The following is a 72,089-nucleotide window of genomic DNA, read 5'->3' as shown; positions in this document are numbered from 1 at the left end:
AACTCAAAAAATTGGTGTACGCAAAGTCGAGGAGGGGTTAGGAGTCCTATCCCAGGGTTTGATAGTAGCTACCAAACCCTCTGACGCAATGATACTTGATAGATCGAAATGCTCCTTGTCATGTGATATAGTTTTGAGCAATCAGTGAATGACAATCTATGTATGAGGTATATAATTCCCACCATCATCCTCATGAGCAGTCAATATTTGTATACTAGCAGAGGATAGACCACACTGAACAGACAAAATAAAATCCACTTTTCCTATCCAGAAACATACGCGCATATATACGACTTACCCTTCGTTTTCCCCGCACATTCTTGCGCGCGTGCACCTTCCCACACCCGAACCTCCTTGTACCCGACCACACGTAAACCTGTACTACTAACCGTCTTTCTAAAATCCTTGTAGTTGAGAGTACATCCCATGGAGATCATGAGAAGCATCAGGAGGATCATGTTGATCACCTTTGTCGCGAGCTTAAGATCCGGACCAGTGTACGGTTCAATCAAGGTTTCGTTCCCCGTCGTGTTCATCGTCCAGTTCATTATTGTCGTCGGCATCATGGTCGAATCTTCCATAGTGTCGAGATTAAAGGTCTGACGAAGATGAAGTATTGGAAGAAAGGAGTGTAGAGTTTGCAGACAATATTGTGATACGTATTTTTCTTAAAGATACTAAGTCCCTTTTGCAGCCAACGTCGAGTTCTGTAGAACTTTGCAGGAATTATGACTATGTCATGTATGTCCTATCTGTGAAATGTTAACATTAGCAGTGTCCTAGTATTCAAATTATGCAAGGAAACCCGTTGACCTTGTATACTTTACTGTCAGACACTATTGACTGACTGACTGACATTTTTTTTTCTTTGGTAATAACGTACTTAAAATGAGCTGTTACAGGTCCATGAGCAGTATACATTCTATTACCCAGTTCCTGTAATGGCCAAAATTAAAATGATTGAATCTTTGCGCAGCACAAAACATACGACCATAAGGTTAAAGGGTCTAAAAATCAGATTATTACTTAGGTGATTGCAATAACTTAAGTCGATTCAACAACTAATATTCGTTATTTTCCCACTAAAAGCCATTTTCAAGCCCTTTCGTTTTGAGAGAAGTTCTAAATTAGTAATGTCTTTCAAATGCCGTTGGAATTTAACCGTTTCACTTTGTTGGCCTGCAAATGGGACATAGTACCTTTAAATACCAGTTAGTCTGCCTACTCTTTCGCTCATTTAGAGGGACAAAACGTACAAACCAAAATGATCATAGACAGCTTGTAAATGTAAACCTGATACATTGTTAATACTATTGCGTTATAAATAGGCAGGACATTCTGACTTATGGATCCTGTCGAAGAGAAGGAGAAGTAATTGTAGTCGTCGTCAATATTGTGGGGCGGTAGGAATAACCCCTTTCAAACATTATAACCTTGAATCAAGATTAATTTCCAAATTTGGCCTCTCTCTACACTGTAAAATTTCAAACTGGTTCGAGCTTTTGTTTACTAACGTGTTTTGTCCCTTCTGTTATGCTATGCTTTGTTTTAATCAGGCAAAACAAAAGTGCTCTTACCCCCCTCCCCCCCCCCCCCCCCCCCCCCCCCGCTTATTCAGCGGCTGGCTGAGTCGTTGCGAAATATTTCCTCAAAAACTGGAGCAAAAAAAAAATTAAAAATTGTGCTCTTACGATTTTTGATTGATATTATAGTAAAAATCATAATGACGATGACAATCGACAATGATTTTAAATGATTGCTGGTGAAACTTCGAAAAAATATTAGTAATTTAGTTGTAATCTCTCTCGAAGTCGTGACAGTGGATAAAAAGTCACGGGAAAAAAAAATAGCGGGTCTACCGACATTATTTACATATCACTGAGTTCAAACTTCTGCATTGATAAAGTATGCGAGGATCGAGCGAGAATACCGACACAGGCACACAGCAACATATCTATGCGTATCTTTCTTGCTCCCTCGACGAGACGACTCCACCCAACAACCCCTTCTCTCTCTCTTACTCCCACCTCCTCCTCTCGATCATGCTCTTACCCCTTCTCTCTCTACTCCTCTCTTTCACCCCCCGTTTCCTTTGTTTCATTTTCTCTTTTCCCCCTTTTTCCCTTTTCTCCTTTTCTTTCTTTTCTTTCCTTTCTTTCTTTTCCTTACATTTCTTTTCAGTTCTTTTTTTCCCTCTCATTTATCTTTTTTCCTCCTCTTTCTTTCTACTCTTCTTTTTCCTTTCTTTTCTTTCTTTTCTTTTCCTTTGTTTTCTTTTCATTTTCTTTCCCTCTAATTTTTCCCGACGGCAGCGCAATTTTACCGACAAAATCCTGATAAGTGGGTGGGGGGTGTCGCACCCCCCCCCCCCCTCCCCCTTGGCGACGCCCCTGGGTCCAGGAGGTTTCAGCGCTTTAAAGATCCGAAAACACATCTCCTTGCATAATTTTTTTTCAATAAAATAACATACTTAAAATGAGCTGTTACAGGTCCATGAGCAGTATACATCTATTACCCAGTTCTTGTAATGGCCAAAATTAAACTGATTGAATCTTTGCGCAGCACAAAACATACGACCATAAGGTTAAAGGGTCTAAAAAATCAGATTATTACTTAGGTGATTGCAATAACTTAAGTCGATTCAACAACTAATATTCGTTATTTTCCCACTAAAAGCCATTTTCAAGCCCTTTCGTTTTGAGAGAAGTTCTAAATTAGTAATGTCTTTCAAATGCCGTTGGAATTTAACCGTTTCACTTTGTTGGCCTGCAAATGGGACATAGTACCTTTAAATACCAGTTAGTCTGCCTACTCTTTCGCTCATTTAGAGGGACAAAACGTACAAACCAAAATGATCATAGACAGCTTGTAAATGTAAACCTGATACATTGTTAATACTATTGCGTTATAAATAGGCAAGACATTCTGACTTATGGATCCTGTCGAAGAGAAGGAGAAGTAATTGTAGTCGTCGTCAATATTGTGGGGCGGTAGGAATTTCCCCTTTCAAACATTATAACCTTGAATCAAGATTAATTTCCAAATTTGGCCTCTCTCTACGCTGTAAAATTTCAAACTGGTTCGAGCTTTTGTTTACTAACGTGTTTTGTCCCTTCTGTTATGCTATGCTTTGTTTTAATCAGGCAAAACAAAAGTGCACTTACCCCCTCCCCTCCCCCCCCCCCCCCCCCCCCCCCCCCGCTTATTCAGCGGCTGGCTGAGTCGTTGCGAAATATTTCCTCAAAAACTGGAGCAAAAAAAAAAAAAATGTGCTCTTACGATTTTTGATTGATATTATAGTAAAAATCATAATGACGATGACAATCGACAATGATTTTAAATGATTACTGGTGAAACTTCGAAAAAATATTAGTAATTTAGTTGTAATCTCTCTCGAAGTCGTGACAGCGGATAAAAAGTCACAGGAAAAAAAAATAGCGGGTCTACCGACATTATTTACATATCACTGAGTTCAAACTTCTGCATTGATAAAGTATGCGAGGATCGAGCGAGAATACCGAAACAGGCACACAGCAACATATCTATGCGTATCTTTCTTGCTCCCTCGACGAGACGACTCCACCCAACAACCCCTTCTCTCTCTCTTACTCCCACCTCCTCCTCTCGATCATGCTCTTACCCCTTATCTCTCTACTCCTCTCTTTCACCCCCCGTTTCCTTTGTTTCATTTTCTCTTTTCCCCCCTTTTTCCCTTTTCTCCTTTTCTTTCTTTTCTTTTTTATTTTATTTTATTTTTTTATTGAAATATATTTAATCAGGATATCAAGAATCAGATATACATTGTAGATACAAAATCTGTTTTACATCATGGTCCTGAACAGGATAAAAACACGGAAATATAAATAACGAATATCACCAAAGCTCACAGGCAAAGGTAAGAACAGTATAAAACTAACATATAAGCATAATACGCATTAAAAATAGTAAAAAGCACAACAAAACAAAAAAACAAACAAAAACGACAATGAAATAAATGAAATTAACAGCGAAAAAAATATCAAATCACATTTAATAAAAGGCATTAAAATATCACCCTAAAAAATAGAAGAGGAGAGAAGATATAAGGAAACTGGTAAAAATTAAAGGAGGAAAGAGGAAAGAAAGAAAGAGGGGAGAGGGAAAGAAAGAAAGAAAGAGGGGAAGAGGGAAATGGAGAGAGAGAGAAAGAGAGAGAGAGAGAGAGAGGGAGAGAGAGATAAGCCATGTCAAAGCAGTAAATGAATCGGCATTGTATTACACAGGTTTAAAAAATTTGTCCTTGTACATACGTTTAAAAACATCGATAGATTTAGCATTTTGAAAAGCAGAAGGTAGACTATTCCAGATTTTACCTCCAGCGTATCTAAAACAATTCTTAAAACATTCAAGATTAGGCTTAGGTAAAACAACATTCAGCGTATTGGCAAGTCTAGTGTTAAAACCATGTCTGTCAAAAACCATTTCCACTTCATTGCATAATCGTACTGGGGCTTTTCCATGAATACAGTTGTACATTATACATGATAAAAAATAGTCCCGTCTAGTGTCAATGGATTGCCATTTTAATGAATTTATTATACTCAAGCTATTTACATTATAATCAAAATTCCCTACGACAATACGTGCAGCTCTTTTTTTGCAGTCTTAAAAGAATATTTCTGTTTTGTAAAGAACAGTTTCCCCATACGGAACAAGAATAATCTAAGATTGGCTGTATGGTACATTTGTATATTTTATTTAAAATGGAAGAGCTTAAAAATTTACTGAGCTTTCTCAAAGTAAAAATCTTATACCTTAATGATTTGGTAAGAGATTTAATGTGGATATCCCAAGATAATCTATCATCAATTTCAATCCCTAAATATCTGATACTTCTTACTTGTTCTATTGTTTCAGTATCAATATGTACCTTCAGACTTAATTCATCGTTACTTCGTGTGTTACTACTCAACAGCATAATATTACTCTTATTAGTATTAATACGTAATCTATTTTTACAATACCATTCATTTATAGCATACAAATCTGCTTGGAGCTTAGATGTAATGACATTAATATCCATATCAGAAACATATAAGACAACATCATCAGCGTATATATTACATGTACTTAATCGTAAGCAATCAGTTATATCATTTATAAAAACAAGAAAGAGTGAGGGGCCTAAAATACTCCCCTGAGGAATTCCTATAGTTATGTCCTTTGATTCGGACAGTTTACCATGACAATAAACTGCTTGTTTCCGACCAGATAAAAAGCTAGAAAACCATTTAAGTTCAGTATTTAAAATACCATACTTATTCAATTTGGACAACAAAAGTTCATGGTCAATACAATCAAAACATTTAGAAATATCAAGAAAACATGCACCAACTTTTTCCTTTTCATTAAAAGATTCGTACCAGTCATCAATGACTCTATGTAAACATGTATTCGTTGAATGATTTGGCAAAAAAGCATATTGGTCAACACTAATAAGATGATTAGTCTGCAAGTAAGATAAAAATTGAGACTGAACTTCCTTTTCAAGCAGTTTAGCAATATGACATACAACTGAGATGGGTCTATAATTTGAAATATTATTTTTATCGCCTTTACCTTTATAAACAGGCGTAGTTCTGGCCAATTTCCAATCATTAGGTAAAAATCCACAATTTAAACTTTCATTAAAAAGACAATTAAGAGAAATATTAATATATTGAGCTGAGATTTGAAGTAATTTTCTATCAAATTCTAAGATATCAAGGCTACTCTCTTTCGACAATAGAGAGAGATTATGTTTAGTTTTCCCGGGACTAATTGATTTCAAGACAAAGGTATGTATACTTTCAGGGTGGTTCCATGATCGTGATTACTGAAAGTTTCTGAAATCTTTGTACCAATATTTACAAAATAATCGTTCAATTTATTACTGTCTAAATCAGATGGTAAAACAGAGTCTTTTTTCCCCCTTCCAGTAATTTTGCTTAACTCCTTCCATAACTTCTTACTATCATTACTGTATCTCTCAGATACTGAATCAAAATATTCTCTCTTCTCTTTTCGTATGAGCTTGGTGACTGAATTCCTGAGATTTCGATATTCAGTCAATAGATATGGAATTTTTAGTCTATCATATTTTTTCTTTAAGTAGTCTCTTTTATAAATGAGTTTAATAATATTAGAATTTATCCATGGGCAGTGCCTAGTTTTAACCCGACATTCTTTTACAGGAGCATGTTTGTTACAACAATTTAAAAAAGCCTGTTTCCATTCAACCCACTTTTCTCGTAGGGGAATACAAAAAGTACAATTATTATTAAGTACGTCAGAATGTTTTAAATCATCAATAAAAGCATTCTCGTTAAAATTCTTATAGTCTCTAAATCGTACTACATTATGAACATTCTTAGAAGTATTGTTGACATTTATACATGTATATATAAAGTAATGATCACTTAAGGATATCTTAGCTACGTCACTTAGTATATGCTTATCTGGTACAGAAGTAAGAATATGGTCTAAACATTTAGAAGAGGTGCCTGTAACCCTGGTGGGTTTATGGATCAATTGTGTTAATGAGAAGAGATTTTCAATCACATTAACAGGATTATCACTAAAACTTGCAGCATCAAACTTATAATCATAATTAAAATCACCCAATATAACTAGGTCCTTATCTTCAGATGCTACTTTCTCAAAAATATTCAGCATATTATCAAAATACATTTCTTTTCAGTTCTTTTTTCCCTCTCATTTATCTTTTTTCCTTCTCTTTCTTTCTACTCTTCTTTTTCCTTTCTTTTCTTTCTTTTCTTTTCCTTTGTTTTCTTTTCATTTTCTTTCCCTCTAATTTTTCCCGACGGCAGCGCAATTTTACCGACAAAATCCTGATAAGTGGGTAGGGGGGGGTGTCGCACCCCCCCCCCCCTCCCCCTTGGCGACGCCCCTGGGTCCAGGAGGGTTTCAGCGCTTTAAAGATCCGAAAACACATCTCCTTGCATAGTTTTTTTTCCCCACTTTTTTTGGGTTGTGGTAAAATAACCATTTCAGGTCTTCTTTATTTTTTCATAATAATATAAACATATTCACATTTTTAGCATTTGCCTCCATTTCTGGAGGGATATTCATGGTTTTCTTATATTTTCTTCTACTTGTAAACGATAATTTAATAGGTAAATAAAAATATGAAGAAGTCTCTGTTTTGTTGTTTTCTTTTTAAATTCTTTTTCAACAAAGCTTTTGTAATGAGTAAAAAGTGCATAATTCAAAATAATATCAACATCTTTTTCCTTCTTTGAATTAAATCAATACCAAACAATAAATGACATGGTTTGAAATTAAAATTAGACATGAAATATTTCTTTATATTCCTTTCAACTTCATTCCAAAACATACTGACTTCGTTACAAACAAAGAACATGTGCATACAATCACCTGTTTGATTACAATAATAACATTGTTCTTTGGCATTAACTTTCCATTTAAACAAATTATATGGTATTGCTAAAAAATTATACAAGAATTTGAAATTGAAATTCATTAGTAAGCTGTCTTTTATACTTTTTAACTTAAATAACCAAACATCTGACCATACAGGTATAAATTCAATTTCCAAAGTATAACGTCAAAATTCCTCCCCTCTAGATTCTTCGATTTTTGTTTTAATTAACTCATGATATATTATTTTAACTGTCAACTGTCTAACTGAAATCATATTCTCATTGTAACAGGTGGTCGACTTCGGCAAAGATACATACCACTTTTCCAAGTTAGCTCATTAATGACTGACAGATGATGTCACAAGGGGAATGAGATCTCGAGGTTTTTTGGGGTGGAGCTTAGCAAGTTTGAAAAACAAATATTTCAAAAAATATTTAAACATCTATCAAACAAATTTAGAAGTTTACATCTCAAAATATGAGATGTACACCAACAGCAATACACTTGTATTTCGATGTCATGGGCCCTTTAAACTCATTTGTACCTAGCTCCATACGAATACTAAATGAGGAAGGTATCATATAGGGCAATAAAACAATAATGATACCTTTCAATAACAATAATAGTAATATTAATAAAGATAATAATAATAATATAATGATGATGATGACATTAGTGACAATTATAATTATAACAATAATGATAATAATAATGAATAATAATAATAATAATAATAATAATGATAATAATAAAAATAATGATAATAATACAAAATAATGATAATATTAATAACAATAATAATCAAGTTAATGAAAGTTCAAATTATCGATACTTGTAAAATTTTATATATATATATATGTGTATCGCAATATAGTGGGGGCTGTTAGGGATATTTTGGTGCAGATTCTTCTAAAAGCACCAAATTTGGCCCAGAGGTAGATTATACCATACTATTACGATTTCTGCCGGACGCCAAGAAGGGCGCTCTCTGGGACTGCCATATTGGGCAAATCCAAAATGGCCGCCATCTGAGTTAAAGGTCAAGCGTAGTTCCAAATAGGAAAAGCGCTTGTACACTGTCGCTCATATAGTTGGAATATTTTTGATTTACCCCAATTTATGGAATTATTTTAAAAATAATTTATAAATAATAGATCTAGATATTTGTATACATTCTCAAATGTTATTGAATAATAATTTGACAATGTGTGTTTGCGTGACTGCTAAAGCATGTGTATGCTACTATGCTTATCAACTAGGGGACCTACGCCCTTAAGTCATAAATGGCAGTAATGAGGATTAATGCCCCACAAAAGGGCACTAATATAGCACATCGACACGGTTTTGATCCTGGGGCCTCACGGTTACGAGGCCATTGCTTTGTCACTGAACCATGACTGTACGCAGCGGGGGCTAGGGTACGAGGCAGTTTCCATAATTTTTTTTTTTTTAAATGCAATAAATTTTCAATAATTTATTGCATTTTACCCCGGTTCCCAACATAAAAAATTCCTCTGTGTGCCATAATGCATGGCCGTCCAGAGGATTTTTATTATGTTGGTGGACCGGGGTAAAATGCAATAAATTATTGAAAATGTATTACATTTTCTGTTTTTTTTTTAATTTATGGAAATTGCCCCCTACCCTAGCCCCCGCTGCGTACAGTCATGGTTCAGTGACAAAGCAATGGCCTCGTAACTGTGAGGCCCCAGGATCAAAACCGTGTCGATGTGCTATATTAGTGCCCTTTTGTGGGGCATTAATCCTCATTACTGTCATTTATGACTTAAGGGCGTAGGTCCCCTAGTTTATAAGCATAGTAGCATACACATGCTTTAGCAGTCACGCAAAACACATATTGTCAAATTATTATTCAATAAAATCTGAGAATGTATACTATTATCTAGATATATTATTTTTTTAATTATTTTTAAAATAATTCCATAAATTGGGGTTAACCAAAAATATTCCAACTATATAAGTCCGTTTTTTTCTCGAAAATAGACTATGTCAAAGTTAATGTACACGAGTCAATTAGAAATAGTATAAGTACGAACAAAATTGTGTACAAAACCTATGGCCGTCCCGGTACTCACTGCTATAACTACTTATAACATAGGCATAAATATAATATTGTATGCTGAGAGCTAAGAGTGCTAAGAGTTGAACAAGAATGGGTCGACACCCTTCAGCTCTCAGCCGACAGTATACAACAAGAATATTATTCAGATTCACATCATTAATGCATTCATACATAAATAGCAAACTGATATGAGTAAAAATACTGCAACTTCCTCCGATAAAAAAGAAGAAGAGAGAGACAGTTAGTGCGATACGAGAAAGAAAAGGAAAGAAAGAGGGACAAAAGGCAAAAAGAAAGAGTGAGAGAGAGAGAGAGAAAAAAAAAGAGAGGTCAATAGTTATGTCTTGACAATCATGACAATAATCATAATTATGAAGTAGCAATTAACCACTCCTTCCAACCCCAACCCTTCCATGCTGCCTGCGACAAACGGTATCGTCTGTGTATCGGGAAGGTTGACAGAAGTCAGTTTTATTAAATAATGGATATTTCTGTCTATGCCTGGTCCTGCCGCGGTTACCTCCCCCCCCCCCCCCCCCCGCCCCCATCACAAATTAACAAGAACAGCCATGATTAGATATTAACAGTGTCAGTGAGTAAATATACTATCAACTAACGTAATATTAGGCTGTACTGCATGTAGACAATAATTTTGTAGATTACAGACATAGAATTATGTAGATAAAACAGATATAAAAGAAACTCACGATATATCCCACGTGAAGCTGAAATACTGCTGTCTACTGCTTCTCGCGCCTTTAGTGGATATGTCCTCACAGTACAGCAGCCGAGCTGGCTTCGCATGCGATTAGTACTATACCTCGTTCCCCCGGAAGAAATCGACTGGAATCATCTATCCGCCGATACGTATATGGTCGTATTTATATACTGATGATTTTTTTTTCTTCTTAGGAATTCTGAGGAATAGCTGTACGTCACTGGAAGATGATGACTCGTTAGTTAGTCCCAAAACACTTATTTCCATGAAATGTTTTGTTTACTCGCGCTTTAATAGTTTCGCTTTATTTGTTGTATTCTACCCCTGGGTCTTGGTTTCGTCATAACTCTTTTAAGGCTGCCTATAATAATTATCATCACCTTTTTATACATTTGTTTACGTATCGACAACGAAAGGGACCGTGAAAATGAGTTGGATACAATGAATGAACTACTGTAGTCCGTCCGACTTGGCTTAATGTCTTTAGGGAGTGATTACAAGAGGGACAAAAGGCAAAAAGAAAGAGTGAGAGAGAGAGAGAAAAAAAAAGAGAGGTCAATAGTTATTTCTTGACAATCATGACAATTATATCATAATTATGAAGTAGCAATTAACCACTCCTTCCAACCCCAACCCTTCCATGGTGCCTGCGACAAACGGTATCGTCTGTGTATCGGGAAGGTTGACAGAAGTCAGTTTTATTAAATAATGGATATTTCTGTCTATGCCTGGTCCTGCCGCGGTTACCTCCCCCCCCCCCCCTGCCCCAGTGGCGGATCCAGGGGTGGGCCGAAACGGCCGCGGCCCCCCCCCCCCCTATTGGCGGCGCCAAAAAAAATTGAGAAGGAAAAAAGAGCCGGAAGAAAAGAAGAAGAAAAAAAAGGGGAAAAAGGAGAAGATAAAAGAAAAGAGAAGAAAAAAGAAAAGAAAAGAGAGAGAGTTTAAAAAAAAAGAGGAAAGAAAAAGAAGAGAGGAGCCGGGGAGAAAGAAAGACAACGAAATGGCACTAAAAATTAGTGACAGGAACGACGAATAAGGGAAAGACAAGGGGAGGGGGGGGGGGTGTGCGTGAAGGCGGATGCATTGAGGGGGGGGAGGGGTGACTGGCCGTATTCTTATTTTTAGGTTATGCGAAACTGAGTCGGAATTATGCTTATTTTCAAAAAATCTTAGCATGCTTGTTTATGTTAAGCCGTAGTGCATGAAAAAGGTTAGTGTAGAAACACTTCTGAAAAGGCCGCGCCCGGCCCCTCCAAAGAACGGAAGAATGGTCATCTATACATTCTGGGGTCATTCCGATGGCTTGGGAGCCGTTATTGAAGTGGGGGCCGGCCCTACTCAAATGGTATTGACGGTAACGATGGATAAGGGAATAAGGAGGAAGGGATGCACGTGCATGCGCGTACGCATACAACATGACAGAGCTTGAGGGGCCTGGTAGAGCCTTTTCAAGAGAGAAATTGTCTTTAGGAGAGAATAAGAGGTTATTTCTAAAATGAAATGAAAGGGCTCCTGACAAATAGCCCTTGGAATTAATCGAGAAATTCCCCTCGCTAGCGTGTAAATAAAAAATACGCCGGTGTGACCGCGTAGAAAGTAACCCGCACCGATCGTCCGACTATTAGAGATCGATCGAGAGCGGACGATCGGTGCGGATTTTATCCGCGCAGAATGTCCGTGTCGGACATTCCGTGCGCGCCTTAAATGTCTGACGGACAATCCGTGCGGAAGAGGTCTCGCACCAGTAGTCCGCCTGCCGCACCGAATGTCCGTACTCTAGTCCACAAATATACATAGTCAATATAGTGGAGGCTGTTAGTGCTAAATAGGGGTTGTTTGGTGCAGATTCTTCTAAAAGCACCAAATTTGGCCCAGAGGTAGATTATACCATACTTTTACGATTTCTTCCGGACGCCAAGAAGGGCACCCTCTAGGTATGCCATATTGGGCAAATCCAAAATGGCCGCCATCTGAGTTAAAGGTCAAGCGTAGTTCCAAAAGGAAAAGCGGTTGTATGATAATAGTTTATATATTTATGGGGTTTTGAGGGTCAGAGAATCTGATGTTGATGTTCTTTCATCGATTTGAGGTCTCCTTGGGGCTGCCATACTGGTCATATTGGTCAAATTCAAAATGGCCGCCATCTGATAGTTACAGGTCAGTGTAGTTACGAAAGAAAATGGACTAGTATAATAAAAGTTTATATATCTATGGGGTTTTCGGGGTCAGAGAATCTGATTATGATGTTGCTTGTATCAATTGCAGGTCTCCTTGAGGCTGTCATGCTGGCCATATTGGCCAAATAAAAATTGGCCGCCATCCGAGTTAAAGGTCAAGCGTAGTTTCAAAGGGAAAAGGACCAGTATGACAAAAGTTGATGAATTCATGGGGTTTCCGGGGTCGGACAATCTGATTATGATGTTCTTTTATCAATTTTATTTCACCTAAGGCTACAATGAAGTCCATTTCCTGGTTGAAGAAGATGAGGGAAGATGCGCCAAATTCACACTTGAGTGGGTTTAAATCTTGGCCTGCGCCCATATGTTTCATCAATATGCAAACTTTCCTCTGTGAAATGCATAATAAATTCGTTTTTCGAGGATTGGCAAGGAAAATAGATAAACAGTAGAAACAGACCATGAATAAAGAAATAAACAGCTTGTTTGATTTGTTTTGAAGCATAATATTCAAAGACCCAAACAGCTTTATCTTTATCATCCATATAAATAACGTCTATAATCACTGTCAGACGGGAGATAATACCAATACGAAATGCATTAAGCAACGTCTAGACATAAAGGTCGAATCTCAACTTTAGTTTTCTCATTCTTCTTTACATTTCGAAGCGTTACATTATACAGGGAATTTAATCCCTTTTTCTACAAATACATCAATGCCCCCATTTAAGCATACTTTGAATCTGGTCACGCTTCGAAATTGATATCCCTTGATATTTAAATTGCACTGCTCCTACTTCGTGCTTTTTTCACACTCTCCCTGATATATAAAGAGTGCTTTCTCTATTTGATCATCAACAGAAGCAAAATGCTAGGCCACGAACTTTTCGAAGCGTGACCAGATTCAAAGTATGCTTAAATGGGGGCATTGATGTATTTGTAGAAAAAGGGATTAAGATCCCCTGTATGATGTAACGCTTCGAAATGTAAAGAAGAATGAGAAAACTAAAGTTGAGATTCGACCTTTATGTCTAGACATTGCTTAATGCATTTCGTATTGGTATTATATCTCCCGTCTGACAGTGATTATAGAAGTTATTTTTTAAGGACAATAAAGATAAAGCTGTCCGGGTTTTTAAAGATAATGCTTCAAAACAAATCGAACGAGCTGTTTATTTCTTTATTCATGATCTGTTTCTACTGTTTATCTATTTTCATTGCCAACCCTCGAAAACGAATGGCCCTTGTCCCCCCCCCCCCTTCTACAGCAAACTTAGAAGAGAGAGAAAGGAAGAGAAGGGAAAGGGAAAGAAAAGAAAGGTACGGGAGATCAATTGTGATTTTTCCCACCAACGCGGTGTGGATCGAAGGCGAAAGGCCTTTGCCTGCCCTCCCCTGGCAAACAAAAAGAGAGAGAGAGAGAGAGAAGGAAGGAAAAGAAGGGAAAGGGAAAGAAGAGAGAAGAGGAAAGGAAAAAGAAAAGAAAAAGGCGAAAAGAAGGAGATTGGGAGGCCGGAAGGGCCTTGCCGCCCATGCTGTTGCCCCCCCCCCCCCCCCCCCCGCGCAAAACAAGAGAGAAGGAAGGAAAGGGAAAGAAACAAAAGAGGAAAAGAAAAAAAGGAATATCAGTCGCAATTTTTCTGCAAACAAGATGTGGATCGCGGAGAAAGGCCTTTGCCTCTGCCCCCTCCCCGACCACCCTACCCCCCTCCCCGCCAAAAAAAAAGAGAGAAAGAAGGGAAATGGAAAGAAGAGAGCTAAAATGGAACACAAAAGAGGAAGAAGAAAAGAAAAGGGTGAAAAGAAGCAGAGATCAGTTGCGATTAATTCCACCAAAATCGCGTGGATCAGGGGGAGGGGGTGAACGGCCCCTGCCACCCTCAGCAAACTTAAATGAGAAAGAGAGAGAGAGAGAGAGAGAGAAAAGTAAGGGAAGTGAAAGGGAAAGAGGAGAGAAAGGGACAGAAAACAAAGAGGAAGAAAAGAAAAGGATTTAGGGAAGATCAGTTGCGATTTTCATTGGTTGTTCTTTTATCATTTTACAATTATCATTGTACAAATGTATTTATATATTCATTTATTTATTCCTGTTTGATAACAAAAATATGAATATAAACTCATAAACTCATAACAGCAACAAAATGTTGGAGGAAATTATCTTGCTGGGAGCAAGAAGCGCAAAAATGATCATGCATTTGCATGTACATGTAAGTGTATCATTAATATAATTCATATTGTTTAATTACATCTTGTGAAATAGTATGCATTCAAGCTTTGGGGATTTTTTGTTGGTGTATTTGTATGAAAGAAAGCGTTTGGAGCTTATAATGCACATGTTGCAATTTCAGGTGCAACTTAGTGTTCAAATATGGAACACGCACGGCCAGGCACTAGTGTAGGAAATCTTCAAATTTTAATAAGGTATATGACTAAATTACTTGTCTGTTGCCTTACGAAAAAGTTTATATTTAGTCAGGCCTGAATTGAGTCGCAAAGCAATTATTATGTTAAAAGGAAAAAAAAAACATATTTGATGACACTCGAAATTCCCCAATAACCAATACGATTGGAGAGCGAGTACTCGTTTTTGTTTTTCTTCAAAACTTACTCAACTATAAATAGCTGGCCCGGATACTTGAGCCTCTCACAAAACTCAAGTATAGGCCCGATGTGTCGTCAGTGGCGTCGCTAGTCCTTTTTCAGTGGGGGGGGGGGGGTATAGAGGCCAACGATTCCCGACAAAACAAGCCACCAATTAATTACTGACAAAATTAAATGTTCCAATATCTACAAATTTAACCCTATAAACCCGGGGCCAAAGGCTAAATTGTTATGCGCACATGGTCATTTTCGTCGATGACATAAATATAAAAATTATTTCGTCAACTTAGTAAGCATCATAGCTATATATTTTAATGTAGGCGCGTAGCTAGGATCTTATTTTAGGGAGCAAGCGAATCACTAAAAGAGCGCGCAAAGCGCTCCCAAGGTGGGGGAGGGGATGGGTGAAAGGCATCCCGCGCGAAGCGCAGTAGCTTAGACGTTCCATTAAATTATTATGAAAGAAGATGATTTGTTGTACCGTTCTCGACTCTTAATCCTTGTCTGAATTCAGTTTACCCATTCCACACGAAGCGCGGAGGCTTAGACGTTTCATTAAATTATTATAGAAAGAAGACGATTTGTTGTATATCGTTCTCTACTCTTAACCCTAATTGTCAGGGCGTGGTTCTAAACTTACAGGGACACTTCGATGAAGACACCCTTATTTCATGATTGCGTGTGTTGAACTGCCATGGGCTTTACAACTTTAAACCTCCAGGGTTTATTTTGCATATATAGGGATTTACATGATCATTTATATAATAAAAGGAAATAATGAATATTCAAATATCATAGGTAGCAAATAAAGAATGACTAACAAAGGAATGAAAACAGATAGGAGAGGATGATCAAGCATAATGATGTGCACCAATCTATAAATGTGAATTACTAAGTAGCCTGTTCACACTACAGCTCTACAATAACAAAGCATTTGTAGCCTTACTTTTAAGCAGTTGAAGAAATTAATAAAAGTAGGCCTACTTGAAGAAATCGTTGAATTATAAGATATTCAGTTTATTTTATTAAGTATGACAAAACACACATTTAACACCTTTGGAAAAAATAGTACCCCAGGAACGTGAAAAACAAAACTTTTATAGTCACACATGCCTATAATCAGACATATTTAAAAACTGAAATGTGACACCACCCAAAAATATAATTCTGAGATCCTTCTTTGTCTTTAATTTGCACCTGAAAATAAATTCTTTGTTCCTCGTCTATGTCATCGCGGCGAAAAATTTCAGACTTTTCTTCTTTTCATGCAGCCTCAGACAAATGTGCCAAAGAAGTTTTGTCTTCTTGTGTTCCTGGAAACAAAGTTTGGGCAATAGTTTTCAAGTTCAGTTTATCTTAACGAGATTTATATATGTGTAATATTAAGCTTTGGTTGAGCTTTCTTTGGGTCATTGTACTTATCAGAGAAGTTTTGATCCGTTTCAAGACAGAGAATGTTCTCTCGCAAGTTGCCGTTGTAACCGGGATTGTAAGGTAAATGAGAAGAAGGATGTGCACCTCTGAGAATGATTTCTTATAGATTGGACTGTTGTTGAAAATCTCACAGATTGTTTTAATGTATATTTGGTAGGTTTACTCTCATCGTGACACACGTCTTGGAGGCTTGTTAGCTGCCGAGTTAAAGATAAACTTGAGTTCTGGTAATGCGATTGCATTGTGAAAGAAAAGGTGTGAAATGGATCAGAAAAGTTGATCATAGCATGTAAGTAATGGTGTGTAATGCAAGGTTCTGGAGTCATCAAAATCATCATAAATTTGGCAGAGTCTTGGTAAAGTTACAATCACTTACACAGAAAGATGTATATGGGACAACACACAAGGTGTCGGGGCTAGTACTGCCCTGATTTCCTTATCTTTCTATGCTCCGATTACTCAGCCAGTATACATTTTATTCCAAAATTGTTTGGCACATGACATTTATTTGTAATCTTGAACATTCAGTGTAAGTTTCGTTAGATTCTCTGAGAATTCATTTTCTTTTTTTTACCAGAACTCAAGTTTATCTTTAATGCTACAAAGTCAATATCTCCGGCATACACTTCCCTCAACTCATCAGCACGAACAAAATATTGGGGAGGGGGCTCATGATAACCGAGCCCGGCCGAAATATTTGGGGGGTGGCTCAATGATATCCGGGCCCCTCAAAAATATCGGGGGGCTCCGTGATGTTATCCTAGCCCCACACAAATATCGGGGGGCTTATGATATCTGAGCCCCACCAACATATGGGGGGGGGGGGGGCTCAATGATATCAGAGTCCCTCCAAAATATTTTTTTTTGGGGGGGGGGTTAAATGATATCCGAGATCCACCAAATATATTTTTTGGGTCAATGATATGCGAGATCCGATGTCTGAGTCCCCCTCCCTCCTCCCTGAATAAATATTTATGAAATGTTTATAATTGAATGGTACGTCTGTAGATTATAGGTATACATGGGTTTCATGCCTAGAATATAATCATTGGGGAGGAGGGGGGTTCATGATATCCTAGCCCCGCAATGAGTCTCGGGGGCTGCTCAATGATATCTGAGCCCCACTTAAAATATTGGGGGCTCGATGGTATCTTAGCCCCTAAGGACTCAATGATATCTAAGCCCCACCAAAAGATTGGGGGGCTCAATTAATGATATCTATAAGCCCCGCCAAAAATATTGGGGGGGGGGGGGGCTCAATGATCTCTGAGCCCCCCCCCCCCCCCCAATATATATTTTTTTTTTGGGGGGGTGTGCCCCCCAATCCCCTCCCCCCGGTTCCTAAGCCTAATTACAGTTCAATGAAGTCTACTTTTTGAAACTTAAAGGGATTGGGTAACTTTGTCTTAGGTTCTGAAACAAAAAAATCCTGGAATGATAGTTAGGGCTAGTTCTGATCGGAAAACGACCCAAATATCAGAGTATGGCTAGCTGCCCTAGGGCCTTGTCCTATATACGGATCAGAGAAAAATACTTTAAACATTTCGGGGGTTACTTTTGTGACTTTCTGGGGCTTTTTTTGGCATTTCAGGGGCTAATTCACCCCGTGCCTCCGTGTATTTTTCCTCCTGATACGGATAAGTGAGTGCCCTGATGGGTCTACTTCTAACTCGTGTTTTTAGCCCTTCTTTCTTTACTTTTTCCTTTACTTTCTTTTTTCTTTCCTTTCCTTTCTTATTTTTTCAAAGAGGGGGGGGGGGGCGGGTCCATCGCCCCCGTATATCCGCGCCTAAGTGACACCCACACAAACTAACCTTATTTATTACCGAACAAAAAAATGAAGAAAGAGCCCCTCGACACCATAGGTGTAAGTTTTCAGCCAGTTCCTACCCCCCCCCCCCCCCCACCAATATAAACTTTAAAAGTGATTTTTTTTTTTTTTTTTCTAATTTGATACCAGTGATATACAGATGTTGCTGAAATGGCCTAATTTTTCGGGATTTTTCCTCGCTTTTTAGTAAATTATACTTTTTATGCGTTTGTTGGAGAATGACATATATCACAATTTACAGTCAGGCAAGAAATGTGCTTATTTACTATTTAGAGGCCGACATGTCAGGTCCCGCGGAACGGCGGGCTTGGGGGCTCAAGCCCCCCCCCCTCCCACCCCACACTTTTGAAAAAGTATATTAAAGAGAATTAAATAGAAAGAAATAGAAAAGAAAGTATGCTCATGTAACCGTAATTAAATGCCCATACCCCTGAGCTAATTCCGGCGGCTCTGCCCCCTGGACTCCATCTTGGGCCCTAAGGCTGGCCCCTGGATGCTAATCTGACCTTAATTGTAATGCCTAAAACCCCTGCGCTTCCGGGGGCTCCGCCCCTTGGACTATACGCCAATTAGTGACCTGCCAGTGTCATGAATATGGTATTAAAATATGCTCATCTGACCGTAAGTACTAAGCCACGTACAATCGATTACAACAGTAATTGTGGGGCCGATATCACGAGTATGCCTTCATAGAATAAAGGTTTTAAAGAAAATATTCACTTCTACTTTCAAAAGGACTGGCCCATTTGCTTAAAAAAATTGTAGAGAGTTATTATTATGTAATTTCTAGAAAAAATGCCAACCACATGATTTACAATGGGTCTAAATACATTGATTTGCCGAGTTTCTTCCTTTTATCAAATATACACGTAAAACAATGGGGGGACAGACTGCGCGGATAGCAATCCGCACGGATCGTCCCTCGGACGATCCGTGCGAGTCGCGGACGATCCGTGCGAGCAGAAAACCCGCATATTATGTCCGACGGACAAACGAAACTGGTAGGACAAACGGCGCGGTCACACCGGCAGTGACGGTAACGATGGATAAGGAGGAAGGGGTGCATACGTGAACTGCAAGCATATTGGAGATGATCATCATTTTAGGGTGTGCAATCTGGGTCGGATTCCAGGAAAAATATATTCATAAAAAAGAGGATCACATAAAAGCACTCATGATAAAGCCGCGCCCGGCCCCTACAACATCATTTTGGATTTTTAGATGATGGGGCGGGTGGCAGGGGTAGGGGGCAAAGTTCCCCCACTTTTCCAAGTACCCCCAAATTGCCACTTTTACTTTGTAAGAAGTGCCCCTTCCCCTTTTCAGAGCTACCCCTTTTTAACTCGGATAAGCGCACATTTTATCAACACATGTCCCCCCTTTCCTATCTGATAAGGGCTATTTAGAAAAATGAGGCCCTTCATAAAAAAGTGTCCCTTTTCATTCTCATAAGTATCCCTTTTCATTTCTGGTAAATAACCTTTTTCATATACGAGAAGTTAATTCTTTTCACTTCAGTGCGCTCTTCACCTCCGATAATTGCCCCTATTCAAATCTGAGAGATACTCGTTTTACTTTGAAAAGTACCCCTTCCCCTCCTGATAAGTACTCTTTTCATCTATGATGGGTGCCCATTTTCACCTCTGCTAACTGCCATTTTATTTTGAATCGTGCCCCTTTTCCTTTCTAATATTAGGGACCTATCCCCTTTTCATAAATGCCCCTTTTCACCTCTGATAAATCAATTTCTGATGGATGCCCCTTTTCCGTCGACAAATGCCCATTTCCCATACTCATAAGTGCCCTATCTCATTTCTGGTGAGTGCCTCTTTTCAGGTGTAAGAAGTGCCCCGTTTGAACCTTTGATAATTACTCTTTGTACTTTGACACATGCTCCTTTTCTTTTCTAATATGTGTCTTTATCACTTTCGATAAGTTTCCCCTTTACCTCTCCATCATTTAGTCTTGCACCTAATTTAAAGCGACTAAGAGTAATTTCCCCTAAAGATCACTCGCTCGCATTTATAGATGATACAATATTACATGTCACTTAACAAAGGTCTTTTCAGTCTTCCGTTATGAGAATGTACTTGTAACCCCATCATTTTTTGTTTTTTTCCTCTTTATAAGATGTAAATTTTCACTCTGCGACCTCACAAATCTTACTTTTTTTTCTCGCTCGCTTTGCTCGCTCGCAAATGAATATTCAAACAATCACACCCAACCGACAGTGTGATGCTTAAGCAATATGTTGTATAATTATAAAGAAAAACAAATATGGAAATCGTCCCTGATAATGGAATCACAATGAAGGGGTATATACCAATGTCTAAACAAAATGTATATTTTCGCTTTGAGATTTCGCTTTGTAGGTGCCCTTCTTTGTTGGTGCTTTCCACTTTGGAAATAGCTCCGCCGCCCCTGCTTACCCATTAGCGCCCGGACGCGCCAGCGTTAATTTCGCGCTTGCGCGCAAAGGGGGTGTCTGTGGGGGGATGTCCTCTCTATCTCTGAAGCTGAATTTTTTAACTGGATTCGTGCGATTCGGTTAATACTTTTAGAGGGAGTCTGAGGGGGGTGTCCTCTCTATCTCTGAAGCTGAATTTTTTAACTGGATTCGTGCGTTTTGGTTAATAATTTTTTGGGGCGTCTGATTTCATTTCAAAACACCTGCAGTCAATGCGGGATGGGGTTGCAGCCTCTCTTTCCCCGAAAATTTAAAAATTACCAATATGCATTTTTTATATCTTATCTCGTATATTTTGGTGACAAATAACACTTTCACAACATACATAATTATGCTCAAATTTCCGCTCGCCAAATTATGAAACCAGGAAATAGATATTGGAGGCTTCAGCTCCCATTGATGGAAATGTCAAATAAAATTGCGCGCGAGCATAACTTGAAAACGGGTAATGTTAATATCGGACAAGAGACGTGACGTGAGCATGTCCCCTTTCAAAAATTGTGCCCGATTGTAGGTACCAGTACACTAAGTACAGTGCTTCTAATATGACCTTGTCAGTATTGGTAAGTTGAAATAACGGTCTGCGCGATTTTCGATTTTGCGGCCCCCCCTATTGGAAAATCCTGGATCCGCGCCTGCGCCCCCATCACAAATTAACAAGAACAGCCATGATTAGATATTAACAGTGTCAGTGAGTAAATATACTATCAACTAACGTAATATTAGGCTGTACTGCATGTAGACAATAATTTTGTAGATTAGAGACATAGAATTATGTAGATAAAACAGATATAAAAGAAACTCACGATATATCCCACGTGAAGCTGAAATACTGCTGTCTACTGCTTCTCGCGCCTTTAGTGGATATGTCCTCACAGTACAGCAGCCGAGCTGGCTTCGCATGCGATTAGTACTATACCTCGTTCCCCCGGAAGAAATCGACTGAAATCATCTATCCGCCGATACGTATATGGTCGTATTTATATCACATATTTATATCGCATGCGTACCCTATAACACTGAGTGGGGGCGGGGCGGGATAAAATGACCGAAACATGTCATGAAAAGTCATTTGGGGAGGAATAAGGTATGCAACGATAAAGAGAATGATTTTCGAAGTTTGATGGTATGTTCTCCAAGTGTACACTCTTAATATGAATGAAAATATCGGTAAATACTTATTTCGATTTTTTTTTTCTTCTTAGGAATTCTGAGGAATAGCTGTACGTCACTGGTAGATGATGACTCGTTAGTTAGTCCCAAAACACTTATTTCCATGAAATGTTTTGTTTACTCGCGCTTTAATAGTTTCGCTTTATTTGTTGTATTTCGTCATAACTCTTTTAAGGCTGCCTATATAATTATCATCACCTTTTTATACATTTGTTTACGTATCGACAACGAAAGGGACCGTGAAAATGAGTTGGATACAATGAATGAACTACTGTAGTCCGACCGACTTGGCTTAACGTCTTTAGGGAGTGATTACTAGATGGCCATTTTCTTAATAAAATTTTTAATTGCTCAAAATCGTCTTAAATTTTTTTTGCATACGTTTCAGGCCATTATAAGCATTTCATAAAAAATCGCGCAAAACACGCATTTTTGCGCGTTTCGTTCGTCACGGCCGAACGAAAAATAATTACCCCTCAATTTTTGTTGACAGGATATTCCTCATATTTTTCTGAACAATTTGATACCATGTTCATCTCTTTATCACTATTAATAACGGAAGGAGCGTCCGTTAAAGATAAATATTCGTGCGTGCTAGCTCATGTATTACATAGCATATATGGGCAAAAACATCGGATGAATAAGGACTGCCATTTTTTTTCTTCATATTTAGATAGAGTATGAGTCGGAGAAATGATTTCATGTCTCATTTGGCCATAAAGTATATTTTTACATAATCATATTGGAACGTAGTCCAGCCTCTGTACCGTTTTCGTTTAGGGCACCCAATCAGCTGATAAAATAACACACCCTCAACGTTGAAAGTAGACCTAGCCATTCCTCTAAATCTGGACCTCGAATACATTCGTGTGGTAGGAAATTTGGGGATTGCGCGATCAGTGGAGAGACCGCGATGTGTGTGGGGGATAAAAAGAACGAACGGACTGAATCTGGACTAATTGGAAGGGAGCGAGTCTTGAATCTGGAAGTACACACAGTACAGTGAAACTCATAAGAAAAGACGGCTTGAGGGAGGGAGATAATTATGCGATTAACAGCTGGTGGTCTCTCTCTATACAAGTTTCATATTAGTACAGGTTGCGAGGAGCAGTTTTCAAGAGCAACCAAAAATTGTGGTTTATACAAATGTGCTTAGGTGACTTTAAGTTCTGACAACGATTGAAAGTAAATTTCAACGGATTCCAACAAAACACACTATGAATGATCAGGATTACTAATAAATGATATGTTTCACACGATTCTGGTAGAAAATGGATAGGGCTGAGGAATGAGCATAAAATTAAAAGGAAATCAAGGTATATAGGTCCAACACCATTGTGCTTAACACAAAGTCACTATGTGCAAATGAAATTTGTGGTTTTTATTGAAGATGACTTCCAGCAACTTTTTGTGAGTTTGTTTTTATTTTACTGGTTCAACTCCGGTTTTTGCCATGCAAACACCCGACAATTTTGAAAAATGGGCTTTACTTGGAGAAAAAAAATCCGCCATAATGACCCTTAAAAATGGGTATGGGTTTCGAGGCTTGATCACACCCCCGTCAAAACCAAATCTGAGTACCATCTACTGTTGTTATTTTAATTGTCACATGTCTAGGAAAAACTTGTTATTTCAATTGTCTCTTTACAAATGCAGATTATTGCTGGGAATCAATCAGCCGGTCTAAAACGGGAAAACACGTCAGCAATTGATGCCGATATATCGTTACCGACGGCTCCGATCACATTTCAGCCTTCTACGAGTGCAGTATCCGTAACAAATCATGGTGACCGATCGTCAAAAATATGATTTGCCGCGAAGCATGAAGGACCAAAATAATGCTTTGTTACTCCACTAAATAATGGAGTATTCAGCTTACCCATTTACACTAAGTACGACAGAAACGCTATCCAGAGGGCTACACAAGGCCAGAGTGACAACGAGCTATGGTCGAAATACCGGTATGGCTGCATCGGCGCGTCCAACGTCGGGAGCGTTTTACGTTTCATGAGGTATCGCGGCAACCGACGGAGAGCGAACCCATGGTCTCTAGCGGGAAGGATTATTGGAAATGGACGCTCACTGAAGTATCTACCTTCGATTGCTCGCGGTTATGAAATGGAGCCGGTGGCTAGGGCAAAGTACGCCGAGTATCAGCGGATAAAAGGTCATCAAGATGTCGATGTGAAGGAGTATATGTTCTTCCATCCACGGAAGTCTTTCCTGGAGGCGTCACCAGATGGGCTAGTGAGCTGCAGCTGCTGTGGTGGTGGCCTCGTCGAAATCAAATGCCCCAGTACTGCCCCGACTGAAAAGCCGTCGCCCCGCAACGAGAAGTTCCTGAGAAGGGACAACGGAGGGAAGTTTCATCTGAAGAGGAACCATCCGTACTATGACCAGATCCAGGCCCAACTCGCCGTGACAGGACGGTCCTGGTGCGACTTCTTTGTCTACAAAGACAGCGGGGTGTTCCTCGAGAGGATCGAACGGGATCCACAATGGCAAGGATCTTTCGTGATGGACATGGACAGATTTTTCTGGAGGTTCATTGTTCCCGTCCTGGTGAGCCGAGCATTCAAGAACAACCAGGGAGCGGTTCATCAACCATACGGCTGCCCCTACTGCGGGGAACCAAGCCATCGTGTTCCTTTCTGTTGGTACTGGTTCCCATTGCGCTGTCGTAATTGTAAGCAGCTAGGACATAACGTCACCGTTTTCACGAAGTGTCCCAAGAGCGTTTTAGCGTACAGAAACAAATTTTGAGATAAACGCGTTTAAAGTTTCACTTTTTTACAATCGCTGTTTTCACGGGGAAAAAGTATGTGATGGTATTCATTTTTTTGGATATCTTGATAGTACACTATCTACAGAATGAAATGATATAAGTTTTACGTGGAAATAATGTTTATTTAAACAATAATTAGACCTCAATCACAGAGGACAGTCAGAGGACGGTTCGTGAAAACGAAAAACTTGACACCCACGCTTAGGCTCGTCTTCACGTAGTGGCCCCGCAGCCTACGCGGCCCCGTTTCCCCTGTTGGTTATGTGAAATTTCGTTTTTACGAACCGTCCCAGTTGACGTGCGCGCTGTGCAAAGCAATGCCCATTTGCGTACCCCCCCCCCCCCCCCCCACCCATAAAACTATATTTGTCATACCTAGCTGATTCTGTTTCCTCGAAATCACAGCACTATATTCAATATTAGACTCGCATCACTCTGCCCCATCCAGAAATTCATCTTTAATCCTTCACATAATGCAGGAAATGCAATAATTTGTTAGTGACTCTGAATGCCTGTTATGGAAATTGTATATACTGTCCTGCTTCATATGTGATTTAAGTTTAATTGAATATTTTTGTCAATGATCAATAGCATATTTGTATACTTTTTTTGGGGGGGGGCACACCAAGCACTATGTACAACTTCTTCTCAATTCTTTCTTTCTCTCTCTCTCTCTCTCTCTCTCCTCTCTAGCTCTCTCATGCAAACAAGAACATTCCCCTCCTTCTCTTTCTTTCTCTCTCTTTATCTCTCTTTTTGTCGTTTATTACCCCTCTTTGTTGTCACATAAGTCATTATCATTTTAGTACATTACTCTCTCAGACACATTCTCCTATAAACAAATCTAACTACATAAGAATAAACGTTGAATAGCACAAAGCAATAAAATCTTAAGATTACTACTTTCGTCTTGATTATGACTGCATTTATTTCTTTGCAATATACAGTAACTGGAATCATTTTTGTACAGTTCATTTCACAATTACATGTACAATCATTAAAAATTGATAAATCATAGTAATAATAATAATAATAATAATAATATTAGCCTAATAGTTCACTCAAAATTTTATTAAACCGAAACGGAAATTCTTTTTGCCCAATTGATCGTGAGCCCGGCAGCCACTGAGCAGCGCCAGATCGACGTTGCTCTATCCCTTATTGTTGAACGCCAAACAAGGTAGCAACAACTCCCATCTTTTAACGTCTTTTGGTATGACGCGGCCGGGATTCGAACCCACGACCTCCCGGTTGTGAGGCGGACGCTCTACTGACTGAGCCAACACTCCGGTGTAATGAATCATGTTTGAATATCAAAATTGCAACTTATTTAACTGTAGCCCACACTCATGGCAAAAAATACAACATGGTAGCTCTATAAAGAAGGGGGGTACCGGTGTTCTTGGAAAATTCTGAAATTCAAATTCACAAGGCCACTGATTAGGGGGAGGGAGGGTTACAATATAGTTTGAATACTGCCACAATGGAAGAGGAGCTTAAAAGAAAATCATTAATTATTTATATTTTTTGTGTATGACATACAAAGTTGTCAGCTGCATACGTCCCTGTTGCCTCATAAAATTGCAGATCTGAGATTTACATAGATGTTGTAATCTAACTTTTCAAACATTATTTCTTATTCTATGTCTGATTTCGTTCAAACTTTCACCAGTCTATTACACTCATTTTGTTCTGCTTTAACATAAATCAACTTGTTACAAAGGTTGGATTGCCCTTTGAAATATAAACTATTAGCAATTAATATTAGTCCTACATGCCAAATCCTTCTAAAAACATACAACACTGTAAGTTTATGGGATTAAAACTTCTTACATGCAACTTTCATATGATGCCGATGACCTTAGTCTGTGCTGTTCTTAGTGAGGAAGGAGGGAGGTTGTCACTGTCAAAATAATAATAACAATATGCTCAAGGCGCTCCAACTATTACCCTGGCTCTGCTAGGCAGCCGCTTTCGGTGCTCACAGCAGAGTGGCAAAATTGTAGATTAATATCTTGCCAAAAGACATTACTGCTGTGGCGGGACTTGAACCATGGATCCTGTGATCCACAGTCCAACGACTTATCCACTAGACCACAAAACCTCTAAATGGAGGCACATTCGGAGTCAGAGTCTCCTGTCAGCGTTGCAGTCCCCGTCCAGTCCACATCCATCTAGCTCATAGTGACTCTTGAACCCACCCTAACCCTAAGATCTCGTTTCTTGCCACAATTGATCTCTCCATCACGATCCCACCTAACAATAACTTCTGTATTTTTGTCCATCCTAAGAGGTAATTGACAAAAGATTGTTACAATCAAGTTATCAATAACTCTGTTCAATGATAAGTAGAGAGGACATAGTAATTTTATTTCATAAAACAGGAATGAAACCTAGAAACGGGTATTAAATAAAAAGTGGTTTTACTCTGTCCTAAATTGATATTTTGAAATATACAGTAACTATAAATGAAAATCAGAATATGAATTTAAGGTCTACTTTTAACAGAAAAAAAGCAAAGCATGCACCGAGTAGAAAAGCAGATTTGCAATTGTTTTATAAATACTGTTGCATCATTTATTCACTTAGAATGCAATTTGTGACATGTGGCACTAAATTCCTGGTAGGAAATCAGAGTGGTATAACTCCTATTTAAAAATATGAATGGCTTTCCTGTGTTCAACACTTTTAGGTTGGGAGGATTGGTATATTGTTTAAAAAATTGTGACAGCATACTCCATGGTCTGTATGGTACTATTGTATTCCATTTCAATAAAAAAAATGTAGCGGACATCTATACAGTAGTTATCAACCACTGAAGATGATATGATAGGGTTCCATATGTATTACTGGGTTTGTTGTCAATCATTGAATTGATATGTTCATATCTAAAGAAGATATAAAATCTGCAGGTTATCAGCAAATTTGTGATGAATGTTATAAACCCAGTAAGTAACAATGAATGCACTTGCATGTACTAGTCTGCCAGATTGAAAGAAACTTTATTATATCAACTTTCAGAAAGACCACTCAATAAGGATCAATATTCAAAGTTAGTCAAGCGTATAATATCATTCATTATTATTTATGGTGCAATTATCGCATAAAGACACGCATGATGTAGCAGCGGGTAATATAAGAGCATCATACGTTTCACATCTGGGTACTTGTACATGATACATGTAGAAGTGATACTTGAAATATATGAAGAGGATAATTGATAATAATAACATTGACTGGCTCACATTTTGGTTGATATGAGACAATATCGCCCTCAACATAACCATATTGCCCTCGTCTTTGACCCGGCCAATATGATTATATTTGGGCAATATAGTTTCATATTCCCATTAAAGCCAGTCAAAATTATAAAAATATTTCATATATATATAAACAATATAAAATGTAACAAATTAGGTTAAAACTTACCTTTGATGACTGAGGGGACTTAGCTATTCAGTCGGTCGGTCTGTCAGTCGTTTGGTCTGACCTCTAAACCATGGTATTGGAAAAGCAATCAGTTCAAGGGCAGAGGGTGAAGATGCTGGGTTAAAAGGAGAATATATTTGATAACTCATGATGGATGCAGAAAACCCCCAACACAGCTCGTACAGGAAGCTATACTGGGATGATATGATTTTAAAATCGCATCTCTTCAAAAAATTACAGGCATCAGGTTAATGCATATTATTTATTTTTTCTGTGATGGAACAACACAAATTAGTGTAACTCTCCTTCTTCACCCCCTTCCCCCTATGAAAAAAAGACAATAAGAAAAATACAAAATATAAGATGAAGCCTGCCATCTTGTAAGTTGATACACCATAAGTAGCTCAAACATGACATATTGGCAAAATGAATGTCTGTCACGCACATTAAAGAGCGAGGAATTTGTGTTTGATGCCTTACAATACCATCACCTGCCTAAAACCTTTCAAAGCAAGATCAGTCACGCGTTTATGAAAAAAAATTGAGTGTTTGGGAACCCGTCATCTTTGGAGGGCCCTCCTAGCACCCCCACCACTTTGCGCACATTAGAAAATTACTTCCCAGCATAGTTTTGTCCATGGATCATTGTTATGTAAATGAAAATAGTTCATTTGTTTGCTAAAGATTGACCCCTCCCCCTCGCCAGCTCAACTCCTAATCTATAACTTTTCTTTTGGAGCTAATTTCCTTACCACACATACCTTGTCAATTTGCTAAAAGCTCTCCACATCAGCTGCACAAACTCCTACATGGACATCAACCACTGGGGGTGCTAGTGGTCCCTCATCTCTTGCGTATCCCAGCTGTCTATTCTACTGGTAAACTATGAAAAATATGAAAAGTATTTGTTTAATTTTTCTGCATTTGTTCAAACAAGCCACTTCATCTCACGGTTGAATATCCCTTTAACTTAATATTAGCAAGCACATCATTATCTAAAGCAATTAAGAAGACCTTGCATAATTAAGTCTCAGTCTTGTAAACATGGGATGAAACAACCCAAATTAGTGCTAACTCCCCCCCCCCCCCCCCCCCCTCACAACGTGACGGACATGTGCGCTATACCAGAAGCAACTACGGTAGTACTATTATTATAAGCAACCCCCCCCCCCCCCCAACAAAACAAAAAGCCTGTCATCCTCTAAGTCCAAGGCAAAAGGTACACCTTAAGTAGCTCAACCACAACTTTGGTGGCAAAATGAAATTATCATGCACGATAAAGAGGGAGGAATTTGGAGTGGACGTCTTCCCATACCATCAGCTTTATCTTTGTCTTTAAAGCAAATTAATTAAGAGCAGGCATGCGTTTATGAGCATAAAGCCGAGTGTATAAGAAGCCGCTCCAGCCTATGCTAGGTTGACTCCCCCCCCCCCCCCCCCCCCCTCATCCATTAGTACCTCAACAACATGCTTAAAGCTCTCCACATCAAACTCCTACTTAGACATCAGCCACTGGGAGTGCTAGTGATGGTCCTCTCAGCCGGCTATTCTACTGGTAAAACCGGGAAGAAACATGAAATGTATTTGCTTCATTTTTCTGCATTTGCTGAAATTAAGCCACTTCATCTCAATTCTCATGGTTGGATTTCCCTTTAAATTATTAGCAAGCACAAAATTGTTTATTCATTCAAGCATACCTGGCTTTACTATTCAAGTCTCAGTCTCGTATTTATAACATGAACATGGAAAGAGCTTACGAGGGGGTCATGTAACATTTAAATCTAGTACTAGGAGTACGTAAGTACTAACGTAGTAGATCTAGACTCTAGGCTCGCGCTCGAGCCTAGACTCAACTCCTACGTCGCAATTGCCATTTTATGATTTGGCATTGTCATATCAACATTGACATTGAATTTTCACCAAAATGTGCCCTTGGCTAATTGGGCCTTGCCTTGGAGGCTTGGGCTGGTACTGCTTAATCAGTTAACATAGTTAATGTAAAATTATTATTAATGATATCTCCCCTGCCCTGGCCGCGAATATTTTTTTACACGCTAGTCTGGCCAGTTTCGCCGTAATACTTGTAAAAGTGCGCTGGAGGTAAAGCCTACATATAGGCGTGCACTAGGCCTACCGCAGTTTAACTTGATTGCTCTCTAGCTGAACGTTCGGTCGTTCGTGTCTTAAGCTTAGATCAAGATTAATGTAAAGTTCCTAAATTAAATTAAAATAGATTAAGTTTTTGAATTCCATCGCCCAATGGCTGAGATGGCCGTCTCATTTAAAAGGGCCAGCTATATGTCTTTATCTGATGATTGCCATGCACGATGTACATGTTTATCATCATGCTCCTCGCATGTAGGCTGCTAGACTAATATTAGTCGTTTCAATGGCGTTATAGAAATGGCCAGGCTAGCGTGTAAAAAAAAATTGCGCGCCCTGGCCTGGGCTTCACTCTTCAGCGAATTCGCCTTGTGACTCGTGACATTGTTGTTATTGCATGTAACTGCTCCTGCACTTATACATGTTCAAGCTTATCTAAGATACTGTGTTACTTGATACTTAGTAGCACTCTGTTGAGTTAGTAGTAGTAGGCGAGTTCTACGTACTACTAGATCTGCATACTAGTAGATCGACAATACAACTCACGCAGAAAACAGTGCGTGGGACTGTAATGACCTATCTCGCCATTTCGTAACTTGATATCCGTTTAGAATATGAGTTTGTTTATACTGCTACAGACGATATTATTGAACGATGCATAACATTGTTTTAAAATAAGTGAAAATAATTACCTAGGGCTGTCAGATTCCTCTAACAATTCCGCCAGAAGCACCGGCATCTGTGACAAGGGCTTCGCGGAGCCGGTTCGTGTACGATTATCAATAGCAGACTACATTTGCGCGTAAGAGGCCACTTCGTGAAAACGGTGTTTGCCAGTTGTACCGCTTGTGATACGTTTCGTGACGTCACGTATGACGTAATTAAGCAAGATTAGACTTTGAAAATTACTGAAGTTGTAGACATTTATATACATTGCTCAAAACGGTCAAAACTCGAAATTAAAAATTTCAACGATTTTGGCCACTGGGGCCACTTCGTGAAAACGGTGACGATAAGGCAAAAGTTTGTCCCAGTTCTTAAACATTCCATTGTCATTATGATTATGACTTGTATGATGTTTCCAAAGATATGAAAAGAAGTTCCACCTAGCTGTATTATTCCTTGATGGGATTAACCGTATTTTTTCAACTTTTGTATATACATGTATAGTCACGGTTTTTGTAACAAAAGAATGTTCACCAGTAGTTTATTCATAAGATTTGTCGCTGCCTTATATTATTGTGTAAAATGACTATTCCTGACGGTGTGGTGAAGGCTGAAGAGTAGTGTTACGACTTACGACATTGTCGCCGCTTTGGTTAAGAGAGTGTAAATGACGACGTTATTCTTTCAGACGACTGAAGGCATGATTGATGTTGGACACGGAGCCGAACTGCCAATGGCCATAGTACACCATGTGACCACTTAATCCCCCAGCCCTGACACTGCACCCGCGCGGGTTTCTGGTTCAAATCCAAAATCTTGGAAGGTGATTCGGCGACTTCCAGATCACAATGATGCTGCACGCATACGCATACCTGTATAAGAACACGTCTTAACCATAATACAAAATACTGTGCATGTATCGGATCAAATTTTCCTTTCATTGGTTGCTTATCTTATATGTTTTCTTCGACGACATAATTCTTTCCGTTCATTTTTGTGCTTGAAATATTGTGGATGATTACAGTTCAAATGCTGTATAAGAACACTTAGCCATGATAAAAATACTGCGCAAAAATGGGAGCATGATTTCCTTTCATTTGATCCTTATCTAAGATGTTTTCTTCGACGATAATGTTATTCTTTCAAATGATTCAAATGATTCAAATGATTTTATTTCTCATACAAAACATAATACAAGAATAATTATATCACAATAAATTATGCAATGAAACGATAAATATAATGGAAAAAGCACGAGAAAAGAGGAAATAACTTGAAGCAGATCTTGTTAGTTCCTCAGATGCTGTTTTACCATAAAACATGAACAAAGTATGTTTAGTAATCAGTAAATAGACAAATATGTAGCTAAGAAATTCTGTTCATTCTCCGTTTGAAATATAACCAGATTCTTGGATGGTCATTCTTCAATTGTTGATTTCTTTTATAAAGGAATGAGAGAAAAGATGACATTGTGCTATTTTTCAGAGGACTCTTCCGTCATCAGAATTACGGAGAGGAGTGCTTTTTGTTTGTTTGTATTTTTTCCTCGTGTTCATTAATGTTTTAAGCTATTTAAGCTATATTATTTGTAGTTGCGTGGCGTGCTCTCGTGAAGACCACAGCAGCGCTTGACAGCGCCACCTGAAGTTGACGGATGATTAGCTTGGGTGCCGCAAATGGCAGGAACATAGCTTACATATTTTCCTATGTTTTGTTAAAGTGAGAGCGTACCTCGAACATCCAGTGTGCCTCAATAATCTCAGTTACAGACTTTTAATTTCGTTTATACCCCCCCCCTCCCCACCCCTCGGGATAATGACCTTGTAAATATACCACTTCTGTTATAATGTGCAGGCCTACCACTTCGTTAGTATTATCCAGTCCATCTGGGCCTGATCATGGGTAAGAAAAAATGTAATAACATACTAATTGTTGTAAAACTCGCTTTATCATTTCGTGATGTTTCCATTTTTACTGTGAATACAGCTAATAAAGTACATGTATCAAGTTGTATTCGACACAAGCAAGCAAAAAGTTATGTTTCATTATTTGTATTGTGATGGCTATGATTATAACTCTAGTGCTTATGGATTAGGAGTTATTATTACCATTACGATATTCCGCCCGATGACTGATTCGACAACGTTAGCGGGCATTGGCTCCCAGTGGAACAGGACGATTCCAGTGGGCCTATACTACAAGCCTATGGGGAATAGTCAAAGGGTAAAATGTTACATTCACATATACATAAAAGGTTTTTAAGAGCAGAACTCATCAGGCGTTTTAGAGGGTTATGTATTAAAAGGAACGGGGGGGGGGTACATAATGCTCCAAGAATTTGTTGACAAGTCGAAAAAAAGGTTATAAGGATTTGTGGGTTCATTTTCTCAACACCATCTGACACTTAAAACAAATATTACAAAAATAAAAAGACAAAACAAATTATGCCAATGGCTGACCTAAAAAAGGTGACCTTACCCCCCCCCCCCCCCCGCCCCCCACCCTCAACGGAACAAAATGTAAAATTTTTAAATTTCGAGACTAAAAAAAAAAAAAGTGTCCTCTTACTCCCGCCCCCCTGACCTGAAGAATGTATTAACTATTGCCTTGCTTGCTTGTCATAATTTTTTTTATCGGAATGGAGTACCCCCCCCCCCCCCCTTACCCCTTCAAAATAAAAATAAATAAATCATGGATTGGCCCGACCATGGCCCGCGCTCGCATATCGTTTTAACACAACTGTTTAGCCATTTTGGAGAAGAAATTACTAGAAGTGCTCTGGTGAAAGAGTCTAAGTCATCAGCGCACACCGCTTACAATCACCATCAGCAATATAGTACATGTGCAAGCACCTACACCCAGGGAAGGGAAGATAATAGAAAAGGGAAAACAAGAAAAAACATACGAAGAATGGAGAGGATATTGAGAAGGAAAAGCAAATAAATACATAACGGACGAGAAGAGGATACATTTATATGGACAAACAAAGAAATACATGACGAAAAAGAAGAGGATGGATTGAAGGAGAACGGAGACATAACGAAACAGAAGAGAATAGATTGAAGGAAAAACAAAGAAATACATGACGAAAGAAAAGAGGATATAGATTGAAGGAAAAACAGATTAGGACATAATAACGAAAGATAAGAGCATAGATTGTAGGAGAAACAAAGACATAACGAAAGAGAAGAAGATAGATCGAAGGAAAAGCAAAGAAATAAATCACGAAAGAGAAGAGGATAGATTAAAGCTAGCTTGCTCTCCAATTAATTAGGGCTTCAATTAATTAGGGCTTCAAACACCTACAATCAGATGCGGCGATTTCTTTTCATGACCGGGGGACGAAATGCGAGGGATGAGGGAACATATTGAGCAAGGGGACCAGTGGCGTAATGAGCAAAAACGTTGGGGAGAGGGGGGGGGGGGAGGGGTGTGGGGAGCTAAAGCTCAGGGGTTTTAGGCATTTAACTACGATTAGATGAGCAGTCAGGGTTTTAGGCATTTAATAACGGTCAGATGAGCATATTTTGATACCTTATTATTTTGTGCTACTCAGTAGCACAAATAAGGTATCAAAATATGCCAGTCTGGCAGGTCACTAATTGGAGCGAGGTCCAGAGGGCAGAGCCCCCGGAAGCTCAAGGATTTTAGGCATTTAATAACGGCCAGATGAGCATCCAGGGGCCCGCCTTAGGGCCCTTCGTGGGGGTACAGCCCCCGGAAGCTCATGGGAAAATAATGCCATTTTAGCAACATTTATAAATCACTGGTATCAAATTAGAAATAAACCATTTACAAAATGTATTGGGGGTGGTTACTGCCCCCCCCCATCAGTAAGCAAGTGGAAGGGGCGGAGGTGACGGAAGTGACTATCCCCCCCCCCCCCATATAGAGCTATAATATAAGTCTTATTATATAGCTCTATGCTACCCCCTCACAGGTTTTTGAAGTTTTGTTGTATAACAAAATTGCATTCTTTAGCAAAACTACAGTATAAAAACAAGCAATAAACTTTTTTCACACTTCACTTTTACTTTGCCGGTATCTATAGTGTGAAGTCCGAAGGGTTGTAAATATTTATTAGGTAAATTTTAGTAAGTAGGCAGGAAGGGAGTTCTTAACAGAGCAAACTGAACATTCATTTTTGGAGCACTGATCTATTTCTATAACTCTTAATCTTGTAAACATACTGTGCTTACGATGCCAACAGAATACATATTTTCTACAATATTTACTTGTAAATTTTGAAGGATATTATGCGAAGGATCTAGGAGCGCACGTAGCGACCGAGCAAGAAGTTGCCGTTTGTATATAGATGAACTTGAAATAATAAGTAGCCTTGAAAGTGTCGCAATCATGTGTGAGTGAGCTTGAAGTTTAATGGTGTATGTATTTTTGAGACTATATAGCCTTTACACTGTTTCATTTGTGAGATATATCTCCAATCAAATCAAACTGAGTTATGTTATCGAACAACTTAACAATAACATTTTTCTATTCTCCTAAACTTGAAAATTGCATTACAATGTGAATTCATTGTCAGTGAAAATGTAATACAATATACAACAATGGGCAAAGAATTGTTTCCAGACCAATGATTTAAGTGGGAAGAAATTACATTTTATATTGAAACTGTTGTGGTTTGTATATACATGAACTTTAAATAATAAGCAGCCTTGAAAATGTCACAATATATCATTTGTGAGTGAGCTTGAAGTTTAATGGTGTAGGTTTGTTTGAGACTATATAGCCTTAACACTGTTTCATAGATGATATATATCTCCAATCAAATCAAACTGAATGGTGTTATCGAACAACTTAACATTATCAATCTGGCTTAAAGTGACTCGGTAACATTTATGAAGGTTGATGAACTGAACTGCGTAATTTTTGTATGAAATGTTACTTATTATATTCCTTCTACTATACTAACTCTCTGACATGCAAACAAAAAAACTGAAAAAATCCACTGTGCGACACCATTTTATAGTCTCCCAACCATTTCGCCATGAAAATAAGACATACAACAGGCTTTTTAAAATGCATGCTGTGTAACAATTTGTTTAAACCTAAAATGTATTTAAATTGTAATAATAGAGTTGGGAGAATTAAGAAATCAGTCAGATCATTTTTCCCAATTATTTGTACCATTAATAATGGTCTGTTTTTACTCAAACTTTCAGATTATCTTTAATTATACATTTACATTTTGTAGCATTGAAGTCATCATTTTCTCTCATCTGAACGATGTTGCCAAGTCCCTGGCGGTGGAATTAAGTTTAATGGTGTAGGTTTGTTTGAGAACATATAGCTTTAACACTGATTCATTAATGAGATATTTCTCCAATCAAATCAAACTGAGTGATGCTATCGAACCACTTAACAATATCAACCAGGGGTCCGGGGGCAAAGCTCGGGGGTTTAGGCATTTAATTACGGTCAGATGCATGAGCATATTTTGATACCTTATTTGTGACAATGGCAGGTCACTAATATGCGTGGGGTCAAGGGGACGGAGCCTCCTAAAGCTCAGGGGTTTTAGGCATTTAATTACGGCCAGGTTAGCATCCGGGGGCTCGCCTTAGGGCCCCTTGTAGGACCCAAGGGGCGGAAACCGCGCAAGGTCAGGGATTTTAGGTATTTAATTTAACGGTCAGATGAGAATATTTTGATATCTCATATTTGGTGACACTGGCAGGTTCTCTTCAACATACTTTTTCAAAAAAATGAGGGGCCGAGGGAGTGGGAGCTCGACCCCCTATCCACAGGCCTTGACATGTAGGCTTCCAAATCAAACATATTTTTTGCCTGACTGTAAATTTGGGAAATTTCCACAAACGCATACAAAATTATAATTTCAAAAGAGTGAGAAAAACGTTCGAATTTTATGGGGGCAATTGCCCCCAAGCCCCCATCAGTACGCTTGTGCGAGGGACGAGGGAGCATAGTGAACGAGAGGGGCGAAGGTGACGGCACTGACTACCCCTCCACAGGTTTTTGAAGTTTTGTTTTATTACAAAATTACTTTCCCTAGAAAACTATAGTATAAAACCAAACAATATACCTTTTTTTTTAGACTTCATTTTTACTTTGCTGGTAATTAGTGTGCAGTCCGAAGGGTTGTTAAAGGGAACCAAAACCTTCATACTAAGTTACTTTTATTGTAAAGTTTAGGATATTTGAAAATATCAGTGAAAATTTGAACAAAATCGGGCAAGGAATAAGGAAGTTAGAGCTTTTTTAAAATGACTAGTCACTAGAGGGCGGTATTCAATTTGATGACATCATCTGTGAACAACTCTCCATGCCTTTTGTACATCAAATTTCATGTTTTTCCTTCCTTCTCGTGATTGAGATAATCTACTCCCCTGAAAGCAAGATATAGAATGCTAAATGATATTCTACTTCACATGTTATGAAGTCGGATCAAGAACACAAATAAATACGAAGAAAACGAAAAAAATTGTGAAATTTTATGTACAAAAGTGACTAGTCATTTCAAAAAGCTTCCTTATTCCTTGCCCGATTTTGTTCAAATTTTCACTAATATTTTTTAAATATCTTAAACTTTACAATAAAAGTAACCTAATATGAAGGTTTTGGTTCCCTTTAATATCAGTTTAGTAGGTAAATTTTAGTATCAGCAGGGAGCTTGGGCATGGATGGGATTTCTATTTTCCACCGTAGGCCTCTGATATCGCAGTGCATGGGAGTTGAAACACTTTGTTGTATCACTCTAAAAACTGAAATGTTAAATGTCAATTTAAAAGGGCCGAGGAGTGACCACTCTTTCAAAATGTCAAGTTGTTTCTTTTAACCTGCTAGATTCAACCTTTATAGTGTTGGATCCAGCATGTTCAAAGTGTTAATCTACCATTTTGAAAGAGTGGTCACTCCTCGGCCCTTTTAAATGGTGATTTAACATTTCAGTTTCGGAGTGAAAAGAGCAAGTGGAATATTCATTTTTGAAGCACTGATCTCTTTCTATAACTCTTAATCATGTAAACATACAGTTTAAGCTGTGCTTTCATGATACCAATTGAATACAGATTTCCCACAATATTTACTTGTATGTTTTGAACATATTATGCGAGTGATGCTCAGATTTGTTGCATTTTTATTAGTCTAGGCTGTTTTCTCTTGAGCCTCCAGGGGGGTGTTTCACAAAGATCCTAAGTAGAACTTATAAGTGTGTTTCAGTCTTTAGTCAGTATTTGCTATACATAATTATTTTTGTTTGCAGTTTATCGAATTTCCGCCCCTGTCTAATCGCAGCCGCTGCTAACTACACGCCTCTTCTTCAATAATGTACAGCTTCAGCAATCCAAAAAATACCGCGAAGAGTAATGTTAGACTCTGTCTCCAGCTGTCATTCGCACAGTATTTTGACTGAGCTGGCTAAACACTTTTGTAAAAAAAAAAAATATGCTCGGCCCGCGCAGGCTAGATCACTGGGAAATCCCCCACCCGAATACAAGGACGTTACACACTTCCAATATACAATGCAACACAAGTGTTCATGTGTAAATGGCCATTGATTTGATAATTATCAAAACACTTATAAAAAAAGTGTTGAATTTCCCTATTGGGAAAGAATAGTCGATGGCCTCCAGTGGCCTACATTATTATTCGCACTACGTATCGTAGAGTTCGTGGCCCGCTTTACTTCGTGCATTGTAATATCCATTCTATTATATTTCCACCCCGGCAAAACTCAATTCAGCCTGTTCTTCAGCAAGTCGACTGCTCTCCTTATTATAAAGTAGAACATGAATGGATAAAGAAAAACGTTTCAGTCAATGCATGCATGTCCATACAAACGTGTGTATACATGGCAAATGATTAATTGAAAATTGGAGCCGCGAAGCGAAGGTTTTTTATTCTTAAATTAAGGGTGCCGTGACTATTTTTTTGTTTTTTTGTTGAAAACATTGATCTAGTATATAGCCTAAAAACTGGTGCCCCCCCCCCCCCCTAATGACCGAGCTCACATTACGCCACTGATTGGAATAATTGCCTTGAAAAATAACATATTCGACAACAAAGGTGAATTTTATAGAGGTCTCAAGTTCGAGTTGAACACAAAGCAAATTGTATCCCACTACAATACATGTACTGTATGTCGTATGTCGCGCGCGCAGCTAGCATGCACCCTAATTTGAAAAGCAAGAATGAACTCATAAATTAAAGTGCAGTGCAAGTGCAGAACGTGTCGCGCGTTGCTCTAGCTCCTTGTTGGTTGCTTAACAATTATTCATTGAAAAGTAAAACCAAATTCAATTCCACAATTCACAATTGTATATCCTTTTCTTCTTCTTCTGGAATTATCCGTTTCACCGTGTCTAATTGGAGTTTAACAAGTGGAATAAACTAGACTAGTTTTGTTATACTTCTAGTGCGTGCAAAGTCTAGTCAAGGACCAAAGTCTTGATCCTGGCCTTTTCACAATCGGAGAAACAGACCGGAGCAGATGACCTAGACTAAGTCTTACACGTAAGTACTAAAGTAGATCTAGATCTATCATCTTAGGTCTAAATTTTAGAGGCTATATATGCATCTACTATCAACAATACATCCCACTAAATATAACGTTAGAGGTAAATTTCAAAACAAGTGACCCCGGCACTTTGTCAGAATCCAAAAATGCACGTTCTTTAACATTGCACAGCAGCCTAGATCTAGTCTAGCTAGAACAATGTAGAGGTCTAAAGTATTCTGAACATTTGTATCCCTGTGTTATAATATATCTCTTGAAGGACCGCCTCTAGACCTCTATATCTAGGCCTATCTTATCTTTGACCACTGCGCGGATCCAGGATTTCTTAGGGGGGGGGGGCCAAATTTGAAATTATGCGAGCCAAATATTGGTAGACCTCTACGTAATGATGACACCGGCAGTGGCAAAAACGTTTGGGGGGGGGGGGGGGGTGGGGGTAGACAACAAATATCCCCATCACCCCCACTCTTACATGGAGGCCGCGCTCGCGCTTAACGTTTCTCGGCCAAGAGGTGAAGCCCCCAGAGGCTCGGGGGTTTTAATACATTAAATTACCGTCAGATGAGCATATTTTGATACCTTATTTGTGACACTGGCAGGTCACAAATTGACGTGGGGTCCAGGAGGCGAAGCCCCGGAAGCTCAGGGTTTTGGGCAATAAATTACGGTCAGATGAGCATATTCTGATACCCTGATAGGACACAAATTGGCGTTGGGTCCAGGGGGGCAGAGCCCCCAGAAGATCAGGGGTTTTATACATTAAATTATCGTCAGATGAGCATATTTTGATACCTTATTTGTGACACTGGCAGGTCACGAATTGGCGTGGGGTCCAGGGGGCTGAAGCTCAGGGGTTCGGGGCAATAAATTACAGTCAGATGAGCATATTTTGATACCTTAGTTGTGACACTGGCAGGACACAAATTGGTGTTTGATCCAGGGGGCGGAGCCCTCAGAAGCTCAGGGGTTATATACATCAAATTATCATCAGATGAACATAATTTTATACCTTATTTGTGACACTGGCAGGTCACGAATTGGCGTGGGGGCCAGGGGCGGAGCCCCCGAAAGCTCAGGGGTTTTGGGCAATAAATTATTGTCAGATGAGCATATTTTTATACCTTATTTGTGACACTTGCAGGTCACGAATCGGCGTGGGGTCCAGGAGGCGGAGCCCCCAGAGGCTCAGGGGTTTTAGGCATTTAATTACGGTCAGATGAGCATATTTTGATACCTTATTTGTAGCACTGGTAAGTCACTAATTGGTGTGGTGTCCAGGGTCCACCTTCTGTCATGCTGGTCCACTCCTGCAGTTTTAGTCCTCTCCAGTTCTTGACATTCGCTTCCCAGTTGATTCTGGTTTCCCTCTCGGTCTAGTTCCTTCCACTTCCCGCCAACACATCCTGTAAGAGGCTTTGGTGCCTTTTATTAACATGACCAAAGTATTTGACTTTTCTTTCCTTAACTAATCCTACATTTGGTCAGTGCAATTTGTTTGCGCCTTGCACGCCATGTGCAATATCTCTTTTTTGAGTTTCATTCGTTTCCAGGTTATTTTCAGTAATAAGGACCGCTATTCATAAGGATCAATAAGGACCTACATTTTGTGCGTGCAGTTGAAGGACCGCTATTCATAACACGAAAGGGGTCACCAGTTTATGTTATGATATTTTGTTTTGTATTGCTTTAAGAAAATAAGCAGCAAACGCGAGTTAAGAACTCGGCTGAAGGCCTATATTTTGATCCCCATTGAATTGTCAAAGTAGAAATCATGTGAACTCGGATTATTATGTAAATGTCATATTCGGACATTTCATATATTAAAGGTGATAGTCTACGCTGAAGAATGTTTACATTGCCATGGAATGATTGGTTTGTAATCGAGTATAACACATTGACCGTTCTATTATCATTTCTATTATTATTATTATTATTATTATTATTATTAATTATAATTATTGATATTTTTATTATGACTATCATTATCGTTATAATGTTATGTAATACATGTTTCACTCCTCGCTCCCTTCAGTCATTCACCTTTCCCCCACTTCCATGATTTAAAACAGAACCCCAATTATCCCTAGACAGCACCCCATTATTCCCAGTTACTGACCCCCTCAACTTTTCATTACAAACACTTGACCACCCCCAGAGAGTTATAACTTCAAGGAACCACATTCCAAGAACTCAAGCGCGTAGCCAGGATTTCATTTTAGGGGGGGCGGTAGTGAGCACGCAAAGCGTGCGAATCACTTACAGAGCGCGCGTAGCGCGCTCCCTAGGGGGGAGGGTGCAGGGAGGAGAACGAAGACGATTCGTTGGACCATTCTCGACTCTTAATCCTTATCTAAATTCAGTTTCTGTTGACGTTTCATAAGAGAAAGAAGACGATTCGCTGTTCCGTCACGGTCCTCGACTCTTAATCTTTGTTTGAATCAAGTTCGCCTGCCTCCGCGCGTAGCGCGGAAGCGCTAAAGTTTTATTAGATTATTAAAGAAAGAAGAAGGTTCGTTGTACCATTCTCGATCGACTCTTAATCCTTGTCTGAATTCAGTTCCCCTCCCCTCCCCTCCCGCGGAAGCTTTGACGTTTCATAAATTATTAGAGAAAGAAGACGATTTGTTGTAGCGTTCTCGACTCTTAATCCTTTTTCTTCCTGCGTCCTCTTCCTTTCTTCTTTTTTTTTTTGGGGGGGGGGGGCGACCGCCCCCACCGCCCCCTGGCTACGCGCCTGCAAGAACTATGACTCATAGGCCCAAACCCCAGTCACGTACATCACCACACCCCATTATCATGTAATATACCAGAGCAATCCTACTTTTGTCCAATCAGATTCCCAGATTAGAGGAGGGGGAAGACTTTCAGAGTAGAACAGAAGTTTGATACTTCAGACTGTAAAATATGAGTAAAGTCAACGATTAGACTTTCTCTCGCCTTCATCTTCGAGTGGTTCTTCAATAAATGTTGTACCTTCAATATCGTTCTATCGTTTTCTTTAAGGACGACATCTAGCTCCGTTACTAAAGTTACGTCACCTAACATCGCGATGTTACAACTGCGAGCGTTTCTACTTGCCAAACACGCCAAAACACGCCAAAAGATCACACTTCGATTTGGAATGTTTTGGAATTGGCATTTCTGCCGGTAATGCGTATAGTTGCCCTTGGTAACATCGCGGTCAGGCTCCGGTTTTGGCATTTTTGGCGTGTTTGGATGACAGTGTAAATGCCCCTGTAAAACTATATAATCCGATCCCTCGCTATCAGTGTATTACATAAGAGCACACCCCACTGTTTGTTTATAGCCCCACTTTCGAGTTTCTCTCCTCACTCCCTGTTTCTATCTTGCTCTCTCTTATACGTGGGATTCCCCCTGCTTACACACAAATCTATACTCTAGCTCTCTTCTCCCCGCTCACTTGTAGCATTCATGATAAGATTGTTGTGATTTGTGAGGCACACGTACGTGGTCACTCCTTTTCCATCTTGACTTTGGGGAGAGAAGACGTACGTTGGCTCCTTTGTTTTAGGTAAGAGAAAAACTAATTTCTCACACCTTACTTTCTACCTTTGTATTTATAATTAGACTAGGCCAACAGTTACCTCTCGAGTACTTTCATGAAAGAGCAGAGTACTGTACGTACATTTGTAGAGTAATGATTAATAATATATAAAGTATTTATTCTCTTTCTAATGAGATATATTGAATATAGAGGGAAGAGCTTTAGTTCTCTATTTATCTAGCATATATATATATATATATATTCTATTATTCCTGTATCTTGACTGACAACCATTATGTATCACTATTGGAGCAAAAGGGATGTATTTGGTCTGAACACTAAAGACTAGTTCTTAGTTTGCTGACAGAGAGAAAGGAGTGATTGTTAGTGCTCCTAGTTCATGTACATGGCATGCATTGTTGCCCCTGTTTGGGAGACATCGTTACAGAGTACCTTGAATGCACTGACAAGAAAGGGAGGAGAGCTATAATCAGGGATATGTGAGTGAAACTCACATATCCCTGCTATAATTATTGAATACCGCTTTATTAGTTTGGACCTTTGTAATATTATGAGAGTTTTTAGAATCATATTATTCTAAGCACATGAAAGCACTAATCAAGTAGGATATCATTTTAGGGGGCAGTAGTGAGCGTGCGCATTCGCGCGCTCCCTGGGGGGGGGGGGGGGGGGGGGTTCCCTCCCTTTGCGAAGCGCGAAAGTTTAATTTGACGTTTCATTAAATTATTAGCTAGAGAAAGAAGACGATTCGTTGTACCGTTCTCGACTCTTTTTTTTTGGTCTGAATTCAGTTTCCCCCTTTCGCGCGGAAGCTTTGAAGTTTCATTAAATTATTAGAGTAATAAGACGATTGATTTGTTGTACCATTCTAGACTCTTAATCCTTGTCTGAATTCAGTTTCGCACGAAGCGCGAAAGCTTTGAAGTTTCATTATATTGTTGGAGACAGAAGACGATTCGTCGTACCGTTCTCGACTCTTTATCCTTGTCTGAATTTTCAATAATGTTTCTTTGTCTGCTCCATTTTCTTCCGACGTCCATTTACTTTTTTTTCTCTTCTCCCTCTCTCTCTTTTTTTTTTTGGAGGGGTGTGGGTGACGATTATTATTATTATTATCATCATCATTATTATTGTTATTGTTATTATTATTATCTCTGTGTTATTTATTCAGCATTGTTGTAAATGAAGTATAATCGATATTGCCTTACAACTTTACTACAATTACACATTTTCGAATCTGCTCGTCATCATGATCATACTGTGTATCATTAAGAACCATGCAGAAATATTTATAAATATAACAAAACAGAAAATTATATTTGACCATCGCATGTCTCATTTTTTTCAGATGAGCGGCACATAAAACGGTTCTACCACATGGACAGACACTTCAGATCCCCATCCCTCGTTTAAGTGGGTTATATCGTCCTGCTTAATTGGATATTCAAGTGAAGACAGTTAAAGGCATGACTGGGGACTTAGCTGAGAAGTAATACATCATATCTACGCAGGGTCGCAAGTTCGTCAGTACCATAACCAAGAACATGTTTCCTAATCAGAAAGCAGTTCGAAGCAAAGATCTAAATCAGAGGAGAGCACTGTCACAAAATGTAGGACAAAGCCTGAGATCTGTACATCACACACCGAGTAATCGGCAAGGAGATGGAGAAACTTACTTCCGGCCCACCATCGCTGCAGCGTCAAGGTCATCAAGAAAAGAAGCGGCACCGAAGACGTCGACAGCGCCCTCATCACAACCACCTCCTGAGGATCAGGTTAGTCACAATGAGGTATATTGCATTTATTGTATTATTTGTTTCAAGAATGTATTTCAGCTGTAAAATATGTGTTCACTCGAATCTTTGTATTTATATTCATAAATTCATATTTCTAGTCCTTTTTTCATGTAAATTTGCCATTGATCATCACAAGTCAAGTTCTGTGTTTGATAATTTCATTTCATTTCATTTATGTATTTAAACACGGTAACTCTCTAAGCCTAAACGCTATAACGGATTGTCTTCTTTTTCTAATAAATTTAATGAAATTTAATCAACTTGATTCGTTTAGGGAAAGGCTGGGAATGGGGAACAATGTCACTTAATGTATATTTATTTGTTTTTGTCTTATTTTGCAGAAGAAAAATACCACTTTGAATCAACATCAAAGAATCGGAAAGCATGCAGGTCGCGAGGACAATCGCAAAGAATATCTGCGCCCTCGTCAAAACCAGGCATCACACAATACAAGCACGAACGTAACCTCTACTTCACCGCCTCCTTACTCAGATGAGCCGTCTACAGAGTCGAGAACGAATGTCCGCTACGGGCCTATCCTTCCACCTACCCCAGATAAAACAGCTAAACGGCGTTGGTCTGTCTGCGATGATATGGATGGAGAACAGCTAGATTCCATTGCCAAAGGAATGATGAGCAATGTTAGGCTTCCGAAGCAGAAAAAAGGTGTCAAGATTGCTGGGCGGCGAATAGGAAAGGCTAAGCGCAAAAGGAGAAAAAGGAAAATGACGCTGAAGCTAGTACGAGTGAATGCCGATCTAAGACAAAGAAGTTGCCTAAGAAGGCTAAATCTGGTCACACACCGAGTAAGCAGAACGGAGATGGTGAAGCTACATCTGACTTGCCTTCGCCGCAGCATCAAGGTCATCATCAAGAGAAGAAGCGGCGCCGAAGACGTCGACAGCGCCCTCTCCCCCAACCGCCTCCGGAGGGGCAGGTTCGTCGGAATGAGAAGTTGCACAAACTAGCAACAAATCCCTGTCATTTAGACCCGGCAATGGAGCACAATAAGACCGTTTATAAACAGTTTGGGGGTCATAGCACGGTGTTTACCGAACCGCAGGTGAAGATTAGGAGAAGGAGACGTTCAAACTCCGTCAAAGATCCTCAAATGGATTTTGATCACTGAATATAGTTGGAATCTTACATCCAAACATATCATTTTCAGTTGAAAACCAACTTAGCTTGGAATTGTCACTTTGTTATATCTTGTCATAATACTTTGTTGTTGTTTCTTGTTGTTATTGTAGGACATGTTACTACACTTATGAACTGTGAGGAAAATATAGGTTTTAGTCGTCATATTTCTATTGTCGTGTTAAAAAGCAATGTAAAGAACATTCTTTGATTGAATTCTTCGAATCGCTAATCAGAAGACGGCTTAAGACCAGGACAAACTTCTTTGAAACATGGAGGAGTGTTGCGAAATGGACCTTCAAAGTACTACTCAATGCAGCAAAAAGCAGTTTTTCCTTTGATTCCAGTTTTCTCATATATACATGTATTTGTATTCTCAGAAATTTGTTCGGATTTTTCGAATGTGTCTCTTAAGAGACATGGAGGATGTGTCTCTTCAGAGACACATTGGTAACGATCTTTGATTTACCTTGAAAGAAATCATGTTCGTTAAAGCTGAAATGAGATCGACTAGACGTATCATTTTGTATATAATATGGTTTAGATAAGGGTAGTAGATCTTCGAGATCTATAAAAAAAAAATTAAAAAAAAACGTATTTCACTTGTCTGTCTTCCTATCAAATATGGAATCGGTTTCATGGGTCGACAAGTTGGGCAGCCGCAGTTGGAAAAATATTATGATATATATACATTGTTATGTACTATGATAATAAATTCTTCATACAAGTTCACTGGACATCAATTTTTTCAATATCACACAGTGAAATATGCAACTTTTTGAACGAAAAGAGTGGAGGGACAAAATGCCCTGTAAATTATGGATATATGTACGTAACATTTTTTTTTTTTGGGGGGGGGGGGGTTGGGGATTACCATTGCTTTTCATGAATTTTTTTTAGAATGATAATTCATTTCATACAACTTAATGTTATGTTGGTTTCGGTTTTTGTTTCTTTGGCGGGACATAGACAGATCCACAGTGGCGTACGCAGGATTTTGTCAAGGGGGGGGGGGGGGGGTTAACATTTTTTAAATCTGGCCGAAAATATCGCAACGACTCGGCCAGCCGCTTAAAAATGGAAAGAAAGGCGCAGATAGAGAAAAGTGGGAATCCCTTTCTCCCTTTCTCTATCTGCGCCTTTCTTTCCGTTTGTCTTTTGTGCCTGTGTCTGTGACTCATTTTGTACATAAGGCTATTGATATAGGCATGAGCCAATATTGCTGTTGTATAAAAGATTTCAAGAACGTCTTTCAGCTGTAAATATGTGTTAACTGGAACATTTTGTATTGATATTTTGGAAGTTCATATTTCTAGTCCTTTTTTCGTGTAAATTTGCCATTGTTGATCATTACAGGTCAAGTTCAATGTTGGAAAATAATGATGATTTGTTTTTAGGGAACGGCTGGAAATAGGGAAAACGCCACCTATTGTCTTTCTTTTTTTAAAATGTGCTTTCAATGATTTATTCATGTAAACCATCATGTATAACCATATACACTCGTTTCAGGTATATGATGATTCTAAAAATACAAGCTGTTGTATAGAAGTTAAAAGTGTTTAATAAAATAGCTTTTAGTAAACACGGTCGTTTTTTACTGATGGATTTCATTTCTGTGTAATTTTGTATATACCCGTCATTAAAATATGATCCTGCGAATTTTGTTTGACGGAGAAGAGTGAGATGGAGAAGGAGAGGAAAATGAAAACAAAGAAAGAAGAATAATAGAAAAAGAGGAGGGTTAAATTTGGGAAGGGGTGGAGAGTGAGATAAAGAAAGCCTGTGGAGTGGAGATAAAACGACGCAAAAAGGTGATGTGAATCGTGGTGCGGGGAGAATTTAAAACGGAAGACCATCCTAATTATTTAGCTGGTTTTAATAGAAGCAGAAAATGAGAGAAACAGCTAGGTCAGTAAAAGTATGATCAAAATCGATTAGAAATGAATCAAACACAAATTGGCAACTCTGTGACGTATTCCGCGAGGCCCCCTCCCCTTTGCTCTGTATACCAATTTTGTTTAAATCCATATTTTCCCTTAAGACATTTTCCAATCATATATTCACCCGAAATGTTATCATTGTAAATATGTTTCTTCACAACCCCTGTATGTAATAAATCTGTCCCATCATCAATAATAAGAAAATGAAAGTTAATGAAATTTCCTGTACAGAGCAAATTGGAGAGGAGCTCGCAAAAACGTCATGGTTTTGCCAATTTGTGTTTCGGATATTGCTCAAGCATTCACTAATTTGTTTCTCTCATATTTCTGCTTTTATCAAACCAACTTAATATCAGGTTGGACGTACTTCCCCTTCAATAGGGAAAAGAAAGAGGAAACGGAGACATCCCCCACCTCCCAAAAAAAAGAGAGAGAGAGAGAGAGAGAGAGAGAGCGAGTATAATAGAGAGAGAGAGAGAGAGAGAGAGAGAGAGAGAGTGGTAGGAGACGCAAGGAAATGAATGATCGAGGAGCGAGACTTGCGTTTTTAATTATTCTGGATAGTTTTTTCCTTTCTTTATTGCAAAACGGATAAACTCTCAAATAATGTTATTTGATATTTCCCCTGATCCTCTCATATATTACACATTCCTTTACATAATAATGCAATAATAGGAAATAAGCAACAAGGAATAAATGAAGGTTTTATTTATTCGTCGCAGTCAGTGGCTGAATATTCATGATTGTGAGCGATTATGAAAATTTATGAAAATAGAAAAATAAAAAAAACATGCAAGCCATAAAATGTATATTCGGTACCATGCACGTAGCAACGGGGGGGGGGGGGGGCGTGCCCCTCAAAACTTTCCAAGATCGGTTGAACTTTTTTTTTTTTATCTCGATCGAGTACATGTATGTGCCCCCCCCCCCCCCCTCCAACATCAAACTCTGGCTATGGGCCTCTTCGGTACTACAAAGAGCGTTCCCGAAATCGTATATATACCAGAAATGATTACGGTTCGATTAATTAATGGGGGGGGTATAGATATTTCGATTGCAACACTCGTACGTGCATGTATTTAATCATAATTTCATAGCTTACATTGCAGTGGAAATATTTTCCAAATTAGCGCCGGATGCCAGGCAAAAACAAGGGTAATAAAAATATTTTAAAAAATTTAACACAGGCGCAGACAAAAAAATAAATAAAAAACAATTGGAGACTAGAAATTTACCTTTTCCCCATCACTATACAAACCCCCGACCCCCCCCCCCCCCCCCCCCCCCCCCCCCACTGATGTGGAAATGATTCTGAAATCCAGATTTTACAGCAGCCGCATCGGAAGTTTTTGACAAGGAGCTTTGTACCCGGAAGGTGGCAAGGACTGCAAGTTGCTACTGTTGAATAACTTCCTTTGCTTACAACTCAAACTTGGATTCTACATTTACATGAAGTCGGAAACCACTTAAGATTCTTATGATTCTTTGTTAATCTTCTCTCTTCGATCGCAATTAAATTGTTCAAGTCAACTCAAGCGAAATTCAATACCTGCGTGTATTATGACTGCTAGATAACTTTTCGGAGTAGGTCCCATATCATAGGCTATATAATTATGATTGTGCTTGTAATGTCCCCACCGTGGTTTTTGAAGTGATTGACTGACAAGCTATAGGCTATTGAAAGTACTTGAATTTTAATTCTTGAAAGTTCGAGCTACAATGTATAAATGTTGTTATATGTAATGTAATTTCGTTCCAACATCCTTAAATCTGCAAGGGGGGGGGGGGGGAATTAATGAGTATGTGTCCCGACATTCCGACAACAGAAAGGTTGATAATCGAGCAAACAATTCAGGTGACATTTTAAAATGTTATTCTTGGCCTTGGGGATCACTAAACAGGAACAAAAAGAAATAGGCTAAACTTATAATTTGCCCAAGACCAAAATTAATGATGGGCTATTTAATTATCAAATTAACCTCGTTCAGCCAGCAAAGTAGACCTAACCAATTTATTGGTCCATCAATCATGTTTCGCATAGGCCCTTTTTTTTATCTGCGGGAAGTGAAGAAATGTATACTGATCGACAGTTATTGTTTTCTACGGTTATGGTGAAGAGTGCAAAGTAAAACTTTACACTATGAACCGACAAACAAAGAAAGCGGACAAAATATACAGTTCCTCAGGTAGACAAAGGAACATCCCTTCACTGCTATTATGTAAAAATGTGTAGAACAGGTGTCACATGCATATTCACCTGTTCCACACATTTTACATAACAGTGAAGGGATGTTCCTTTGTCTACATGAGGAACTGTATATTTTGTCCGCTTTCTTTGTCCGATCCATAGTGTTAACCTCACTTTAAGCCGAAATTTAACACTCCTGTTTATTTCAAATTTTCTTTCTTATTGAAAAAAACTAAATACTTCTAGGAGAAGCAAACAAGGATATCTAATATTGAAAAAATGGGGACGTGGTCGATCGCGGACCCATAATTATGCAGCTGTTTTTCTCATTTCTTTTGTATTGCTTCCTTTCCATTTTTTGCCCCTTTCAAAAGGCGCTTGAACTTGTTATCCGTGCTTATATTTACCCCCTCCCCCCCCCCCCCCCCCCCCTCAAACGCACCTCTAGACATGTCACTATTTATCTTGTCAAATTCATTTTACCTAGCCAATGAGTCACCCCACCCCCCCCCCCCTCCTTTTTTCCCCGTTTAAGACTGGTAAATATCCGTTTCTTGATTCCTTGATCGCTACCAAACACTCACCGCAAACGGACATTGTATATCCGTGATCATAGTACAATCCAATTGCGGAAGTACTGTGAACGTTGACTACCGACACAACTAGTGGGCGTTGAAATCTACACCATTTACAAGGTAAATCAAGGTAAATCATCATTAGTTTGATATTTTATTGATTGATCAACAATTGATGTAATTGTGTGTTCTGTTTTTCGTTATTCTGGGATGAAATTAGCTTCTATTTTGCGTATTTTGAACGAGTAAAATAAAAATGTATTTGCAGGTGCACACTTCCTCATTATGCCGATGTCTATGTGTGGGACTGTAGAATTGAGATGTTTACAGAAAAAAATGAAAAAAATGATGCTGTGATGTTGAGTGATGTTGCGTGCCAGACTTGGAGTTGATGACTGAGACGAAATTGAAAACATGATGATAACATCATACTAAATTAAATATTAGGTAATTCTACAGATTCTGCCCAAACCTCTGTCAAACCTCGTGAACATGATCATCCTAGACCTATTCCTAAGGCTAAGAATGATTTAAAAATGCTCGAAAATTATTAAAAGAGTAAAAATAAAATGACTAAACTCTAAAGTCTACAAAAAATACTAAATTTAAAAGTAAAATGATCAAATTGAATTAGTATTCATGGTACTACTAGTATTAGTACCTTCTTGATGCAGAACAACTACTAGTCCAAGATCAACATTGAAGCTCATTTGGTTGAATTTTAGGCGTTTTTTCAGGACAATACTATCTTTTTCTAACCGTGTGTAAGAACGGCGGTCAAGTTCTCAAAGACGGCCGCCTTACTTACACAGGGTTTTAAAAAAGGATTGCATTGTGCTGAAAAATAACCTAAAATTCAACCAAATGAGCTTCAATGTGACCTTGGACTAGTTTAATATCATTTCAGTACCCTTTTTACTTTTTTTATGTCATTTTAGAGTATTTCTTAGGATGTTTTCGAAGTTTGACTTGAGTTGGGTAGACTACGTAGATAGTAGAATTACCATATTATTCTCATGTCAAATCACTGTTACCCAACAATGCTTGCAATGGTAATGTGACTATCTCTGAGGCTTGGCCTTTGCTTTGCCTTTTTGGGGCTTTTGCTTTGGTTAATTTTTTATCTTTTTAATTATAGTTTTTCTTTTTGGAAGGTTTTCTGAACTGACCCAAGATGTGGAGGTCTCAAGTGGGAAGCAGCAACAAACCACCAGTTACACAGGATGAGGACGATGACTGGGAAACGGATCCAGATTTTGTTGTGAGTTGACCTCCAGTTTAGGACAGGAAAAGGAACAACGTTAGGAAAGAGTTTTGTATGTACCCCCCACTAAATAAAAACGACAACAAAATTTCTTGTAATATTGTCTTATTATTACACTTTCTTTCTATCTCTCAATGTCTAATCCTAACCCTAACCATGACCCTAGTTTCCCATGTTTTATATATTATTAGGTAAATCCCTCTGAAACATTGTTTTTTTCAATTTTAGTAGGGGGTACATATGGAACTCTTGCCCAACGGGATAACACACCACCTCAAAAGTTGCAGGGGGCCAGTTTCTCAGAATCGTCATTATTCTTACTTCGTGGACACTCCTTTGAGTGTACAGTGTATATTAATTCTTTGATAAGAGTGTCTAAGAGATGTCCAAAAACTTAGACTTGTGACGGTTTTTAGAAATAGCCTCCAGTTGTCTATTGTTGACCAATACTTCACAAATAAAGCTAAATCCTAAGATTTAAGTTTCTTAGCTTATCTCTAATCCTAACCCTAAACATAACCCTAATCCTTACTCTCTGATTTGAACATCTGTTTACTTTAGGTGCGGTATTTTAACATTAAGGCCAGAATTTTTAAAGGGTTAATAAATTGATAAGCATTTTATTCATGTGTTCTCCTGTTAGATATATGGAACAAATTATGTATGTTGTAGAATTTGTAGAATTTTGTCTGAAGGCTTATGATGATCCCATTAACATTTCAACTCAGGTATTCAGATCAGTTTAGTTTATTCCACTCTAGGCAAACAAACTTTGATACAAGAATACTTTCGGGCATATCATCATCTTCATCATCACTATTATTATAACTATTGTAATTATTACTATTATTAATATTATTATCATTGTCGTCATCAACATCATCATCATCATTATTATGATTATTATTATGATTATTATTATGATTATTATTATTATTATTACTGGTATTCATATGATTGATTACCGATACGTTTCATCATTTTCTGGTTACTCACTATTATGTTTATTATTTTGCACTGATTGACTAGAATGATGTGAGTGAGCAGGAGCAGAGATGGGGGTCCAAGTCAGTAGAAGGATCAGGAAGGCAAGAGCAATTCAAGTAAGTTAGCCAGTTTCTTCTTCTTTCTCCTCTTCTTCTTCTTATTCTCCTTCTTCTTCTTCCTCATCCTCTTCTTCCTCTTCCTCTTCCTCTTCCTCTATCTCTTCCTCTTCCTCTTCCTCTATCTCTTCCTCTTCCTCTATCTCTTCCTCTTCCTCTTCCTCTTCCTCTTCCTCTTCCTCTATCTCTTCCTCTTCCTCTTCCTCTTCCTCTTCCTCTTCCTCCTCCTCCTCCTCCTCCTCCTCCTCCTCTTCTTCTCCTTCTTCTTCTTCTTCTTCTCCTCATCTTCTTCTTCTCCTCCTCATCTTCTTCTTCTACTCCTCTTCTTCTTCTTCTTCTTCTTCATCTTCTTCTTCTTCTTCATCTTCTTCTTCTTCTTCTTCTTCTTCTTCTTCTTCTTCTTCTTCTTCTTCTTCTTCTTCTTCTTCTTCTTCTTCTTCTTCTTCTTCTTCTTCTTCTTCTTCTTCTCCTCCTCCTCCTCCTCTTCCTCCTCCTCTTCCTTCTCCTTTTTCTCCTTCTTTGTCTTCTTCATCTCTTTCTCCTCCTCCTCCTCCTCTGTCTCCTTCTTCTTCTCCTCCTTCTTTTCTATAAATGAAATAAATCTAAAGGGAATACTTTTTCTTTGTATTTCCCACAGTATCCATGAGTTGAGAGAGAATGTGAAGCAAGGCGACGCCGACCAGAAGGAGAAAGAACTTGCTGCTGCTCCCAAGGCCTCGTATGGCTACGGAGGAAAGTTTGGTGTTCAACAGGACAGGATGGACAAGGTATGGGACTAGTGGAGATGACGTATTTATGTGGTTTAAAGCCCCACTGCACTACTTATAACTATTTGCGCCCTCTATATAGCAAACAATGCCTAATCGGTGAGCGCCTTAGGGCAACTGGGCTAAAGTCAGGTTAATAAGGGTACTTACTTTTTTTGTAGGCATTCTGAGCATCCTCAGGGATGGATATGTGTCCAGTATAAATGCAGCTATTCATCATCATCATTATATATTAAAGTCAGCATTTTCCCTCATACAAGGGTTTACCGATTTGCTTGACATGATGACCGGGCGTGATGACACTCCCTCTACTTCTTCATATTACAGGCCTGATAATTACCCGAATTAAATCGGTTTCCCGATTTAAAAAAAATTTTATCCTGTTTTTTTAACGAATTTTTTTTTTACTCAAAAGGGGGGGGGATTCTGTTTGATGCCATTTGGTCACTATCGCCCTTGTTATTATTACATTTCTTATGCTCCATCTATGAATTGTTTCTTACAGTCTGCCGTGGGGCATGACCATCAGGAATCACTTAACAAGCACGCATCTCAGGCAGACTACGCCAAGGGGTTCGGAGGCAAGCACGGCGTGCAGTCTGACCGCCAAGACGCTTCTGCTGTCGGATTTGATTACGAGGGGAAGACGGATAAACATGCTTCACAAAAAGGTAAGTAGAGTCGATGTAAAGTGATGGCTTTTGAGATTGTAAAACCTGTATTCTAAAACAATGTGTTGAGAAGATGATGAACCTATCGGATCTGTAGGTGGATGAGGGAGAGGAAGAACGGAGATTTCATGGAAAGATATGGTGAAGAAAGTAAGCAGTAAGATTTGGCTGAATGAGGAGGATGCTCAAGACAAGAAGTTGAAGGAGTGAGTGGCATCATGGTGTGAAAGCCCTTGTAAGAGGAAAAATGCTGACTTTAATAAATGATGTTTAATGCGGATACCGAATATATAACTTGCTCTAAAGCCCACCGCACACTATACAATATTCCTGATATCAAATTTTCAACAAAACAGCAGTTATATGGAAATCTAAACACATAATCTTCCTGATTTAGGTTCTAAATAATGATAAGACTTCTTACAGCTTGAATTTTAGTGCATCAAAGCCTTCTAGGCAGAATAAAAGCAGAATCAGCTTCAAATCATAAACAGTTGCACTACGACTCTGAGCCGATTTAGCTTTTTCTTAGCCAAGGAGGCTGGAAATTTGTTGAAATATCGATGCTATAAATCATACGACTATTCAGATCTTTGATCATTAAAGATGAAGTTGAGTTCTGGTCATGCGATTGCATTGTGAAGGAAACGATGTGGAACCGACCAGAAAAGATTGATCATCTAGCATATAAGAATTTGTGTGTATTGCAAGGTTCTGGAATCATCAAAATGATAAGAAATTTGGCCAAGTCTTGATAAAGTTACAAACACTGTACACAGAAAGATGTATATGGGACTACACGAACATGTGGCATAAAAAACCGGACCCCCGATTTTTACGATGTTACATGCATTTAGAATATGAAGGCATTTGAAGAGCCATGCTTTTCAGGGAACATGTCTTATCTGATGTTCTTCCACACTTGCATAATAAGAATGAGTAACGCTCACAAATTATTTTTCACCTCTTCCCAGAACTCAACCTTCTCTTCAAGGTTTGAATGTTCACATCAAAAGCGGAGGGCTAAATTTGATGCAGTATGTACAGAAATTTGTGCTCTTTCCTGAACATGCATCTGGCATATTTGCATCAAATATCTGCCTCAAAAAGTTAATGAGCCGAGCCACAAAACGTGGAATGATTGTTGCAAAAGAAAGGAAGCTGGAAATTTGTTGAAATATCGATGCTATAAATCGTATGACTATTCAGATCTTTGATCGTTAAGATTTAATAAGTTTTAATGTTCACATCAAAAGCTAATGCAAATTATTCCAAAATTGGATCTTGGCCAGATTGTATGGTGTGAGATGCTCAGTATTAACCCTTTCAGAGCAGGATTTATATGTAGTTGCTTTATTGATCACAATTTGTTCTTCAAATTGGCAACAATTTATTTTATTTTATTGCTACATTGTAAAGGTAAAATGCATCATCTCTATAAACATTATAAACATTATAAACATTATACATACATGTAGGTGCAAATGTTGTCAACAAGTTGAATAAAATCGCAAATTTTGATTGAAAAACAATGATATTGAATCTCTCAACAATTGCCAATTTAAGGATTTTAGAGATAATGTTCCTTTTAAATATTCCTAGCATCAAACGCAATATAGTCTTGAAACAAGAAGGGATGCAGTATCATACATGTGCAGGAATTTTTTGCTCTTCTCACACATCAGGGGCCCGTTTCATAAAACTTGTTATCCATAACAAATGCTAAATTTCTATGACACCTTTGCTCTCCGCCAATCAGATGCCATAATTTCAGTAGCTTATAACAGTAGCTTGTAACGCGTTATTGATATCAATTTTTATGAAACAGGGCCCTGGCATATTTTATAGGGCTCTGGATCAAAGGTTAATGAGCCGGCGAATCACAGAATGGAATGATTTTTGCGAAAGAGTCAATACCATTCCTGCTATAAGCCCTTCAATCATTGTCACATACCAATTAAATATATCTGGATTGAGAAGGACAAATGTGAACGATTCCTGGAAATTGACATGCTTACATACCCTGTAGAGTGTATGTTCACAGCAAAGTGTAATGAGGAAGTTATGGTAGTTAACATAGGACTATTCTCACTGCTTCAGATGTACATATGAGTATGAGTTGCACTGCTTTGATGGAGGGGGGCGAGTTGAAGTCATTGGGAGGTATTCTCATAAGTTAACCCGGACTAAGTCTAGACTAAACAAGAATTTTAGTTCACACTTCTATGAAATGCTAGGTTTTATCTTCCTCCTTCAATATTCATGACAAAAATAATCTATCAAGGATTTTGTTAAAATTCAGTTCATACTCATATCATCTTTTCTTACCATTTCATTGCAAAATTAATTTGTTGGACACTTTTCATTGAAGGATTGAAATAATATGTACAGGGTAAATGAGTTTGCAACAGTTACTCCATAATAGTGTGGACTAAATAAGTAAATGTACATGTACGTGCTAACTTACTAGTACACGCTACCGGAATACCACCCATTGTTTCCCATATTTTACCAACCACTCCTCAGATCTTCATACATGTTTATGATCATTGCATCCAGTTGAAGGCTTGTTCAGATATGACGGTTTCTTAACATTTTTATGCTGACGTAATACCGGTAACCTTCACATTTCTGTATCATATAACACAGAGCTAGAGGGAAAAGTGCATGAACATCTGTAGCAGCATTTTTTTGGCGGTTTGCCGCGCCATGTATGAACAAGCCTTAATCAGACGAGACCAAATATGAATTGAAATGACCTAAGTTTGATTTCAATTTATGTGCAGAGAAGGACATCATGTGACCAAATAACTTGATCGTGCCAAAATAATTGTTCTGTTCTTGGCAGTATAAATGTTCCTGTTTGAGTCTGACGCCTCGATCAAACGGCTATTCATTAGGTTCTATCACATGCAACTGAACTAGTATCTGCACATCGCTTCAATATCGTTTTATCAGTGCTACACTTTAGGAGGAAGTAATGTGTATAAAATGAAAGAATGTACCTGGTACTTCTATTGTATGATATCAACCCCATCCTATTCAAATCTCATGCCTTTTTATAGCACTTTGAAACTAAATGTACATGCAACTTGTAAAGGGGGCATACAATGGTGATACGTATATTTATTTATTCATTTCTTTATTTTTAAACTGGTTTATTGATTGAATAGCAGCAGGCCTGAAACAAATTGATTTTACACAAGATTTAAAAATTAAATTAAAATACAATACATTTAAAATTGGTTAGATAAAATACAGTGATAAATGCACAGTAATATACAATTTTTATTTATTTATTCATTTAGAGAGAGAGAGAGATATAGAAGGGAGGGGGTGAAAGTGATGTACTCCTCCATGACCCTTTACAAATAATAGGAGCTTCTTCTTTTAAGCCTCGTCCTTGTGCAAAACATTATTACTCTTTACCCTGTATTTCAGGATTTAAGAATTCAATTTGTTTGTAAATAGATCTGATATTTTGTTTGCATCATAACATCATAAGTTTAATCAAAGCTTCTGTACACTACTTTTTGTATCAAAGTAGATGGTGCGATTGTGAATCGCAATCTACCAACAACTGCTGATAGGTGGTCATCCAGGGGAGTGTGGATATGGGACCTGTTTCATAAAACTTGTTATCCATAACAAATGCTAAATTTCTATGACAAATTTGATCTCAGCCATTCAAATGCCAAGATTTCAGTAGCTTATAACAGTCATTGTAGCTTGCTGGTGATAACAAGTTTTATGAAACAGGGGCCAGGAGTTCTAAATGTAAAAATAAAATTGGTTTCATGAAAGTCAGTCACATACAAGTACGGTACTTTTTTTATTTTATTTTCTTGTTTTATCCTTCCAGATTATTCCTCAGGTTTTGGAGGGAAGTTTGGAGTGCAGAAGCAGAGCATGGATAAGGTAATTAATAAGCTTTTTATCTGCAATTATTTATTACCGTTAAAGGGATTGGGTATCTTTGTCTCGGACTCTGAAACAAAACCCTGGATTTAGCTCATGCAGCAATGATAATTATAAACCTTTAGATTAGTCAGGAACCCCATGACTTTTACAAGCCGATCTCCTGTCTGATTATCAAGATATGTAAGATTGGAAATCTAAATTTCAAAAACTGTTTTCCCTAACGGTTTTTATAACACTACAGTCTATTGGGGAAATTGAGGATGGTAAAACCGGTCACTCAAAGATTTTACATTTTTGAGGCACTTCATGATCATTTTGAAGCGCAATTTTTTGAGGGCTTCAATATTACATCGTATCACAGATACGTAGGGCCATGCATCTCCGATTTAATATTGTTAAACTTCAATGCCTTTAATCAAACCTGTTGACAACAAATTGTTTTACACATAATTTAGTACACCAGTACGTGAAACCAGTTTTTGCACCCTTTAACACTTGAGAATGTCTTACTTTGTGCTTGGGACCTTTTTTAACAGTAGGCTACCAAATGGTTTTGCTTTGTAACCATTTACCCCATATCAATACTAACCGCAAGCTTTAAAATTCATGTCACATGATAAAGAGACGTGTACAGGTGACAGTGAGGGCAATGTGCCAAGTGATGTATTATTCAATAACTTCTCTCTCTCTCTCTCTCTCTCTCTCTCTTTATCTCTCTCTCAATCTCTGACTCTTTTCTCTCTATTTATCTCTCTCTGTCTTACTATCTATCTCTATCTATCTCTCTCTCTCTCTCTCTATCTCTCTCTATCTCTCTCTATCTATCTATCTCTTTCTATCTCTCTCTCTGTCTTACTATCTCTCTCTATCTATCTATCTCTCTCTATATTTCTCTCTCTCTCTTTATCTCTCTCTATATTAATCTCTCTCTCTCTCAATCTCTCTCTCTCTCTCTCTCTCTTTATCTCTCTCTCAATCTCTGACTCTCTCTCTCTCTCTCTATCATCTCAGAGTGCTGTTGGATGGGACTACCAAGCAGGTTTATCACAACACAACTCACAGAAAGGTACGTTCACACTGCCTGAGAAATAGAGATCCATAGGTCTTTATTCTATTGATACAGTTAACCTGTTGTCTACAGGAACCGGGTGGTCCAAGTGTAAAGTCTATGGGAATTAGAACCATTCAGAAGTCAGCAGGTTAACACTGACACTGGGTCTAAATCACGCTTAACAAAACAAAAACTTTGGCCTAAGACTAATGTCCTTTGTTGAACCTGAGAAATAGAGAGGCGCAATGGCTCAGTGGTTGAGCAGCTGTCCTGTAACTGGGGGGTCCCGTGCTCGAAACAAGTTTGAGAAGTTTTTTTTGCATGTTAGAGGGTGATATACCAAGTAACATTTCATACAAAAATTATGCGTTTTTTTATATCAAACTTCAATAATGTTACCGAGTCACTTTAAAGAACCCCTGCATGATAACGAAACGAAACAAAAACTTTGGCCTAAGACTAATGTCCTTTGTTGAACCTGAGAAATAGAGAGGCGCAATGGCTCAGTGGTTGAGCAGCTGTCCTGTAACCGGGGGGTCCCGTGTTCGAAACAAGTTTGAGAAGTTTTTTTGCATGTTAGAGGGTAAGTACAGTAGAAGGAATATACTAAGTAACATTTCATACAAAAATTATGCGTTTTTTTCATCAAACTTCAACAATGTTACCGAGTCACTTTAAAGTACCCCTGCATGATAATTTTGCATGCATGCATCCATCACAGATTATTCTACCGGTTTCGGTGGCAAGCACGGCGTGCAGACTGACCGCCAAGACGCTTCGGCTGTTGGATTCGACTATGAAGGAAAGACAGAGAAACACGCCTCGCAGAAAGGTCCGTGGGAAATAGGACGTCGTAGTGGGTTCATAGCAGTTTGGTCTACAGCCGGGGGGGTGTTTCATAAAGCCGTTAGTAAAGTTATGCTTGACTTTACGAACGACTTATATATGAAAAGCCAAATGGGATGCTCAATCTTTTTTTAACTGCATCAACTAAAGTTGAACTGTGCAGATGTAGATTAACATTCTTATTATAACAAAAAAATTTAATACAAGGTATATTTTTTGCCATGATTTAATTGAGGTTATTTGAAATATCAGGAAAAATTTGGGGCATCCTTTCTGGCACTTCATATTCAAGTCGTTCATAAAGTCATGCGTAACTTTACAAACAGCTTTTTTGAAACACCTCCCTGTTTGTCTACGTCCCAATTAGTCTATTGCTTATTTACTCTAATTCCCAGTTAAATAATGATCATCATCAATAATTATTAGACCTTATGGATGATAGATGAAACAGGCATAAGAGAATCTGGGAATTAGACTAACTGAACAATAGACCAAATGGGTAGTAGACTAATTAGAGATTAGACCAAGTGGATATTAGACTAAATGGTTATTGGACCATGTGGCTACTAATGGACAGGTTTGGTGTAGACCATAATGGGAATAGACTATTTGGGTATTAGACGAAAGGGTTGCAGACCAAACACTATTGTAGTAAATTGCTTGGAAGAGTAAAAAGAATAAATTGATTGATAATGCAACTATGGGTACAAAACTCAAACAAGGATTTTGTTTAAAAAGGAGTAAAAAAAATTACTGAAAGATAACTGAGATAATCAAGGTATCATGTTTATGAGTACATCCTGCTTGGCTATAAATGTACATGTACAAAAGTCCTATTCCTGCTGCCTATATAGAAATTTGAAGGAGCGATTAAGGTTCCAAACATTTAAACGGTAAATCAAAAGTATGGGGAAACTGTACAATTTCCCATTGGAAAAGAGAAAAAGGAAAACATCACAATTGCCTGTGAAAATTGTGTTGACATCAGGCCAGTCACCAGAGTATTTACATATTCATGGCAGATTCACACAAAATGCAAGTGCCTTTTGTTCCAAAAAAATATAACTGTAAGACTTTTGTGGTTAAGGTTCAGTTCAAGATATTATTTAAGAAAAATATCCATCATGATCCTATGGTGTGCAAAATTGACAGATTATTCCAGCGGGTTCGGCGGGAAATACGGCGTGCAGAAAGACAGCCAGGATTCATCAGCTGTCGGGTTTGACTACGAAGGCAAGACGGAGAAGCACGCGTCACAGACAGACTCGAGCAAGGGATTTGGCGGGAAATACGGCGTTCAGAAGGATAGCCAGGATTCATCAGCTGTTGGGTTTGACTACGAAGGCAAGACGGAAAAGCATGCATCACAGACGGACTCGAGTAAGGGATTTGGAGGAAAGTTTGGTGTTGATAAGAATGCGCAGGACGCAACGGCGGGAGGCTTTGGTGACATGCAGGGTGTTTCATCATCCTATCAGAGGACACGACCTCAACCACCAGGTAAGACACCTTTCTTGGTTTCAATTTCCGTTCCTTTGCTACGTGCATTTCATTTTTCTTAGAGGGCATAACAGGCAATTTCAACAGACCAACTCAAGAACAGACACATTCGCAAACTCCTACTTCATGAATACAATGCGTGATCGGAACCAGCTTAAGCCGGAGACTATCTTCCACTCTGACCGCGTCAAATTAAAAACTGCCCTGACTTTTCCTCCATCCACAAATTAATCCACCCTATCCAGTTAAAACTCAAACAAGTATTTTGGAGGAGCAACCAACCAAGTACCAAGTACATGAAAGATAACATCGTTTGCAGCACTTTGATCAAGTCTGTATTTTACTTAGCATTTTACTAGGCTAAGGAATGTGTCTCAACTCGTAATCAAATCAATTCTGAGCATTTTACTTTATTGTGACATCACATTGTCATTCCAAAATAATGTGCAATTAACACGTTGAAATGCGTGCTCATAATATGCCCAGGTTATGATACTGTGTTATAAAAGTATATGCCTGCCAATCAAGGCCTCCAAATAATTGGCTTAAGTCTGCTAGGAAGCTGTCTTAAATTTAGGGTAAAATACTTAGCCAAAGGCTTGAACTGAATTTTATCTAAGTCGAAAACTAAGTAAAATACTGATATTTCTTGAATAGTATTATCTTGAATAGTACTACCTGGATATTGATGTTTTTATTTTGTTCACCCTACGTAGCTAAAAGTGGCGCTGGAAACATGAGGAATAAGTTTGAACAGATGGCGCAAGCAGGAGAAGAGGTAAGTCTTCTTGTTCCTCTTTTTTTTTTGGGGGGGGCGGGGGGTGTTGCAAACAAATCCTCCTGACATTCAGCCAATGAACAATCACAATTTATACGAACATTGTAAAGAAAAAGCTTAATTAAAAGTGTTAAATACAAATGTATTGATATCGATTTTATCATTATTGCTCAATACATCTTTCAAACTTGTACTCTTTGTCTGAATTTTTGTGACAAAGTAATTTCCTTTTCATGAGCTGATAGTGAGGTATCAGGAATCCCATCAAAGTTTTATGCTCTTACAAATTATTTCACATATTCTTAATGTGATGATCAAAAGAATAATTAGGGTGATATCCTGTTTTGTACTAGGCCATTGAGTTCTTTCATTATACAGTACATGTATATCAACCAAATTCTTTTTATAAAGAGTTTTGAACTTGGAAATCATAATTTGTTTCTTTCTCTTTTTGTTAACAGGAGAGCAGAAGAAAAGCAGAGGAAGAGAGAGGGAGAAGACAAGCAAGGGAACAGAAGGAAAAAGAAGCGGACAAGAAAAAGGAGGAGGTACGTAAAACACTGCTTTTGAATATTCCTCTTGCTCGTGATTTGGGGAATATATGTTACCGAAAATGAGCTAATAATACACCAGTTTACAGTTGTGTGCGCCATTTTAATTGGCGAGTAAACAAAGCCAATGACCTAAAGGTCAGTGGTATTTACGCGTAAATTAAGATTGCGCCCATGCAAATTATGATGCGAGGGCACAGCGCAGCGCGCAGGCAGTGATGTCATCGTAATTTGCATGGGCGCAATCTTAATTTACGCATAAATCCATGACCTCGGGTCATTGGCTTTGTTTACTCGCCATTTAAAATGGCGCCCATGTCTGCGCATACGCACTGATACAACTGTAAACTGGTGTATTAGCTGTGAAATACATTTCTATGACAAATTGCTCTCAGCCAATCAAACGCCAAGATTTCAGTAGCTTATAACAGTTATTGTTACTTGGTGAAACAGGGCACTGATGGGCCACATTTCACAAAACTTGTCATCAGTGACAAATTACAGTGTTTGTTACAAGCTACTGAAATCCTTGCTTCTTATTGATTATCAGCAGATTTGTCATTGAAAAAAGGCTTTGTGAAACAGCTCCCAGGTCATTGGTCCTGAAAGGTTAATAAAAGAACACACCCATCCTATCTAATATTGATTGTTGTGATTGATTATTAATAATCCAGGAGAGGCAGAGAGCCTTAGCAGAGCATCACCGAGCCCTTCCAGATGAGCCGGAGCCGGAGCAAGAGCCAGAACGGGAACCTGCGCCAGAGCCACAGCGAGCCCGCCTGCCTGAGCCCGCCGCAGCACCACGTCGCGAACCTCCACCGGCAGCAGCCGATGACGAATGGGAGACACAAGCAGACCAAGAAGAACCCCCAGCACTCCCCCCTCCTCGACAGAGCAAGCAGCTTCCGTCGTTACCAGGGCGACAGGCTCAGCCCCTCCCCTCGACGCCGGACGAACCGAACCTGTACGAGGATACAGGAGACGTGGGAACGAATTTCGACGAGCCGGAGGATACGTATGCGGATGCAGACGCAACAGCAACTTACGATCAGCCTCCCGATGACATGGGTCAACAGACTTACGAAGAAGTTGGTGAGTATTCCACTATAATATTTGTCACTTTTTTATAGTGTTTGATAGAGGTTCTATTTTTCTAAGTGCTGCCCATTGTAATTATTATGTTCCTAAGCATATTTGAAGAAAGTTTCCTTTGACGCCTCAAAAGCTTGCCAGTAGAATCTATAATTAGAGATGCCATTATGTTTATTAGGTGAATTAAATGTTTTATTACCAGGAATACATTTAGTATAAAACAGGTTTAAACAGGTCTGATATGTACAGACACTTTAAAGGGACTTGGTAACATTGTTCAGATGAAAGAAAATGGTGCTAAGGTAGTGAATTCAATGCTAGATGTACAATTTAAGATAATCTGAAAGTTTGATTGAAAAGAGACCATTCTTAATGATAACAATTGGGAAAAACTGATCTAATCTTTTCCTTAATTCTCAGAACTATATTATTACAATTTATTTACATTTAAGGTGAATGTAAATCGTCACAGAGCAATGAATTGGCTCTATATACCATTCTAGACTTTTAAGAGTGAAAGATTTGTTTTAAAGCCTGTCTTATGTCTTATTTACATGGAAAAGGGGTTGGGAAAGTTCAAAAATGGCCGGGAGAATTTACTGTTAGAGGCCTTCAAAGAAAACCTTGAATATCTTTGTGGTTTGAGAATTTTTTCAGGATTTTTCACATGTTAGGGGATTAGTACAGTAGAAGGAATATAATAAGTATCATTTCATATCCTTTGATGAAACAATGCTCTTTCTGTAATTGTTCTCCTAGATCGTGCTCCAGTGGCCGATGATTCCACCTACGAGGACTTGCCACCCCAGAATGAACCTGTTGAGGACGACACCTATGAAGCAGTACCTGAGGGTCAGGATGGTCTCCGGGCTAAGGCCCTCTATGATTACCAAGCTAGTAAGTCAGAATCTTTACTTATCATTCAGATACATGTACAGTCAAACCTGCTTTAGTGACCACCTGTCTACAACAAGCACTTTTTTTGTTTCCCTTGAAAATGGTTTCTTATTGAAACATGTACTAGATGAACCTGTCTACAAAGGACATTTTTATGCCTCTGTTACGAAGTAGCCGGAGGCATTATGTTTTCGGGTTGTCCGTCCGTCCGTACGTCCCGTTCTCGTGATCGCGTTATCTGAAGAACCGATTGATGGATTCCTGCCAAACTTTGGTCATGTATGTATCTTGCAGAGCCAATGAACTGATTAGATTTTGGGGTCAAAGGTCAAAGGTCACAGGGCTTATTATGTATGCAAAAACAGCTCGTGATCGCGTTATCTCAAGAACCGATTGATGGATTCCTGCCAAACTTAGGTCATGTATGTTACTTGCAGAGCCGATGAACTGATTAGATTTTGGGGTCATGAGGTCAAGGTCAAAGGTCATGCAGCTCATTATGTATGCAAAAATAGCTTGTGATTGCATTATCATTAGAACAGATTGATGGATTCCTGCCAAACTTAGATCATGTATGTATCTTGCAGAGCCAATGAACTGAGTAGATTCTTGGGTCATGAGGTCAAAGTTCAAATGTCATGGGCTCATTATGTATGCAAAAATAGCTTATGAACGCATTCTCATTAGAACTGACAGATGGATTACTATTTAACTCAGGACATCTTGCAGAGTCAATGAACTGAGTAGATTTTAGGGTCATGAGGTCAAAGATCAAAGGGTCATGAGAAATTGCTTGTAATCATGATATTCTGAAAACCTGTTAATGGATTACAATGAAACTTGAATTTGAAAAATTTCTTCTGTTTTGGTTTGTAAACTTGCTCTATGACGGAGGCATCATTTTCGACTGCGCGCAGTCGAAGTTCCATCTAGTTTGTGTTTCCCTTGGGCGGTAGACAGGTTTGACTGTAATTAGACCATTGGAAGGTGCGTTCTTTATGTAGCTCACATGTTCATCAATGATGATGATGCTGCTAACGATGATGGTGATGAGGATGATGATGATATTGATTCTGATGGTTATGACAGTGATGATGATGCTGATGATCAGATGATGACAATCAATAATGACATTGAAGATGGAAAACATGGTGGTGATGATGATGATGATGATAATAATAATAATAGTCTGTTTGTGTATAGCACTCATGTCTGTCAGACTTGACTCTCCTGGTGCTCCACAATTAATACCTTGGCTTAGCATGGCTGACAGTATTTTAAGGAATTAATTCCTGCCATTTTCCCATTTACCTCACCTCGGCCGAGATGCTCCTGGTGTCTGACATTCTTACCCGGTCATAGCTGGGGGCCGAATATGTCGCGCCCTGGCGTATAGGGTACCCATTTTAATACAAAATGGTGAAGAGTGGCATGTGGATAAATGCAACCAATACAGCTGTCACTGTTATCACAGTTCATGTTAACGACGTAGCTACATGTAACACAGTTAAAATTTACAGAATTGAATTTTATGGTCATGTTCAAAGGTTTTTGATTTGTAATAAAATCAGTGTTTCATGATATCTTTTTTTTCCCTTTCATCTTATTGATTAAAATTGAATTAATTATGTACTCTACCAATTAGCTAATAAGGAGAATCCCGCTATGAATTTGTTATTATTGTTATACTCCTTTGTGTTTCTAGACATTAAATAAGATAATATATAAAAATATAAATATCAGACTTACAAGTTTATATGTTGGGGGCCAAAATATGTGTGTGACAGATTGTCGTAAAAAAAAAACAAGAACCATACGTTATGTTTTTTTCCAAAGCGAGAAGGATAATTAGTAAAAGCCCTTCCTTGGAGGTCTCTAAAAATGTGTGATTTTTATTTTTTTTGCTATTTTTTTCTCCAAACAGCTGCTGAAGATGAATTGACCTTTGACCCAAATGAAATAATCACACACGTAGAAACGGTAAGTGTATTTATTCAATTTCAGATTCAGTTTCAGAAGATATCATTGATTCACATTTCAAGAACAGAAATTGTCCTCCACAGGCATTATTAACCATGAGCATTACATGCAATCTTGGTGATCTATAATTACTTAAAGATAAAGACCAGTTATGGTCATGCGATTGCATTGTGAAAGAAACACTGTGGAACCGATCAGAAAAGGTTGATCATCTAGCATATAAGTATTAGTGTGTACTGAAAGGTTCTGGAATCATCAAAATGATAAGAAATGTATATGGGACTACGCTACATGTGCGTGACATGTGCGCAATATCTATCAGGTCCAAATATATATAATGATTTACCAAATATATCAATTAGAAGGCGGTTTCTGGGCAAAATTTGTATCACCTATTAGTCAAAACATATTCTTTCACATGATTGGTAATAAGAGCTTCCATTTCATTTTTTGAGAGGGGGGCATTTCCAAAACTGATCTTTACCTTTAAGGCTCGTTCAAACATAATATGGTGAACGGCCGGGGAAAAATGTTTTTTTGTTGTTGTAAAGGTGTAAAAGAATGGCAACTGGGCACAACAAAGATCCTACGCGTACACACCAAGTCTATGTTGTAAGATACAAATATTTAAGGCATATTACTATTACACTTTACATCTCGTAAAAAAACTGCCGCAGTTTTTATGGTTGTATATCTTAGCCAAGCTTTAATCATATTTTATTGTTTTCTTTGCTGCTGTTTACAGATTGACGATGGTTGGTGGAAGGGGGTCTGTAGGGGTAAGGTCGGCCTCTTCCCAGCAAACTACGTGGAAATGTTGTAGATTAGATGAACACCAGGGGGTGTTTCACAAAGACTAAGATCGACTTTAAGTTGGACGTAACTATGGCAGGCCGTTCAATGCCACTGTTTTCTCTCACCATTTACTGGCATTTGTCTCTTTAAGGGACGTACACATCATGGTCAGAAATCTACAGGATTAACATTTTTTGATAGTGATCATTATTGAAGGAAAAAATATTATCTAAAGATCGTAATGGTGATAGCAACCAGTGGCATGGATTGCTTGCCATAGTTAAGTCCAACTTAAAGTCGATCTTAGTCTTTGTGAAACACTCCCCAGAGCTACCACAAACGGAACAGCCCTGTCCTCGGCAAAAAAATCATTCTGCATTTTAATAGCCAGGATCATATTGGTAATGAAAATGATAGTCGATTCTTCTTTTATAGAGCACATCTTATCATGGTATGACGTCTGTATGTGCTTCCAAATAAGGTTGACATTTTGTACCGTGGATTTACGTTGCACGAAACGAGAAAGTCTTCTTTTATATTCACAAATGCATCATTCCACACAGTTTAGAAGGTAGCAAGTGCTGTTAGGACAAAAGTTATTTTAGAGACACACAAAGATTACGGTGGCTTTAATAGCCCTTTATATACCCTTATTAGCAAATTGCGTGTGGGCAGGGTCCTAGTTTGACAAAAATTATTTTGAAATTTATTGCAAGTGCATTGAATTTCCTTAGTACCATCCATCCAGATAGAATCCTATGAGAAAAGTGCATTGAACTTTCTTAGCCATGAATATACGTAGTCAGCCGTACATACATTTATATGCTTTGAGAAAAGTTTCATATTAAAGTTAAAATGTTTCTGTGTTTCAAATCATGTTTTTAAATATATAATTGATTTTCTAGCTTTTCCATGTGAAATAGAGCCATGATCTTTCATACCTACATGTATACCTGTTCAAGGTTTGCCTTGTTTTTCAGTCATGGAGCTGCATAGCTAATTCAGGAATAAATGTCTTTAACTCTTTATATGCCATTCAAATAATCTCACTGAGTCACTGTGCCATTGTGTTTTATAATGGGACGTATACACCATGAGATCGTTTACCTGTTACTAGTGCAAGATCAATCTATACCGGTGTTAACCCGTTTACTACTGAATGATCTAATTCCCATAGGCTTAACACAGAGAACACCAGGTTCCAGTAAGCAAAGGGTTAAAAGGGTTGTCATGGAGCTAACCAAGACCAGGGTCCTGTTGCACAAAACCTACCATTGATGGTAACTTTGCCATCAATGGTGACTACTATGGAAACCTTGGTTTTGATTGGCTGTTGAGCCCTGTTACCATGGTAGTTGTCATTGATGGCAAAGTTACCATCAATGGTAGTTTTATGTAACGTGCCCAGATATGTGTCATTTTGCCAAGCCATTGTGTTGCACAAAGCAATTTTTCTGTTGATTGGTGCATATTGTTTTGTGCAAAATTGCACATGTGGCAAACAAGGGACCATACAGACCGACGAACAAAGCAACCAAAGTTTTAATACTAAAAAAATAATGTTTGACTTGTCTAGAAAGAAGGCATTTACTGTTTTACTAACTTTTGTCAAGTTACAGTGGAAATTAGACAGGTTTCCTCGGAAAGGGACATAACAGAGTAGTAGCTGAGATGAATGGTCTCTGGACCAAAGTTATTCATGAGGAAGAATATTTTAAAGAACAGTTATTTGATTGAGTTTTTCTAAATGCCTTTATGAGGACATTATGTGACATATATTTCTGTATGACGATGTTATTAAACAAAGATGTATTACATGCCTAGTTCACAACCGATAAGCCAGTCTGTAGATGAGGGCCAGTTTGAAGATGAGGGTCGTGTGTACCAAAGTTGTAAAAATGAATACTGGATACGTGTTCATGAAGGTTACATAATAACTATTCTATGGGACACAGGTGGAAGTATTCTTCCAAACATAATCCATGAATCACAGCCATGACTTTGGAGGTGATTATTCTAAAATTCACAAAGTGGAACTACTCCATGGGCAAAAGATCTGTGGATATTTGGGGTAATTTGTACCATGTGCTACTAGGAACTGGTATATTGCATTATATGTTACAGTGTGTACAAATCAAATATGCCTATACCCGATAATTGTGTTATATATTAGGCTTGTTTTGTTATATGTCCTATTATATCGGTTTGACCTATAAATAGCCAGGAAACAAACTTCATGTAGTGTCAGTAATTCAAAGGAAAGAGATATGCCAAAGATGATTTCTCATATTCCAAAGCAGCACCAAACAACCTATGGTATTATGAAATTTCAAGGATAGCGACGTTATACCAGGTAGTGTTTCCTGTATATCTACCAGTATTTGTATTTTTAGTATTATTTAGATTTAGATAATGCTTTTCTAGTTAATGTACTACCCCCACGAAATATATAATCTGAATTCCAGTACGATATGAACACATGTATTAAATACTGATCTTTCAAATGATAATATATAAATGACTGTGTAATCATGTGATATATGTAAAAAAAAAAAAAAAATAGGAATATAAATTCTTTGTTAATTACTGGAATTTCAAATAGAATGTACTTTTATTATCATCCATCAGATTATGAACTCTTACATTAAAGCATTCAGCAAATGAATAATTGTATATTGATAGGACTTACCTATGATATGACGAAGACAGAAAAATATTCACAAACTCTGCTTATTAGCAAATCATGAACATGTTATGTAAATGTAATATATACTATTATGTTATTGTAGTAAAACTAGTGTATGTATATCATCATTTCATTTGTTACATGTATGTGTAGAGCTTCTGATCACTTGCCATCATTTATGATGTACAAGTAGTCAATAATTTGATAAAATGGAGTTGGCGAGTATAATATTGTATCTGTATCTGCGAGTAACTGTTATCATTTTACGTTTGTACACGTCAGATTAAAAGAGATGCCTTTTCATTTTTTGCATAAAGAGAAAAGTGTCTTGACATTTATTTATCTCCAGTTCAGCAACTACTCTCCTTGAAATCTACTACGCACAATGTGCAAATATATATATATATATATTTTTTTTTTTTACTTTGCATGTTATTCACAATGTCCATGAAAACATTGCAAGTACATGTATCTGTTAAAGGGATTGGGTAACTTTGTCTCAGATTCTGAAACAAAATCCTGGATTTAGCTCATGCTGCAATGATAATTATAAACCTTTAGATCAGTCAGGAACCCCATGACTTTTACTAGCCGATCGCCTGTCTGAATATCAAGATATTTATGATTGAAAAATAGAAATTTAAAAATTTGTTTTCCTAAAGGTTTTTATAACACTACAGGGCCATGTATCGTATATTTAACATTGTTAAACGATGCCTTTTATACAAGCTCGGTCAAAATAGGATTTTCAAATATTCTACAAGTACATGTGTGACTTCACCTCAAATTATATCATCACCGTATTCATCAGTTATCAACATCAGCTATAATCACCATCAGATAATAACATATCTGTCACCATCATTTAACATCATCATCACTTATCAACATCACTATCATCATCAACATCGCTATTATCATCATCGTCAGTTATATCAGCATTAATATCATCGTTACTGTAGATAGTGTTGTGGTCTAGATAATACCGTACATGACTGTGGATCACATGATTCGCGATTCGAGTCCCTCAGTTTATTCTTTATTTATCATGACAGCCACGCTAAGGCCGGGTAACAACTGAAGCACCAGGGGGTGTTTCACCAAACTAAGATCAACTTTCAGTTGGACTTAACTATGGCAGGCCGTTCGTGCCACTGTTTTCTCTCACCATTTACTGTACAAATCATGGTCACAAATCTACAAAGTTTACATTTTGGGATAATTCAGTGTGGAAGGAAGACGTATTATCTAAAGATATAATGGTGAGAGTAAACGGTGGCATGAACGGCGTGCCATAGTTATTTCCAACTTAAAGTCAATCTTAGTCTTTGTGAAACATCCCCCAGGAGTGTATATAATATAATAGTCTGACAGACATGAGCGCTAGTCTATAAGAACCCACTATTTTCGTTATTATTATCAGTACATCACTATCATCATCATTACCACCACCTACATCTTCATCACCATTAATAAAATGAACATCACCAATATGCATGTAATCCTAATCATCACCGTCATCAACATCATCAGCCAGTAACGTCACCTCACTGTACTACAAAGATGAACACTTCTTCAAGTTGCATGTACACATGTATATAAAATGTACTTGAGAAAGAAAAAAAGAATTTAATAAATG

At 38.3% G+C, this 72,089-nt stretch overlaps 4 protein-coding genes and 1 long non-coding RNA gene across 13 annotated transcripts in view; 3 read left to right on the top strand and 2 right to left on the bottom strand.

Annotated features, from left to right (window-relative positions):
- Nucleotides 1-10,330, bottom strand: part of LOC586713 (ileal sodium/bile acid cotransporter-like) — a 16,170-nt gene extending 5,840 nt beyond the window's left edge. The window contains exons 1-2 of the mRNA XM_030990348.1: nucleotides 10,213-10,330; nucleotides 390-599 (exon numbers count right to left, since the gene is read on the bottom strand). Coding sequence (XP_030846208.1) covers nucleotides 390-581 — 192 coding nt within the window. The 5' untranslated portion in view covers nucleotides 582-599; nucleotides 10,213-10,330. The remainder of the gene's footprint in view (nucleotides 1-389; nucleotides 600-10,212) is intronic.
- Nucleotides 10,331-23,913: 13,583 nt separating this feature from the next.
- Nucleotides 23,914-24,669, top strand: LOC115926045. The gene has a single exon (XM_030990336.1). It carries the CDS (start codon nucleotides 23,914-23,916, stop codon nucleotides 24,667-24,669), a length of 756 nt encoding a protein of 251 aa, XP_030846196.1.
- Nucleotides 24,670-26,901: 2,232 nt separating this feature from the next.
- Nucleotides 26,902-31,160, bottom strand: LOC115926204. 3 transcript variants are annotated; one of them, XR_004065018.1, is made up of 5 exons: nucleotides 30,916-31,160; nucleotides 29,579-29,672; nucleotides 28,882-29,003; nucleotides 28,121-28,235; nucleotides 26,902-26,977 (listed from the first exon to the last, which is right to left on the bottom strand). It is a non-coding gene; the product is annotated as an uncharacterized LOC115926204 (long non-coding RNA). The 3 variants fall into 3 exon arrangements; XR_004065022.1 differs by having other exon boundaries at nucleotides 29,579-29,669; XR_004065021.1 differs by lacking the exon at nucleotides 29,579-29,672.
- A 7,937-nt stretch (nucleotides 31,161-39,097) lies between these two features.
- LOC105438728 lies at nucleotides 39,098-46,884 on the top strand. 2 transcript variants are annotated; one of them, XM_011666907.2, is made up of 3 exons: nucleotides 39,098-39,382; nucleotides 44,261-44,687; nucleotides 45,050-46,884. In XM_011666907.2, exons 2-3 carry the CDS (start codon nucleotides 44,457-44,459, stop codon nucleotides 45,674-45,676), a joined length of 858 nt encoding a protein of 285 aa, XP_011665209.2. In that variant the 5' UTR covers nucleotides 39,098-39,382; nucleotides 44,261-44,456; the 3' UTR covers nucleotides 45,677-46,884. The 2 variants fall into 2 exon arrangements, with proteins under 2 accessions (XP_011665209.2, XP_030846699.1); XM_030990839.1 differs by lacking the exon at nucleotides 39,098-39,382 and adding an exon at nucleotides 42,764-42,918.
- Nucleotides 46,885-50,539: 3,655 nt separating this feature from the next.
- Nucleotides 50,540-70,773, top strand: SRC8 (protein). Of its 6 annotated transcripts, NM_214617.1 has the most exon segments (16): nucleotides 50,638-50,668; nucleotides 51,703-51,809; nucleotides 52,842-52,915; nucleotides 53,553-53,682; nucleotides 54,188-54,353; nucleotides 58,216-58,271; nucleotides 59,286-59,340; nucleotides 60,047-60,157; nucleotides 61,324-61,404; nucleotides 61,516-61,671; nucleotides 62,388-62,449; nucleotides 62,911-62,997; nucleotides 63,675-64,092; nucleotides 64,852-64,989; nucleotides 66,914-66,969; nucleotides 67,715-68,202. In NM_214617.1, coding segments are annotated over 15 exon segments (1,764 nt in total). In that variant the 5' UTR covers nucleotides 50,638-50,668; nucleotides 51,703-51,722; the 3' UTR covers nucleotides 67,802-68,202.
- The last annotated feature ends 1,316 nt before the right edge of the window (nucleotides 70,774-72,089 follow it).

Source organism: Strongylocentrotus purpuratus, unplaced genomic scaffold, assembly GCF_000002235.5.
Source record: "Strongylocentrotus purpuratus isolate Spur 01 unplaced genomic scaffold, Spur_5.0 spur5_contig_844, whole genome shotgun sequence".
Classification (NCBI taxonomy): Eukaryota; Metazoa; Echinodermata; class Echinoidea; order Camarodonta; family Strongylocentrotidae; genus Strongylocentrotus; species Strongylocentrotus purpuratus.
The sequence above is the reverse complement of the archived record's forward strand: the minus strand, read 5'-3'. Positions and strand labels throughout refer to the sequence as shown.

Coding starts and splice junctions, on each gene's coding strand:
- LOC115926045 (XM_030990336.1), top strand. CDS start 23,914: ATGAGGTATCGCGGCAACCGACGGAGAGCGAACCCATGGTCTCTAGCG.
- SRC8 (XM_030990157.1), top strand. CDS start 51,723: ATGTGGAGGTCTCAAGTGGGAAGCAGCAACAAACCACCAGTTACACAG. Junction 62,998..63,674: donor CGGACAAGAAAAAGGAGGAG/GTACGTAAAACA, acceptor TTAATAATCCAG/GAGAGGCAGAGAGCCTTAGC. Junction 66,970..67,714: donor TAATCACACACGTAGAAACG/GTAAGTGTATTT, acceptor TGCTGTTTACAG/ATTGACGATGGTTGGTGGAA.
- LOC105438728 (XM_011666907.2), top strand. CDS start 44,457: ATGTTTCCTAATCAGAAAGCAGTTCGAAGCAAAGATCTAAATCAGAGG. Junction 44,688..45,049: donor AACCACCTCCTGAGGATCAG/GTTAGTCACAAT, acceptor CTTATTTTGCAG/AAGAAAAATACCACTTTGAA.